This window comes from Lygodium microphyllum, chromosome 1 (assembly GCF_053477565.2).
Source record: "Lygodium microphyllum isolate KBCC chromosome 1, Lygodium_microphyllum_v1.1.10, whole genome shotgun sequence".
NCBI lineage: Eukaryota > Viridiplantae > Streptophyta > Polypodiopsida > Schizaeales > Lygodiaceae > Lygodium > Lygodium microphyllum.
The window spans coordinates 39,872,990-39,945,078 of NC_141135.1; the positions used below are offsets into that span (position 1 = coordinate 39,872,990).

General features: G+C 41.5%; 1 protein-coding gene across 1 annotated transcript; it reads left to right on the top strand.

The window, feature by feature from the left end:
- Positions 1-34,649: 34,649 nt before the first annotated feature.
- On the top strand, positions 34,650-45,316 carry LOC148041019 (dihydrolipoyl dehydrogenase, mitochondrial-like). Its single transcript, XM_087675578.1, has 3 exons — positions 34,650-34,900; positions 35,024-35,338; positions 43,696-45,316. The coding sequence occupies exons 2-3, from the start codon at positions 35,069-35,071 to the stop codon at positions 44,944-44,946; spliced, it is 1,521 nt and encodes a 506-aa protein (XP_087531704.1). The 5' UTR covers positions 34,650-34,900; positions 35,024-35,068; the 3' UTR covers positions 44,947-45,316.
- Positions 45,317-72,089: the final 26,773 nt, after the last annotated feature.

Consider the following 72,089-nt stretch of genomic DNA (forward strand, 5'->3'; position numbering starts at 1 on the left):
GGTAATCCATGCAATCTGAAAATATGCTCCATAAACCGGTTGGCCACCTGAGAAGCAGTAAACTGAATTTTTGTTGGAATAAAATGAGCTGCTTTGGTGAGTCTGTCAACCACCACATAAATACTATTCCACCCCTTCTTGGTAGTAGGTAAGCTAGTGATAAAGTCCATAGTAATATGAGTCCATTTACCCGTAGGAATAGGCAATGGCTGCAATAAACCCCCTGGCTTATGGGTGCTATCCTTATTTTGCTGACAAGGCATACACTTCATAACGAAGTCCTTGACATCTTTCCACAGTCCTTTCCAATAAAAGCTCTTGCTGATCCTGTCATAAGTCTTGAAAACTCCCAAGTGTCCAGCTAAAGGCGAAGAATGCATCTCCTCCATAATTTTTCGCTTGAAAGAAGAAGTAGAGGGAATAACAATCTTGCCCTTCCACCAAATAAGACCATTTTTAAGCTGGTAGTGCGAGTTTTCTTCCATAAGACCTTGCTGTAATTTCTGAAAGATTTGGCTGAATTCCTCATCTAAGAGATATGCCTCTTGTAGCTCTTCAATCCAATCACTATGTAATTCCGTCATGGCTGATACTTTGCAGGCCCACATACGAGAGAGAGAATCAGCCACTATGTTATCTTTGCCCCTTGTATGAGTGATGTCAAAGTCATAATTTTGTAATGTTACTACCCATCGTCGTTGCTTTGGAGTAAGATTTGACTGAGTAAGGAAATACTTGAGTACGCGATGATCACTATGTACTCTGAATCGGCTGCCATATAAGTAATGGTGCCATTTCTTGATTGCATGCAAAATAGCCAACATCTCCTGATCATAAACATTCATGGCCATCTCCTTATCAGTAAGCTTACGGCTTTCAAATGCAATTACTCCATGCTCCTGAAGCAAAACAGCCCCAATGCCACGGCCACTAGCATCACATTGTATAGTAAACTCTTTAGAGAAATCCGGGCATACAAGAATAGGAGCGGAGGTAAGTAATTCCTTTAACTGGTTGAAGCTGCTATCTGCAAGAGAATCCCAAAAGAAAGCCTCTTTCTTCAACCTGTCAGTTAAAGGGGCTGCAATTGCCGCATAATGCTTTATAAATCTCCGATAGAATGAAGATAGACCAAGAAATCCTCTAAGAGAGGTAGTAGTAGTAGGCGTTGGCCAATCTTTTATGCATTGCACCTTCTTGGGATCAGCCTGTATTCCTTTTTCACTGACTATATGTCCCAAGTATTCCACTTCAGTCTGCATGAAAGAACACTTCTTCTCCTTAGCAAAAAGCCTATGATGTCTCAACACATCAAAAACCTTCCTCATATGCAACAAATGATCCTGAAAAGTCTTGCTGTAGATCAAAATGTCGTCGAAGAACACCAAGACAAACTGAAACAGGAAAGGTTGTAAAATCTTATTCATCAGGCTTTGAAAGGTAGCTGGAGCGTTTGTAAGGCCGAATGGCATCACCAAGAAATGGTAGAGCCCACGATCAGTCCTAAAAGCAGTGTTGACCTCATCACCCTCTCTCATGCGAATCTGATGATACCCTGATCTCAAATCGATCTTCGTGAAGAATCGAGCCCCCTTAAGCTCATCAAGCAAATCATCTATCCTGGGTATAGGATACCTGTTCTTCACTGTTATCTTGTTAAGATCCCTGTAGTCAATGCACATTCTGAAAGATCCATCTTTCTTTTTGACTAACAGGACTAGGGATGCATACGGTGAAGAACTTGGTTCAATGAATCCCATTTCAAGAAGCTCTTTGATTTGCTTGGCTACTTCCTCTCGTTCACATTTTGATAGTCTGTAAGGTGGCTTATTGATCGTCTTTGAGTTGGGTTCCAAATCAATGGGGTGATCCACCACTCTCTTAGGAGGCAATGAAGTAGGTACTTCAAATAGATCTCTGTACTCCTCAAGAAGAGCTGTCAAAGCTGGATGGTTTGCTGAATTATTGGGCTGATCCTGTGTTTCTTTGTTCAAATGCAATACAAATATCTGTGAGCGCTTCTTGTACTCTTTCTTGAGTTGTTGAATGGTGATAAGCTGAAAATCAGATTTACTAGGGATCCCCTGTAAACGGATGAGCTGTCCATTGGAGAAAAACTCCATATATAACTGTGAGAAATCCATAGTAATCCTGCCTAAGGTCATCAACCAATCACAACCAAGTACAATATCTATGGGCCCCATTTCCAAAGTGATCAGGTTTACTTTGACTTCAAAATTTTCAGCCATCTGCAAAGAAACCTGTGGACAAATCTGTGTGTTGATTTCCTCTTCACCATTAGCCACTTGTACTCTAATGGGCTGCTGTAAGTCGGTGGGAACACAATTCAACTTGTACAAAATGGATTTATTGACAAAACTGTGGGTACTGCCACTATCTATCAGGATGAACACTGGCTTTCCACATATGTTTCCCTTCATACGAAGTGTATTAGGGTTCTTAGATCCCGTCCAAGCATCCATAGAGATAGAACAATTAGTGGCAGCAGGCAACTCGTTACAAAATCCACCAGGATCAAATGGGATATCACCGCCTAGATCAAAAGGAAAAGAGTCAGATGGATCATAGAAGTACTCCTGTCCATCATCATCCTCAAAATCTTCATTTTCAGCATTGATTGGGACTGCATTAACTTCATCTATGTCATTTTCAAGATCCTCAAGAACTAGCATACTCTGAATTTTTGGCTTGGCATTTTTGTATACACACTTTGAAGCATGGTCAGGAGTATACTTTTCTCCACATTTGAAGCATAAGCCTTTGTCCTTTCTTTCCTTGTAAAGATCCATGGGAATATTTCTGGAATTTGTATTGGCTGAAGTAGACTTAGGCTTATTGTCACCTTGCTTAAATTCAACCTTTGGACTGTTTGCTGTCCTGAAATTGCCTTGAAGCCTAGAAGCATTAAATGGAGGATAAGTTGGTATCCGTAAGCTCCTACTAGGCATATGATTGCTGCCATAATTGTTACCAACTTGCCCTTGCTTTAAAACAGTCCTTGGCTGTCCATAACTTGGCTGAAATGAAGACTCTTTCCTATACTTCCTTCCAAAGTGCTCTGCAAGCTCAATAGCTTTGAAAAGTGAAGTAGGATTCTGTGCCATAACATCAGCTGACAAGGATGGTTCTAAACCATACATAAACTTGTGTAACTTGGCCTCATCACTGATGTTTTCCACATACATGGTCAAGTTAAGGAATTGGTTTGTATATTCTCTTACACTTAGGCTCCTTTGTTCCAAGTTATATCATCTTCGTTCTAACTTCTCTTTTTCAAGAGGTGAAACAAAGACTTCAGCCATAAGTGCCTTGAAAGCTTCCCAATTCTCAATAAGTACATTCTCTTTCTTGATATACCTCCACCAAGTGTGAGCAAATCCTTCTAAGTGCAAGGAGGCAAAGTGTATCTTCATAACATCAGTTTTAGGAAATATATCAAAATAAGACTCCATCTTAGAGGTCCATTCCTCTAATTCTGATGGTGAAGATGACTGGCCATTGAATTTGGATAAAACAATTTTGTTCTTGAATTCTCTATCATGGAAGGGTTGCTGTCCCAAAACTGGCTGATCAGAATTTCCAAGTACAGAACCCCCAAAATGAGATTGAAATCTTCCAACAGGTGGCTGAGAATTACCTTGTAATCTTCCTGTTGGTAAAGCACCCCTAGAATGCTGAGTATGCAGTCCAAAAGCTTGAGTATTGGTGCCGTTCAAACTGCCCAAATAGTCATCATGCCTTTGTGAAGCTTCTCCCACTTCATATTGACTATTGGGTATGCCTCTTCTTCCTATGATTCCATCTCCATGACCATTTTGGTTGAATGGCTGAAGTGGAACTAAAGGATCAGTATTTGAACAGGCCTTTTCATTAGCTTCTTTTGATGCCACTTGTAATTGTAAAAGTTTAGAGATTTGTGCCATGAGTAGGTCGTTGGACATTACCAATCTATCAATGGAAGCCTTGGTCTGATCAGTAGATTGAACCATCTGATCCATTCTTGATAGCATGGCCTCATGTCGCTCTCTATGCCTTAGTTCATGGGCACACAAAGTATCATTGAGCATACTAATTTCTCCTTGTTGAGGCTCTTCAGGGTTCCCTTGAAATGTGCTTTCCATCATAGAATCCCTAATTTGCTGTGCATAGTCCTCCTGGACCTTATTTTTGCCTTTATGCCTTGCCATACTAGTGCAGTCCTGCAGTACCCCCTGTCAGTAAAACGGCTATAACTTTGGCTAAAAAACTCCGATTGCAAAAAAATTTTGTGCGAATCGAAGCTTACAATGCCCTCTTCGAGATGAGCTATAGCACGCTATAACAGGTTTAGGACAGAAAATTCTGTAACTGAATTTCAGAGTCTGAACTGTCCAGTCCTGCACCCTGTTTAGACCTGTAAGTGCCCTGTTTTGACCCTGTAATGCAAGAAAGTAACCTCCAATGGCTACCAAACCCTGCAAAGGGGTATATAGGACCTGTGGGTACCCTGTAGTACCTACACCTGTACTTCAGTATCAAAGGGTGTACCTGTATCCACCTGTAAATACCCTGTGGGTAACCTGAAAATGCCCTGTTTTACCCTGTTTTACTCCAATAGATACTTGAGTCGTTGGAAAGTCTTCAATCTTCAATTCTCCACTCGATGTACCTGTGTGAGGGATAAAACGGCAGGACAGGCTCCCTACACGGGCTCCGAATCACCGGGAGGTGGGCAAAGTTCCCCCCGGGTCGGTTGGTTGCACCCCTTCGGGATCTTCGATAGTGAGGGAGGGTCACCTCTCTTTTGTCCCACTATCTCCCCCGGCATCCACCTTTTTCCTCGGTGGGAATATCAACATGGCAGAGGCTAGTGTGCTAAGCAATCAGCATGATATGCAATTGAAAAAATAACCATTCAGCCTTTCATGAGATGCAATTGATTGAGATAAAAGAACTTGAGATGGGAGAAGGGTTTTACCTATGCAATTCAGTGACTCACTGATTGCTAGTACTTACCCTTTACAATTTTCCAATTTAGGCAAAAGAGAATCAACCAATCAATTGGATTAGAGTAAGCAAAGGAATCAATCAATGTATTCAGTCCATAGGATTCAAATGTTATGCTGAAATCTCAGATTAAGGCCATTCATTCACTGATTGAAGCTAATATGCATTAGGCAAGCATTGCATTCATGAATAGATGGATTCAAGCAAAGGTTGGCTGAGAATTTGATGAAAATGTTCAATTCTTTAATCTCTCAGTCAAATGGCTTAAGCTCAGCAATTGGATTAATGAGAGAGATTAAAAATTGAAGAGAAATACCTTGACATGGCTGAAAATAACTTGCCAAATGCTTGATAGGGCTCCCGGTTGTCCAATGTTAGCAAAATAATCCAAGAAGCTTGCTTATCTGATGGTAGAGACCAATCTTGAAGCTTCAAATGCTTGAAATTGAAGCATTGAACCCGTTTCCCCCAAATTTTTGCTCCATAGAAGCTCTTGATCTTCAATCTTAAGCCATCCCGTGCTTAATCCTTGCAATTTGTTGAAGAATCCTTGCTGAAATGATTCCACGGGCCAAAAGGATGAAGAATCTTCAAGAAATTGTAAAGAAATGGAAGCTTGGGCTGAAGCTTTCATGGCTGCCCATGGACTGTTCACCTAGGGTTCAAGTGAGCTGAGGAGTCTTCAAATATTGCTGAGAATCTCAATGTGGCTGAAGATTAATGCCTGGAATGGATGAAGAAGAGTGCCAAGGCTGAGGGGAAGCAAGCTTGGAGCAGGGCAGGGCTGGAATCAGCCCGAAAATTGCGCCGCAATTTTCGGGGCTGTTTCTGGCCTGTATGCTGCCCAATCTTGAGCAATCTTATGCTCAATCTGAAGCTCTTGAAGTCAGGGATCTATTCCAGGTAGATTTTGGTCAAGAAGATCTGAAGTGAGAGAGATATGAGTAGATCTTGGGGTTGAACCTCCATGAAACCTGCAGGAATTTCCAGGAAAGGGGAAAGAGAAACCCCTCTTTTCAAAGTAACCACAGTTTGTTCTCAAACTAAGCCCGGTTAACCATCCTTTACCCTAGTTACCTCCATTTTTGCATAAAATTTGATGACGTCCAGCCATTTAAGCCTTTACCCGCCATATCTGACCTTGGATGTCTCCAGATGTAGTCATTGCTAGCTGTAGTTGTCCTGCAGCACTCCACTAGTCACTGTCTTGTACCATTTTTGTCTGAAATTGGTTTTGAAATAGGAAAATGAGAGTGAAAATGGAAGAAAATAATGGATCAAAGACTGAAGCTCTGATACCACTTGTCAGAGAGAGAACTAGGGAGAGAAGAAGAGGAGAGAGAAAGACTGCAGAGGAGAGAGAAAGACTGCAGGAAGAGAGAGAAATAGAGTGACGAGGAGAGAGAAAGACTAGAATTGGAGAGAGAAAGACAGGAAAGATGAAGAAGCCATGGAAGCTTGGAACAAGAAGGGAGAGAAAGATTGTAATTGTATTGATATGTCAAAAAGATGTGAAAAATTACAACTTCTCTCCTTATATACCAGTGTTAATGTGACATGGCATATTATTAGTATTCTAAGTATTCCCAGCTTCTTACAAAAAGTTATTATTTCTGACCGAGATTCTAGATTCTACAATAATTTTTGGACTACTTTGTTTGCCGAATTTAAGAAAGATTGATTTTTCATCTACATTTCATCCTAAAACAAATGAAAAAACAGAAGCTACAAACAGTACAATCTTTGATCTTTTACATGCATACACAATTTCAAAACCACAAACATGGGATACACACTTGCATTTACTTCAGTTTGCTTATAATAATACTCCAAATACAACTACACGGAAAGCACCTTTTGAAATCATTTATGGACATAGATTACCTACACCTATTACTTCATTGTCAAACAAAGTTAAAGCTACTGATAATATTGCAAATATGCATGCTACTATTTTTGTTGAACTCAAAGATGTGATTGCAAAAGCCCAGATATGATTGCTAATAAGAAAATAAAAGTTATGAATTTCATAGTTGATGATTATGTTTGGTTACGCATTGAAAAGTGAAGATTACAAAGTGTTGAGAAACACCCTGTTGCCAAATTAGCTCCTAAATTTTATGAACCTTTCAAAATCATTCACAAAATTAATGACAATGCATTTAAATTAGAACTACCCCAACATTGAAAAATCCACAATACTTTTCATATCAGTTTGTTGCGACCTTTCAAAGGCTAGTTACCTATCCACCTTGTCTATGAAAATCCTCCTTTGTTAGAAAAAGAAACTAAAATCATTAAACCTGAAACTATATTAGACATTGACTATATGACCACTAGAACTGGCCATAGATATTCTAGATATTTAGTGAAATTTAAAAATCATCCTATTGAAGAGGCCCAATGGATGACCTAAGTGCTTACCCCTCAGTGCTCCACATTGAGCTAATAGCAATTGAGGACAATTGCTATCCCACACCGAGGGTATGATGCCATGAGGCATATTCCACAGTGGATTCCATGAGGTTTTGCGATGGATTCCGTAAAATTATATTTATTTTCCAGGGCTGGTACACAAGGCGGATTCCTTGTGCAAAAGGTTGACAGGGACACATGTCCTTTTCAGGTGTAACATTAATTTAATGTGCAAGTGGGTGATTCCATAGCGAGTGATTTCGCAAAATACATATTTAAATTAATGGATGTTTATGAGTTTAGAGTGCGCACTCATATTAAATCAAGGTTAGGACAAAGTTCCAACCTATTTATTTATTTTGTAGCTGAAGATTGCTATGTATTCAATTTTGTCAGTTTAATTTTATTATTTTCTAACAATTGTGAATGCTTCAGTTGATGTGTAGAGTAAGTGGCCTTGGCACTGGGAAGCACTGGGCAATAGCATGTATTCAAGTTATTTAGAAGAAATTATCATTTTTTATAGGCATGCGTCTTAGGCATGGTGCTAATATTTATTTTGGCGCCCTTATTTATTGAAGCGCTTGACATATATTTATTTTTTTATTTCCGCATGGACACACGGTTTAAATATTCATTATTGAACATTGTATTTGGGCTGTCCGACTCTTGGGCTGCCCAACTACTTTATTCTTTATTTGGAAAAAAGCAAACACAAAAGCTAAAGCATATTAATTGTAAAATTGGGTTATTTTTTAGCTTAGAGATGAATAAAATATTAAATACATGCTTTGTGGAGCACTCACATAAGGCATGGGGGGAGATTATATCCAATTGGTCTTTTTGCCTCATGTCGTGCAAGTCTATTCTCTTGAATTTTGAGCTTAAAGTAGAGTTCTTTGTTCTTGGGGACCTTTCGATGCTCGCTCCATACGCATACGATATCGGATTAGCACACCAAGCCCCAGTGTGCATAGTCGATCAAGAGGAGGAGGAAATTCCAGTACTTCCCCAGTCCTAGTTAGTTAGCCCACTTCGAGTGGAGTAATAGTTCCCATCATTCAAAACCCTTTAGCGAATCCGGTTGTCACCATGGTGCAACCCATTGCAATCCCAACACAAACACCAAACTTGCTAGCCTTAGGATTCTCTCTACCCATTTTTAATGGGTTAGCAAAAAAAGATGTGAAACTTCATATCAATGAATTCCAAAAGCTAATGTTCAACATTTTTTAATCCAAGATGAAGGACACCTGATGACGTTCTTTAATATGACTCTGAAAGGACGTGCTATAGTATGGTATCGTAGCCTACAGGTTGGAACCATAACTACGATTGATTTATTTTTTATAGCCTTCCGAAGAGATTTTGCTCTTGAAAGGGGAGGTCAGTATGGCTATGTATTCTCAATGTAACATGTCAAGAACCTCACAAGAATGTTCGAGGCTATGCCAAGAAACTAAAGGGAGTAATTCCCAAGTTACACACTTATATTCGTATTCCGATTGTTGCTCAGTTGCAATTCTTTTTGCATGGGCTAGACTTTAATATTTAGGTGCAGTTGAGTAGTGTTGCTCTAGTTGACATTGATATGACTATTACATGAGCATAGGAGGTGGAGTCACGATTATAAGCAGCCTATACCTCTAGGGAAAATTGGAATCTGAGTGTAGGTATTGAAAATGCATTGGTGTCACGTGCCTACGTAATGATTCCCTGGCAACACGTTTTAGTGGTTCATTCGAGAACTATCCTAGATGGCTTTGCCCGGCACTTGCGAGATTTCACTAGGTCTATTCTCTAGGTTTCCCAGAGTCTTATCAATGTCCAACAAGTCCTACAGACTTCTGATGTTTATTTAATTTCCTGTTACTGATAGTTTCAAGGTTGTTGAGTATTTCATAGTTGTTTTTTGTTCAACATTCTCGATATTTTAGGTTAGGTTATCTCACTGATTCATACGCGGATCAACTCATGATATTGACGCTCTCGCTAATATAATCATTAATATTAATATTACAAGTGTTTTCAGCTAGAAAATAAATTTTATTTTATTCTACTCATATTCTATGGTTTAATTGAAATGTTTTACCATTTGCCAAACTTTCAACGTTATCTAGAAAGATCAATTGTCTTTTAGCTATGTCCTAAGTATAATGCTCATTATTTTTTTGAAATTTTTATTCTAGGCAATGCAAAAATCATAAGTAAAAAAAATTTTCATATTGAGACATCGAATTATATTTCCACACATCTAATTTATGCACGTCTAGTATAAATTTTCCTATACAATTTTTCGTTGATTTAATGCATTGATTATTTCATGATATTATCTAAATTATTTTTTAAAAATTATTATACGAGTTGAAGAAGACTGTAACCACAACACTAATTCTACGAGCCCTAGATTGGACCATTACCTTCCACATGCATATCGATGCCTCAAAATTTGCTGTGGGGGCAGTGTTGTCTATTAAAAAGATGACACAAAAGAAGAAGCAGGACGAAGGCCAAAAAAAAGAGAAAGAGGATTTAGAGAGGGCAAAGAGGGAATCTCTCAAGGAGGCCGAAGATAGGGAGAAGAAGAAAAAATAGGAAGCAGATAGATTGGAAGAAGAGTCTAGGAAAATAGAGAAAGAGAGGGAGAGAAGAGTTGCTGAAGAAGAGGAGGAGCTAAGAAGGAAGGAGGAGGAAGACTTGGCCAAAGCTACACGCTGGTCAATCGAATAGTAAAACAGGGCAGATGACCTAGGGGCTATGAGCCCGCCCAGAGGGAGGGGTCCGGTTCCAACACGCACGTACTAGAAATCGTACCACTAGCCGTCATTGAGGGCAAAGGCAAGGCTCCCATCCACCCTATTCCGACCCTCCTGGTGCCTCCCATCGAAGCAACAACCCTCATCCCAAGCATCCCCACTAGCGCAGATGTCTCAAACTTCATGGCGTGGATGTAGTACTACTCATTCATGTTCATTCATGTCTCAAACTTCATGGCGTGGATGATGGCCTCCAAGCGAAGAATGTCGCGTATGGATGAAAATCCTATAACCAACAATAAAGCTTCGAGCGAAGGCATCACTTTTAATCCAATTGTGGTACCAGTCGTAAGTAATGTATTTTCAAATTGATAGATGCTTGTTTTGATTCTCGCATGAGATACATTAGGCTCCATACTATGATAGATGAGAATAGGTCATGGGAAGGGATAGGCCTCTTCTCACATATTTGAAAGATGGAATTTTCAAAATGCATGTATCAAGGGAAGTTAATTGCACTTAGTTGCGTATGGCTTATTTGTTAATAGAGCAATAAGTCAGGGGTTATGAATAGCATAATCATAAAGAGAATAACATTAAGAATTGTGCATACAAGTATTAAGAAAATTTTGCATAGAATCGCTCTTTGATCCCAAGGGGGAGAGCAAATATGCGATGAAATTATTATCACGTCTATTCTTGTATTGTTTGGAAAAAATACAATTAGTTTTGTTGGTTGATCGAATAACACCCTAAATGTTTTTATTTCAATTGATTGTTGCATTATAATTTGGATAAATATTCCAAGGCTTATGTTGATGGCATATGCATGGTAGGGGTCTATAATGACAAGTTGCCATGTGAATAAAGGAATATTTTCCTAAAAGATGATATTAGGGATGATTACCATAATTATGCTTGATTCTTAATGGGATTAATTAAGGAAGGATATTTTGCGCTGGTGGATCATCTTTAAGATTGCACCACGGATTACCCCAAGAGGGAACTGCTCGATTCACGAGCCGAAGGTCGAGTGGTGAAAAGGCCAACCACAGAAGTTGTGTCTCACTTCTAGGTCGCTTGGGGTCAGTGGAGCTTTGGACACCCCTTGTGAGTCCAGAACGGAGCTGTAGACTGTCATGAGCCCAACGTCTAGAGCATTGGAATATCCTATTCTAGATAAAGGATGGAAATTTTGGTGCCATGTGATTTGGACTAGGTATCTTTGTTGGGTAGAAGGATACATACAGTTCCTCATTTCGAATTCCACTGATGAATATAGTTGACACTACTCTTTCAGTTGGTCGTTCACCCGTAGGGATTCTCTCAAAGAGACTCATCACCTGGGTCACATAATCGCGAATGTCCTCCTTCTTCTTCTACTTGGCATTCATCAGTCGCACTTAGCAGATTGTCTGAGTATCCAAGCTCGATAAATCTCTTGATGAAGAGATTCTTGAGGCGGTTGAAGTTGGTTCGCTTTGCGGCATCTAAACTCGTATACTAAGTCCTACCCTTGTTACCTAAGTAGAGCTCGAACGCTTGAGAGTGCTGAGTCAAGTCGGTGAGGCCGTTGGCTTCGCAGACTTGCTCGAATTGGTCTACGAAATTGTATGGATCATCATGGGGCTAGTACTTGTCGAGCTACTTTGCAACGATTGAGATTTTGGACTAGCTCTTGGAGCCTTGGTTTGCTCCTAATCCTGCTAGCAATGATGTTGCTAGTGCTGCAGCACTTTGCTCTACTGTTGTGTTATCTAGCAGTCGCTTCATGAGAAGCTCACTCAACGTTAAGTCTCCTTCCAGGGCTCTCTCGTGATCAGTTCGGTTTCTATCAGTTGGTTCAGCACCTGCTGTACCTCGCACAATTCTATGCTTTGCCTTTGGCTCCTAGCCTACTGGTCTCTGTTGTACTCTACTATGCTTTGCAGTGCCTTGTGGGCTAGTTTCCTCTCCTCTTCTAAGTCTGCGATGATGGCTTCTGCTGTCCTACCGCAGTGCTCATATCGAGTATGCACATTGTAGCTACTAACTAGCTGAATCGCCTCTTGGAAGACTCCTAAGTCGAGTTCCTCGTTCGGCCTACGGTCTAGGTTTTCTTTTGCCATCATCGTGTTCTCGTGCTCCACCAAGCTATCGATCAGGTTGATTAAGTTTGTCAAATCCACCTCTTTGGCATCGCTTGCTTGGTCCTACTCCATGTGTCGATAGTCTTTCTGTCTTTGGGTCTTCCCCTATTGGTGGGTTCCTTGAGTTGTTTGTCTGAGTGAGTTCCTTGACTTATTAAATACAATCCTCATTTATCTCCTCTTAGTGTGTGTGTTCCTTCCCATGCACTTGTGCTCAATCAAGCTTTCAATTTTCCTTAAGTGTACTTCAAGTGCAAAAATTCAAGGTGAGTGTGGCAAACAATATCTAAGTGTCTTATGCACTCTCGCTTCGTTTTGGGCCTGATAGGCTTGTCGACCGTCTTGACAGGGTTTCGAGTTTTCCTACTGCATTGCCTTGCTCGTTCTTGGTCCGGTCAAGGTTTATGGCTTAGCAAGTTGTTTTGTCTCTAGAACTCTAGGTCTTGCGATAGCCTACGCAAGCTGCTAAGCGAGTGTGCCTTACGATTTTGCTATTCCTTGCACCAGAATCGAGTTCTGAGCGTCGGGAGGACTCGCGAGACAGGTTGTGCTGTTGAGCTCTAGTTGGGTTTGGTCAAATTTCTGGAAAATTTGGAAAAGTCCACACTCGGCCCAACTTGTCCGAATTGCAGGGGCCGAGTAGGTGACTCAGACGGGCCAAGGCGCACAAGCCGAGGGCCGAATGGACTACTCAGTTAGGGTGGACTCGAACGGGCCGAGGTGCTGACTCGGACGGGCCAAAAAGGTCCACTCGGAAGGGCTGAAGGAGTCTACTCGGACGGGTCAAGGGCCAGGGTCGAGGGCCGAATCAGGTTTTCCCGAGGGCCGAGTTTTGGGCAGGCCAAGGGCCAAATTGGGTCGCTCAAACAGGCCGAGGGTCGAGGGCCGAGTGAGATGGTTGGCCGAGGGCCAAGTTTGTAAGTGGGGCTGAGTGATGTCACTTGGATGGGCTGAGTAGGGTTTAGGACGGAGTCAGTCGAAAGACAAAGGGCCGACGGCCGATTCTGGGACTCAGCCCAGAAACCGGTCACTTGGACGGGTCAAGTTGCTCGCGACGAGGGGCAGCGTTGAGGCGATTTTGATCAAAGCTGATGATTTAACTAGTCATTTCATACACAACCTTCCAGATCACAACTAGGGTGCAAGGGGAAGTGATTGATATACCTGAAGCGATCGGTAGGCTCTCTGATGACAAGATTAAATTGATTCTCCATGGGCTCTCTCTCTCTCTCTCTCTCTCTCTCTCTCTCTCTCTCTCTCTCTCTCTCTCTCTCTCTCTCTCTCTCTCTTTCTCTTTCTATCTCTCTCTTTGTGCAAGGGTGAAAACGAGCTCTCCCTTGGCCTCTTGGCTCTTAAACCCCTTCCCATGTAAGGTTTGGAAACTCTCAATCACTCACTTGCCGACATTAAGCATCCCAAGCAATCTTTCTGCCATTTTTTGCATGATTTGTGCCTATTTTGCCTTGTTTTGCAGCGGTAAACCCTACCCTTTTCTTATTCGACTTCCTAATCCTAACCTATGCTAAATGCAACAAGAATCAAAAGCAAAAAACTGAAATGATTTCTCCATGTTTTCCAATCATCAAACAAACAAAATAACTCAAAATACTTACTTGCTCTGAAGATCAAAAAACCCAACTTCCTACCTGTCTCAAGCTCCGATTCAAAGATGAATCCCTTACTTCGATCCTCAATATGTGGCGCGCAAGTGCTCAAGCTTGAATCCGTTGGTCCTGGCAACAAAACCAAAATGTAGAGGGAGCTCACACTTAACTGCCAAGACCCACAGACCGCTTATTGTTTCAAGCGTTTCAAGCGAGCTCTAATGGCTATCTCTCACCTAGTCGACGGGTCGTTGATCCTACGAGTGTATTGAGCTTACCTTGATGCCGAAATGACTTGCCTCCTCTCTCACACACACCGATAGCTCCACAATCCTAAATGCTAACTCAAGCCTCCTCTATATCCAAGCTCCATCCACCATAGCCGCGCGCGCGAGAAAAGAGAAGAGAAGAAAAGAGAAGAAGAGAAGAGGAGATGGTGAAGAGCTTTACCCTCTTGATCCCTCACTCCCACACACTCACTCCCTCACACTCTCACACTCCCTCTCTCAAGAGCACACACAAGCAAGGAGAAGAGAAGAAGAAAAGAAGAAGAGAACTCTTGTTAGCCACACACCAAAAGAATAAGCTCTCATTCACTTTTTGAACTTTATATACAAAACCCTAAATTTCCATGGGCGCCCATCCCTTTTTACATGACTGGCCATTGTGGCAAGGTCCCTTTTTCTAATTCCCACTTCTTGCTTCATGGCCTCGTCTATTCTTTTACAAATGGCATAGGAGGGAGCCTAGCGCTCTTTTACAAGAGTTTTTAGAGCTTTTTGAGGCGCCTTTCATTTAAAATTGTGCTTTATGTCTCAACTTAGCTTTAGAGGCTGCTTGCATGTCTTTGCTCTTTTTCCATCTTTTTTCCACTTTTTCCTTCATTTCTCCACCATCTTTCTCCGCCATCTCGACTTGGGATTAACACGACACAAAAGAAGAAGTAGGACAAAGGCCGCAAAAAGGAGGAGGACTTAGAGAGAGAAAAAAGGGAATCACTCAAAGAGGCGGAAGAGAGGGAGAAGAAGAATAAACAGGAAGTAGAAAATTTGAAGGAAGAAGGCAAGAAAGCCAAGAAGGAGTCAAAGAAGGAGGCCGAAGAGAGGAAGAATAATGAAAAATAAGAACCAAATAAATTGGAGGAAGAATCTAGGAAAGCAGAAGAAGAGAGGGAGAGAAGGGCTGCTGGGGAAGAGGAGGAGCTGAGAAGGAAGGAGGAGGAAGACATGGCCGAAGCCACACATCGGTCTATAGAGCAACAAAGTAGGGCAGATGACCTAGGAGCTCTGAGCCCGCCCAGGGAGGAGGGGCCAGGCTCAAGCACTCAGGTGCCAGAGATCATACCGCTAGCCCTCACTGAAGGCAAGGGTAAAGCCCCCATCCATCCTATCTTGACCCTCCTAGTGCCTACCACCAAAGCAGACACCCTCACCCCAAGCATCCCCACTAATGCCGACGTCTCAAACTTTGTGGCCTGGATGCAATATTTCATCAATAAAGAATTAGCCCAAAGGAAGAACATGGAAACCACGGCCATGGGGCAAAACAGGCCGGCCACAGACACCGAATCTAGACAAGATCCAAAATGCTAGAAAGTGGAGGCCTCAACCACTCCGATCCACACGACGATGACGCCACCAGCTAACTATGAAGAATACATTACTGAATTGCTCTCTCAACTAGATAAAGATAAAGAGGAGAGGAAGATAGCTATGACCGAGTTAGCTACGGAAAAAGAATCGGTAGCTGTTTTTCAGCTTGAAAAGACCTGACAGATAGCCATGCAACAAAAGGAGATCTTTGATCTCAAACATGAGATGAAGGCTAAGGATGACAGGGAGGAAAGCTGGAGGCAGTGCTGGAAGATAAGAATCAGGAGTTGGTAAAAATGCACAGGGAGTATAAACTCTTGATCATGCAACATGAAGAGCTAACCGCAAAGACTAATCAGATCGAATGAGGCATGGAGGAGTTGGCCACCAAAGAAGAGGAAAGGAAGCAAGAAGAAGAACAACGTCACAAGGAGATGGAGACTGTGACTGAGAAGCAGGACTTAGAAAGAAAAGAGTAGGAGATAATGAGCAAAGAATTGAAAAACCAGGAGCAAAGACTCATAGCTCTGGTGCAAAGGCAGGGGGAAGGTATTGAGGAAATGAAGAAGAGAGCCGAATAATGGGCGGGACAGAATGAACAGAGGATGAAGACCTTGGCGCGTTGCCTGGCTCTCGTGGAAAAAGAAAACATCCTCGTAGAGAGCAGAGCAAAGACCGCTCAAGTAGCCTTCAACACTCAATAGAAAGCCTTCTTGAATACACTAATGGATACCACCCATTCAGAGGAAGGGAAGTCCCTCGAGGTGGCAAAGAAGAAACTAAGCATAACTCATAGGGCCCTGCAAGCAGGACCACACATGCCTAGGGCTGAGCCTTGATGATCAACGGAAGTACTTATTGATGGCCGGCCTAACCCCCCAGGAGGTCAATGCACTAGGCTTTGAAGAGAAAACACAACAAGCAAATCGATTTATTCAAAGGAAGGCTTTGAAGAGAAAACACAACAAGCAAATCGATGTTGGGGGTTAGGCTTGTTGTGCTTTGAAGAGACTTGCCACTGCACACTACAGGTGGCGAGCGCCCATCATAGTCACTTATTCTTTATTCTTTTAGTGACAGTTTGAATAAAGGAAGGCCCGGCCACACATTGTGGTTGTTGGAGTTTCCATTTGTGTCTCTTTCTCTCTTCTTGCTCTTGCTCTTTGCCATAGCTCACTTACAAGCAAGCTTCGATCCTTCTCACCTTTCAATTGGTATCAGAGCAAGGCTTCCCAACTTCTTGAGCTTGGTTTTGGCATTCTTAGCTTCCATTCAAATACCTACAGCATTGAAACTCCTTCTCAACAGCCATAGCCAACCTTCCCAAGCTCCCGTCACTCCCCGGCTTTTCAAGCACCTTCTCGACCTATTGAGGCACCCTTAGGGCATTGCTATAGAGGTATTGAAGTGTTCTTTTAGTGTTTTTCTTCAGTTCTCAAGTTGCAGTCAAATAGGCAGCCATAGCTCAAACCCTTGAAGCTTGGATCTTGCTCCCTCTTGCATTTGGGCACTTGAGGCTTGTTGTGGGCCTCCTTGGGCACCCCCCGGAGCCTCCATCCACTACCATTGAGGCCACGTGAATACACAGGAGAAGAAGACAGGATCAGCAAATTTGGGCCATTTTTTTTGTTGTTCTTGACAGCACACTATAGCAGCTCACCTACTCCTCATTGATGGCTCTGTCATGCATCTTCGGGCTTGGCAATGCACTTGGCAATGGTCTCTAACTTTGGTTGAAGCCTCCTTGATCATTGGCATCAGTTTTGGGTCTGATCTATACATTCCCAAGACTGTTTACAATAGTCCCATAGTCATGTTATGCAGAAGTAACATTGGCATCTAATGCTATGCTTGTTTGGGCACTTCTACTTAACCGATTTGATACCTATTGATGCCCGATTGTTTGGGGGATGCAAGGCACATGTTATGCCATCATTTTGGATTGATTTTCTTGCTGAAAATACTCAATTTTAAACAGTAAATCACTAATGTACCACAATGGGCTGAAGCCTATTATCTCATGTTTGGTTATGCCTATTGGGTTTGAGCTATGTCTTTGGGATATGCAATGAAGTATTGACCTTCGAGGTACGACATCGAGCTTGTCTTTGGTTCCGGAATTCTTTTGAGCTTGTATTAAGCTCCGACTTGGTCGTTCTTCACTAGTATTTAGCTTCAATTTTGGCATGCTTTGGACTGGTCTATGCCTATTGTCACTGCTTGACATTTAGGCCTCTTACATATATGCTTTGGTCAAATATGGATGCCCCTTGGTTTGCCTATGCTTGATAATTACTTGGAGCTTCATCTTCAGATATACTTGAGAATTTTGGATCTATTAGGCATTACATTTGGTTGTTTATTACATGCTCTTTATATGCTTTCAGGCTTATGCTTTACGGGTCTGAGATAGCTTGGGATTTATGCTCCAAACATAACCTACTGGGTTTTGGCATGTCTGATGCTATGTATTTGATGTATTAGAGCATTGCTTTCTCTCTTTGCATCTGACTTCACTTCCAGTGGGAGCCTCTTGGTATATTTGGATGTACACAGAGTCTTATTTACAGATGAGCTTGAGCTTGTGGAACAGCTATACGCATTTGCTCTCTTGAGAGCTTTATGTCTGCAATTTGTCTATAGTGGGATGATTTGATATGCCTATTGGGGTAGGCACCTATCTCTATCACAGGTTTGTCAGTTTTGTATGCATCTTGGATGGTTATGTCTTTAGCTTCTTGCTCTATCAGTTGTGCTTGTGCTCAATCTCTTCTCTTATCCCAAGACCCATTGCATGCATGACTTCTAGACCTATGAGATGTCTCTTGCCTAACATGTGATTGGTTTAACAATTCTTGGTACCTTCTTGCCCCTAGAAACTCACTATTGGATGTACCTTGCTACCTGGCAATTGCAGTGACATATGTATCATTTCCTGCTTCATTTTGGGACAGTTTTACATACTGTTGTCATTTATTACAGCAAGCTGAAATTTGCAAATTTTGAGCACTTCTATGAGGGCAATGCTTACTATTTGATGTTATCTTGGTCATATTTGGTGGACATGTGCTTGTCTTGGTGAAATCCACCCTTTCAGCAAGTTTTAGCAGTGGTTTTAGTGCACTTTCTGCTAATTACAGCAACTTGCAATTTTGCTTTTTTGCTTTGATTTGGGACAGTATGGCTGGTCATTTGAAAGATATTACTCTCTTCAACATTGCCAAGTTGGATGGTACCAACTATGGATATTGGAAGTCCTAAATATGGCAGGTTTTGGTGTAGAAATTGCATATTAAACCCTTGCATTTTAAGGGCATTAAACCTGAGGATATGGATGATGATGCTTGGATGGAAGTTGATGAGCTATGCAAGTCTACCATTATTTTGTCACTCTCAGAAGAGGTCCATCATAATATTGTTGAAGATGAGAATCGGAGTGCATGGGAATTATGGGAGAAGATTTAGGAGCTCTATGCGTAGCAGAGTCCTGCCTCACAGATGTATTCTGAAGCAGTTAATGGACCTTCGCATGAAGGAGGGGACCTCCCTTTCATCTCATTTTAATCAGTTTCATGCTATCATAAAGAGTCTGTTGTCACAGGGTATTAAGTTCAAAGTCAACTTACACCCGTTGTTTTTGCTTGGCACCTTGCCAAAATCATGGGATGTTTTTTGTACTACCATATGCACGAACAAGCTTGATAGGCTGAAAATCAAAGATGTTGAGAGTGCTTTATTGACTGAGGAAATCAACAGGAGAAATAATGATGCTTCCTGCTCTTCACATGCATTGACTATTAGAGGTGGCAGACATGGCAGGCATGATAATGATCATAAGGGCAGGGATTCTCAGAAGTCCAGGTCCAAGTCACATGGTCTCAATAAGTCCTGTGGGGATGAAAGTCTGATCTTACCTATCATTATTGTGGGAAAGCATGACATATTAGGCCACAGTGCCATAAAATGCACGATAATAAGTGCAAGGAAAAGGGAAAAGAAAAAGTGCAGGAAAAGTCTTCTAAGCGTAGTATTGTACGTGTAAAGTCCAATGTGAAGTTAGAGGAGGTTAATGTCATGCAAGCCACTGATGCAGATGATAATTACATACTTGCAGCTTCTTCGTGCAATGCCTTACAGGCTTCTGAGATACATTCTATGTATGCGTAGTGCTGGCTCTTGGATTCGGGTGTGACCTTTCAGAGATTGGTTTCATACATATTGTACCATGTCTGGTTCTATGCATCTTGGTGATGACAAGTCTCTTGACATTCTTGGCATTGGAGATGTTAGGCTACAGTTTCCTTCTGGCAGTTCTTTTGTTTTGCATGATGTACACCATGTACCCGCTTTGACTCGCAGCCTTATGTCAGCTGGACAGCTTGATGATGCAGGGTATTTTGTGTCTTTTGGAGACTCTGCATGGAAGATTACTCGTGGCAGGCTTGTACTTGCAAAAGGTCCCAAGTCTAGCAACCTCTATCCCTTACTTGTATCTGGAGCTACATTGGATCATGTTTTGTCAGTGGGTTCTATTCCCCATGTATCCCTTTTGTATGCTCATTTGGGGCATATGTCTCTTAAAGGAATGAAAATGCTCCATGCTTTGTAGTATCTTCCGCCTTTTGACTCTTCGCATTTTGATTCTTGTGATCATTGTTTGTATGGCAGGTAGACTGGAAATACACATAAAAAGTCTGGTAAGAAACACATGGGTGAGCCCTTAGCTCTTGTGCACTCAGATGTATGTGGACCCATGCCCTGTCAGTCACTTGGTGGGGCAAAGTACTTTGTTACTTTCATAGATGATTACTCACGTAAGGTTTGGGCTTATCCCATAAAGAGAAAATCCGATGTCTTAGACACATTTCAACGTTGGCTTGCATTGGCAAAGAACCAGTCTAGGAAAAGGCTCAAATGCCTAAGGTCAGATAATGGAGATGAGTATGTGTCACGTGCTTTTGAGCAGTTTTGTGATGAGGGGGGTATTAAGCATCAGTTGACCGCCCCTTATACCCCACCCCAGAATGGTATGGCTGAATGCATGAATAGGACCATTCAGGAAAGGGTCCATAGCATGCTTAGCTAGGCTGGCTTACCGTAGCACTTTTGGGTTGAGGCAGTTACTACTACAGTGCATCCCATTAACAGGTCGCCTAGCAGTGGTATAGACTTTCACGTTGCAGAGGAGGTATGGGTAGGCAAGCCCCCCTCTTATGTTCATTTGCGTGTCTTTGGATGTGAGGCATTCTGCCATGTGCCCAAGGACAATTGCAATAATCTAGATCCTAAAAGTGTCAAATGCATTTTCGTTGGCTATGGAGATGCAGGCGAGATGGGTTACCATCTATGGGATCCGTAGGCGCAGGAAGTGATCCGTAGTCATGATGTCATCTCTCATGAGGACAAAATACATATGCAACCTGAAAAAGTGGTTGAGGTACGCAGAATTATCTTTCAGGAGGAGCCACTTGCTCCCGTTCAGCCCGCTCCACAACCAGCTAGACAGCGTGCAGTGTCACCTAATGCTCATGGCCCAGATGTTAGACATGCTGATGTTAGATAGGATGTTGGTCAGGCAGCAAAGCTTGGGTTGAGACATTCTACTAGAGATAGATGACCTCTTGATCATTTTGCGTCCTCTATGGATTATGTACTGCTTACAAATGCAGGAGAGCCTCTTACTTATGATGAGGTTATGTGTAGGGGTGATTATCACTCTTGGGAGAGGGCTATGTAGTCTGAGATTGACTCATTGCATAAGAATAAGACTTGGGATTTGGTTTCCTTGCCTCAAGGTAAGAAGGCTTTGCCATACAAGTGGGTGTACAAGCTGAAAAGTATCCCTAGATACCCTAAGCTGACATACAAGGCTCGATTGGTTACTAAGGGTTTTAAGCAGGAGCATGGTGTTGACTTTGATGAAGTCTTTTTTCCTATGGTCAATATAACCACCCTACTCTTAGTCTTGGCCTTCGTTGCACAACTTGAACTGGACTTGTACCAAATGGATATCAAGACAACTTTTCTACATGGGGACTTGCATGATGAGATTTACATGGAGCAACCTAAGGGCTTTGCAAACCCTGGCAGGGAATGCCTAGTGTGCAAGCTAAAGAAGAGTCTATATGGCTTGAAACAGGCACCTAGGGAATGGTACCATAAGTTTGATGCATTCATGCAGTCACAGGGCTACAGCCGCAGTGTTATGGATCCGTGCTTGTACATGAAGAAGGCCCGCGACAGTTCTTTACTAATTTTGGTACTCTTTGTGGATGACTGCTTTTAGTAGGGACAGCTCATGAGGAACTAGACTATGTCTTCACTTATGCTGGAGGGGCTATCTCTTGAATGTCCAGGGTGCAGAAGTGTACGGATCTTTCCACTACAGAGGCCGAGTATATTGCAGCCACAGAGGCTTGCAAGGAGGCTATATGGTTAAGCCATTTGATTGCAGACCTTGTTATGATAGATGCTACGCCTACACTGCATTCGGATTCTATGAGTGCCATTTAGCAAGCCAAGGATCCGATCTTCCATGCGAAGATGAAACATATTGAGGTGAGGTATCACTTCATTTGCGAGGTCATTGAGGACAGGTCTGTTGACCTTATCAAGATTCTGACTGAGCAGAATCCTGCAGACTTGCTCACGAAAATCCTCACTACCAAGCACTTTGCCTTCCTCATGAGATTGATGGGCATTGGATGAGATGACATCTTTTTCCTCATCCTATTGTACATGTGTACATGTTGTACCGTCTCTTCTTTTTTCTCTCTCACTAGGGCAGATTCACCTTTAAGTGGGAGGTTGTTGGGGGTAAAGGTGCCTCCACCTAGCCACGCGTGTATTACTACACTGACAGTACCCGCCAGTGCAAACTGCAGGTGGTAGGCGCCCATCACAGTCACTTATTCTTTATTATTTTAATGACACTTTGAATAAAGGAAGGCCTGGCCACACATTGTGGTTGTTGGAGTTCCCATTTGTGTCTCTCTCTCTCTTCTTGCTCTTGCTCTCTGCCATAGCTCACTTCCAAGCAAGCTTCGATCCTTTTCACCTTTCAACTGATAGAGGGATGAAGCTGAACTCCAATTTGATATATGCAGATTCAAAGAAGAGGTGATCCCACAACCCCCCTCGCCACATTCCCAAGAGCAGCCATCAATTGACACATTTGTGGAAAGACAAGCTGCCCTCAGGGAAAGGAGAAAGAAACTGGTGGAAGAAACCAAGAAACAAATGAGAGCCAAGCCGGGTCGTGCAACCATCCATACCCCTGCCACCATGCCTAGATGACCTCTCAGCAGGTTTCCACGCTGAATTAATAGTTTGGGAGTGATAGGAAAGGGACAAAAAACCCTTCTCCTTTAGCTTCCTTCTGCCCAACAGCCTGAGGAGAGTCATGCCACTTAAAGTAGTAGAGGAAGTGATTGCAATTGGAAGCCGACTAGGCCAGCAATGGCTGGAAGAGAGAGGAAAGAATCCCACTCTTTAAGGGACCGAAGAGGCAGACTTTTAGCAGAATAAGGTCTTTGAAGTGCCACATTCTGTACAAGGCTATAACTGCCAACCCATGTGGAGGAGTCGGGTGTGCGACATTAGCATGCTCGCCTGGATAGCCTTTTGCAACACCTTACCCTACAAGAGGAACAACCCTACATTTATGGCATACCCTCGTAGGGTAGGAGTGGATTTTGACGCTACCCTCCATGGACACTATGACTTTCCCATTATCTATAATCCTAACTATGCCTCTTTTGAACAAGCTCTCACCTTCACCTTTGAAAGCCTAGATGTTTCCATGACCCGTTTCCTCGCCGACTTTTCCTCTTGCCTCGATCCAGCCTTCATAACCACTTGTAACTACCTTAGGCTTCTTAAACTCGTACTTAAGCACGAACCTACCCCACAAGAACGTGGCCTCCCACCCCTCTTTTTTTATCCTAACGCCATCGATAGCTGCACCATGATGCGCTTGATGATGAGAGCTAGCCTTCTACCTTCTTTTTGCCTAGCTCTTCTAGAATATATGAAAGATAGCCAATTCACTCGATGTAACCACCTCTTCCTCTCCACCACTTCACTCCATGTTTGCATGATTCTCAAGGGATACACGCAGAGCTAGCAGTTTTTGAGCAAATCTATCTGGCCCCCTTCTCCACCTCACTCTGACGATGAAAGTTAGAAACTGACTATCATCCTCTCTTAATTATTTTTTTAAGAGAAAAAAAAAGAAAAGAAAAGAAAAATAAAAGAAACAAATGAAGGCAAGAAAACACATCACAAAAAGAAAAAGACATGGAAAGAAAGACTCACATGAAGACACAACCAGGACCACACAGGACACGATCACTGCATCTAGGGGTCCTCAAGCTAGGCATGTCCATGGCTTCGGTTGGCCAGCTCCACTCCTAGCCCCTTTTTGACCCCCCACTTCACACTTAGGACACATCAAGGGCAGGACATACCTGGGGAGGTAACACTCGCCTATGGTTAGACCTGTCACCCTACGCTACACACACTGCACCTCCCTACCGTACGAACGGGGTCCTCAAGTGTGGGACATCATCCAGGCCTGTGGTTAGACCAAGCTCCCCGTTCCGCTAGCGCGAGCACAATGCACCACACAGTAAGATAGACACTCCGCTTAGGTAGAGCACCGCACCTTCTCCTTTTAGGTATTACAAAATGCGGCAAACCACCAACTTTGGAGGCCCCATCATCCACTTGACATTTGATTGGCTTCTCCGTCAACCATCATTGCCAAAGCTTCCAAAGCATCTGAGTCCATATGTGGCCCTACCATCATCTAACCAACAACTTGCCAACCGCTACCCTTTTCCAATAAACAACTAGAAGTGCCATGGGACTCGCACCCGTCTTGGAGGGGGATAATGTTAACCTCAATTTGAGATGGCGGAAAATTAAAAAAAAAAGTGAAAAAATGCTTGAAAAAGAGCAGAGGCGTAGAGAAGCTGAGGCAAAAAGCACAATTTTAAATTAAAGGCACCTCAAAAAACTCTTGTAAAAGAGCGCCAGGCTCCCTCCTATGCCATTTGTAAAAGAATAGATGGGTATAGGCTTAGGGCATAAAGCAAGAAGAGGGAATTAGAAAAAGGGACCTTGCCACAATGGCCGGTCATGTAAAAAGAGATGGGTGCCCATGGGATTTTAGGGCTTGTATATAAAGTTCAAAAAGTAAATGAAAGCTCATTCTTTGGTGTGTGGCTAACAAGAGTCCTCTTCTCTTCTATTCTTCTCTTCACCTTGCTTGTGTGTGTGCTCTTGAGAGAGGGAGTGTGAGAGTGTGAGGGAGTGAGTGAGTGTGTAGGAGTGAGGGATCAAGAGGGTGAAGCTCTTCACCATCTCCTCTTTTCTCTTCTCTTTTATCGCCAATTGAATGATTTGAAGACAAGCGTCTGAAGTATTACCATCGCCAATTGAGCTTGGGAGCACTTCTGAAATTTTGCGTCAAAATGACCTCTTGAGATGGGCGAATTTTGGATTTTTTGGGCTCCAACGGACTCCAATTCAAGTGCTGTCAGTTCCTATGGTTTTCTTGCATTGATGAGTATCAAATCTCAGCATATTTGACCTCTGATCTTGACTGGAAAGGACTGGCGAGGACATTTAAAATTGCTTTCGTGGTGCCAAATACGCATTATCTCTACCTTTAGGGGCTTAAAATTCACTACTTTGAGTGCATCTATGTATGCTTGAGAGTGTGGATTCTGGGCATTTGGATATTTATGCATGGTTTCAAAGAGGATTTGGTGACTTATTCAGCTTTGCACTTTTGTTCGAAATGTACAAAGAGGCTTGCTTTTGATATGTATGCTTCTTGTGGATAGTACTTGTGCGAAAACATAGCAGTTTTCTGAAAGTACATTGTATTTACGTTTGCCTAGCTTTTGTTGGTTTGAATTATCAATCCAAAAAAAAAAACATCAATTAATCAATCATGTCAGGCATTGAAGATATGCCTTTGAATGACATTGATGTAGAGGAAGAACCTCTTATGCATGATGACGAGTTGCTCTCTTCATCTAGTGATGTGCAGAATCGTCTTTCTAGTTTGGAAGGCACTATGCAAGTTTTGCTTGAACAAATGTAAAATTTAACTCGAAATGCTTTAGATAAAGGCAAGAGACCTTTAGATGAGAGTTTACATGATTCATGTATGCCTAACACACAAGTTGTACATGACTCCTCCGTAGTCGTTCTTGCATTGCTAGAAGCTATGTGGCAGCTTAAAGACCTTAAGCTGCCTAAGTTCAATGGCATGGCGGCACAAAGGACTACAAATGCAGTGGAACAACGAATTTCTAAATGGGAGAAGTGTTTTAAGTTATGCCATATTCATTAGGATGCTTTAAAGATACAACAAGCTACATATAATCTCATGGATGCTGCTCACCGTTGGTGGTGGAAAATTGAGCAGAGTAGAGCCGTCTACTTGGACTGCATTTAAGACATTGTTTTATAATAATTTTGTCCCTTCAGATGAGTGGACAAGGGCTCTAGATGCGTGGCTCTTCATAGCTCAGAAGAGCTACTCTGTCCAGGAATATGCAGACAAGTATAAAGAGATTCTGTTAAAGGTCCCTGAACATATTCCCGACTTTCTGCAAGTGCATAAATTTGTCATGGGCTTAAAAGAAACCTTAAGGCCACTTGTCAAGAAGGAGAGATGTAAAACCTTGAATGAGGCAGTGGATCTTGAATTGGTCCTTGAAGATGGGAAGGCCCAGAGATTTCCTTGGACTAAAGGTGCACGCCCTGTCTTTACTCCTGCAGTTGCATATAGTGCTCCTTGTGCGAAGGACATTAGAGAGGTGCATATGATTAAGACGGTGTCAGGTACCAAGAGGAAGGTATCTGCTATGATTGAGAGAGCCTACAATAAATCCATGCTCACTCCACAGCAAAGGGAGAAAGCAATGAGAGAAGGACTTTGTTACAGATGCCTGGGGTAGCATAAATTTAAGGCTTGCCCCAAGAAGGCAAGAGTCAGTGCTCAAATGGTGCTTAATCCAATGCAAGATGTGTATAACACAAGAGATGACCTAGATGAGTAACCTCCACATGACTCTGGTTATCATGAATGGATCCTAGCCGTTACAGTAACAAAGAAAGTACCAACTAGGCCAGATTCAATGTTATTGCGTGAGGCACAAAAGGGATACTAATTTGCTAACACTAAGCTCATTGTAATGAAAGGCATAGTGGCAAGATGCCATGTGCATATTTTATTTGATACGGGCTCTTCACATAATGTTATTAGCTCTAATCTCATCAAGAAGCTGAAGCTCAAGTCTACCCCTTCAGAATATAGTTATTCGGTAGAGCTAACTGACAGGATGGGTACAGAGACATGGGATCAGCGAGTTGTTGACCTCACTGTACAGATCCAGTCCTATGAGGACAATTTGGATTTTTAAATTACATAGCTTGCAAGATTCAACCTAGTGTTGAGCAAGTAGTGGCATGCAAAGAAGAGACCTATCATTGACTTCTCTTCTCATATTTATCAATTTGAGCACGAGGGCCAACGATTGTCGATTCACGGAGAACCAAATCTCCAAGAAGTGAAGATTCTCTCGATAACCAAGGCGCTCAAGATTGATTGTAAGTTTCTTTACTTTTGTTATATTTTAAATATTTCTAAATGTGTACTGTCAAAGGATGACATGGATAAAGATGGAAGTTCCACAAGTATCCCTTCGGCCTTATCAAGTAAAATAACAGCCACATTTTTTGATGTTTTTAAATTCGAACTACCTCTTGGTTTACCTCCTTGTAGGAATGTGGAGCATAGAATTGAGCTCGTCCCAGGAGCTAATCCAATTTCTAGACCCCCGTTCAGGATGAGTCTACAAGAGGAGAATGAAGTCCATAAGGTGGAGGATGAGTACTTAAGCAAAGGATTGATTAGACCTAGCTTTTCACCCTTTGCAGCCCCTGTTTACTTGTAAAAAAGAAAGATGGTTCTTTTCGAATGCGTGTAGACTACAGGGCTTTAAATAAAATAGCTATCAAGCATAGATATCCTATCCCTTGTATTGATGATCTCTTGGATGCTCTAGGTGGTGCTTCTATCCTTAGTAAGATTGATTTAAAACGTGGTTATCATCAGATTAGAGTAAGAGATGAAGATATTTTAAAAATTGCTTTTAGAACAAGATTTAGTTAATATGAGTATTTGATTATGCCTTTCGGTTTAACAAATGCTCCTACTACTTTTACGATGTTAATGAATGATTTACTAAGACCAAACATGGGCAAGTTCGTTGTAGAATTTATTGACTATGTGCTTGTGTATAGTAAGAGTATCCATGAACATGAGTCACATTTGGTGATAGTCTTTGAAACTTTGCAGGAAGCAAAACTCTATGCTAACCCAGACAAGGCGATTCTATGTTTAGTAGGGATAGAGTATTTAGGTCATATTGTATCTATCAATGGGATCAAGATGGACCGAAAGAAAATTGTTGTGATACTTAGCTGGCCAACACCCCAAAATGAAACATCTCTTCGTTCCTTTTGGGATTGTCAGGATTCTATAGGAGATTTATATACGCATACTCGTATATAGCTACTCCTATGACATATTTTTTGCAAGCTATGGTGCCCTATGTGTGAACATCAATGCAACAAGAAAGTTTTGAGGCTATGAAACAAGCAGTTTCTACTACCCCTATTCTCAAGATAGTTGATCCTGAGAAACCATTTGTTTTAGAAACAGATGCAAGTAGCATTGCGATAGGTGCACTCTAGCTAAGAAGGTAGGCTTGTAGCTTTTTAAAGCAAGAAGCTTTCCCCAATCCAACAGAATTGGCCAGTTCATGAACAATAGCTTTATGCTATTGTTCATTGCCTTAAAGTTTGGCGGCACTATTTATATGGTGCAGATTTTAAAGTTTATACAGATCACCATACCCTTAAGTATTTTTGTAGTCAACCAGATCTTTGAGGGCACCAAGCTTGATGGGCTGAAATGATGCAAGAATTTCATATGGAATTTCTATACAAGAAGGGTAGGGATAATGTTGTTGTTGATGCATTATCTCGTATAATGTATGAAATGAGCTTTACAATTTTAGAAAGCTCATTGCTTCAAGAAATAAAGGAAGCACAGTTAGAGGACTATTATATGGCAAAAATTTATCATGCCATAGAACAAGATTCTTTGATTAGGGATGGACCAGATACTTATGTTTCATTACCTACTGTTATTTTTGGCAAGGCAAGTCCATTTAAGAACCTTTCAATTGAGAATGGGTTTCTTAAACGAAAAGGCAAGATTTGTGTTCCTAGTGCACGGGAATTACGAAAGAAAGTTTTGTTTAATAACCATGATCTGCCTTGTGCAGGACATCCTGGTATTGATAAGACCATACAGCTTGTTAGAAGGACATTTTCGTGGCCAAAGTTGGCCAATGATGTTTGCCAATATGTCCAACAATGCCTTCAATGTCAAGTTAATAAAGCAGAAAGGGTGAAGCCACTAGGTCTGCTAATGCCATTACAAATTCTAGAATCTAATTGGAAAAGTATTTCGATGGATTTCATTGTCAGCTTACCTAGAACCCAGAGACAAAAAGACACTATCCTAGTGATAGTGGATCATTTCAGTAAAACGGCTCATTTTATAGCCACTCAGGAAAGTGTGGAAGCTCCACAAGTTGTAGATTTGTTTATTGATCATGTGTTTAGGTTGCATGGTCTACCAACGTCCATTGTGTATGATAGGGATGTCAAGTTTATTGGTCATTTTTGGTGTCATGTCTTCAGTTGTTTAAATGTGTCTTTAAACATGTCAAGTGGTGATCACCCATAAACAGATGGTCAAATAGAAAGAGTCAATCAGATACTAGAAGACATGTTGAGAGCATATGTATCTGATAAACAAACAGATTGGGATACACATTTGTCTTTGTTAGAATTTGCGTATAACAACAGACCTCATAAGGCAATAGGTTTGTCTCCTTTTGAAATAAATTATGGAATGAATCCAAGTTTTCCTAGTATAGTAAGGTCAAATGAGAAATGCCCAAGTGCAGCAGAATTTCTTATTGACATACATGCTAATATTAAAATTGCTCAAGCCAAGTTACGGCAAGCTGCTGATAGGGCTAAGCATTTTGCAGATAAGAAAAGGTCAGGTAGGATCTTTGAATTAGGAGAAAAGTTTTTTCTCCAAGTACTAGCCAAGTCATCTAGTTTATTGACTGGCAAATGTCCAAAGTTATCTCCAAGATATTGTGAACCGTGGAAAATTATTTTGAAGCTAAGTGATGTAGCTTACCAATTGGAACTTCCTCCTGGATGCCGTGTTCATCCAGTGTTTCATGTTAGCAAATTAAGAAAGTATATCTCACGTGATGATAATCTAATTGATGGTATGGTACCTTTGTAGGAACATGATTCAATTGTTGACCATGGACAAGACAAGATACTATATTAGAGAGAGAAATGGTTGCGTAATCGTACTCTCCATGAGTATCTAGTTGCCTGGAAGGGTCTACTGGTTATTACTGATGCTACATGGGAATCAAAAACTCTGATTCGATGACACTTCCCATCATTGATCATTGAGGACAATGATTTTTTTGAAAGGGGGAGAGAATGTCAGGCATAATAAGCTTCAGCTAGGCAAGTAGCCCAAGAAGGCCATTAATTAGCATGTCTCGGACAAGGGCAAGAAGTGCAATGGTCCAAAGCTCGGGGGATAACCCTCAAATTTCTTGCTAAATTGGGCAGGACTTGTCTATTTGGGAACGTCGGTCGGGTGCATTATGAAAATAGGTCCTAGAGACCCGATTAGAAGGTGGGAAGAGGGTATATTTGATTGGGAGGTAAGTAAGACATGCAAGAAATTTTCTTCTCTCTCTCACATTGAGAATGTCAAACATAACAACCTTCGGCTGGGCAAGTAGCCCAAGACGGCCATTAATTAGTGTGTCCTGTATAAGGGCAAGAAGTGCCAAGGTCAGAAGCTTGGGGGATACCCTCAAATTTCTTACTAAATTGGGTAGACTTGTCTATTTGGGAACACCAATCGAATGCACCATGAAAACACGCCCTGGAGACCCGATTAGAAGGTGGAAAGAGGGTATATTTGGTTGGGAGGTGAGTAAGACACACAAGAAATTTTATTCTCTCTCTCATAGAGTAGATATCTAGGAATTTATATTTTTTAGGGAGATCGGGAAATCCGTCCTTTTCGTAGTTGCGGCAGCTACTAGAGAGACCTACGACTTTTATTTTGTCAGCTAGAAGGATCTTTGTAACTTCCTCATAGATATATGGGTTTAGTTTAATCTTCTTGTCCTCCCTAGTGTACAGGGTTCAGTTTACACTAGCTTCACAAAATAGATAGATCTTGACAACTTTAAGATCTTCCATCCATTTTACCCTTTTCAGATTATTCTGAAGATAAGCTAGATGGCTTGCATCGATATAGCAGTATCCTCTGTTAATTACCCACCATGTTTCACGATATAGAGGCAAGGGGTTGTACAATTGATCTAATATCTGCATCATCAATTTCCTCCATGCAAGAATGAATGAATGCATAGTTGACATAAACATTACTCAGAAGATCAAGAATCGTTTCCAAGATTCGTTACTCTGCCATATTTCAAAAACATACATTAACAAAGAGAAGAAAATATGTCCTGGGCTCTATTTACAATCCAAATTTTTTTTCTCAATCTTACGTCGTATTCTATTCTAATGAGCGCTTTGATACCAATTGTGAGGTGTCTGCCAAGCTCAATCCAAGGCACACCGTTGTATAGTCTATCAGTGGTTTTTTCAAATGGCGCCATTTGGCGCTCCTTTGGGGTATCACGGGGCTTGTCACTTAGGCCCTACTGAGTCTACATCACAATGGAAGAGTTTTGGCCGAAACTACTACGATCGACCTAAATTTTCGAGTTTTAAAATCAAACGGGTCTCCTAACAGCCAGCTAGCGTCAATAATTTCGAATTCCTATTTCCTATAGGATTACTTGAACTAAAGTGGACTTGCCATTGCATTTGATTTAAAGATAATGGGAGACAAAGGGGAGTGTGGTATGTCAACCCTCCTGCCCATAAGGCAAAATCCCATTCCAGCCCCCTAAAACAATGCAAGTCGATTCTACCTAGTGACTTGTTGGTCAATTTATTGTCTTCTTATTTCTATCACCGATTTAGAAAAACTCCCAGTTAACTGGGACCACCCTACCATTGGACGGACTCATTGGAGGTCACGCCCACCCGCTTTCCTTTCATGACAATATTATCTTTAGTTTTTTAATTACCTACAACACATTTATTGAAACATATACAACCAGCTTCCTTAATTAATCCGTTAAATCACATGTTCCTTCACATAATTTATCTCACGGATACGCATATAATTCAAACAAACCTTGAAGTAAAAAATTTCATTTATTAAATTGGAAGTTTACTATAAGTTTCATCTTTTCGATCCTGTGGAAGATATAAGGAATTCCACGAGGGTATTCTGTCCACCAAGATTCCTCCCTTGTAACTAGTATCAGGGTTTCAAGATCCCATCTTGGATCATGAAGGGGCTCGTAAGATTCTAGGAGTAATGCAAAATTTACGGCCAGAGCCCCCATGGTATCCATATATACTACTACTCAAGACTATCCCTACGGATAGACCTTTTCGCTACGGAGCCGGTCTAAGCCTCTCAAAGCGATAAGCATGACCCCCTTGGAATAGGGTCTCTTTGCTAGCTTGGGGGTAGCCTAGCATGATTTCTTTTCTTTTATCTTGTTTGTCAATGCTTTTAATCAGATATCTAGATTCTAGCAAACACAACAATCCTTGCAAACATATATCAATGATGCAATGACAATTACACCATCGTGGAGCTTATAACTTTACATGGCCAAGGTAGACCTTAGCCTAAGGTAACCTTACTTTCTAACGAGGATTCTCCTCCCCATAAAGAAGTGTCGAGTACAAATCTTTCAACTTTGTTAAGCAAGACATGAATTTCCTGTTTAGGGCTAACTTACCTAACACAATCGAATTTTGGCCTTTAGTTGGTACTTAGAAAAATATTGCAACAATAACTTAACGAGATGATTTACAAGACCTTTAAATAGACTTTCACTTTTTAAGCATTAGTCAACTTTTAACCATTGTCGCATTTGATAATAAATATATTGAGTTATTTTACTAATCTCAAGTGCGCATAAAGTCCTTTACTCATTTTGTGCAATATCCTCTTGTAACTATTGCCATCATGATTCTACGAATTATAATCTCAATTAATCTAACTACAAATCATAGGTAGCAGTTAACCATTTATGCATGTATTAATACTCTCTTTAGACCAAAGCTGTCATTTCGTGTAAGTATAAATACGAAAGCTAATATTTTATACATTTAATTAATTTTTATACGAATGCTGCCCATGCAATTTAACAAGTAGTTATTGTACCATTTAATGCAAAAGCTAACATTTTATGTAAAATTTCGGCAAGAACCTTATTATTTTATGTGGCGATATAAAAATAATAGCCTAAGTTGTGAATAACCTGGTTTGGCACGAAGACATTGGGAATTTCGTGTTTGCTTGCACTCATGTTCACCATACTCGATGTTCTGTCGGTAGTGGCAACTCTGACAACCTCAAGCACTCCCATATCTTTATCAATACCCATTCTTTGATCGGTTGTGGTGGATCTCATGGTCTTCGCGCCTTGACATTGCTTTGGAGCCATCGTTCGCGAGTGGGTTCGAGAGATAGAGAATGTGGAATGAATTCAGGATGGGAGAGCGTGAGAGAAGATTGTCGAGTTGAAGACCGAGATAGGGGGAGGTTGAGTTGATTCTTGCCTCTCTAATTCTCTCTCTCGTAGCCTCTTGGGATCTTCTTCCCTCTCTCTCTCTCTCTCTCTAACTCTCAACTTCCTCTCTAGCTCCCTAATGATGACGATGATGATGAGGTGGCCGACAAATAGTCTGATTCCTTTTCTTTTCTTTTTTAAACGTTAGTTAGTTATTAGTTTTAGTTAGTAAGGTTAGTTATTAGTTATATAACTTACTAATTTACTAATTTAACTAACTTTACTAACTAACTTATTATCTTACTAACTTATTACTAACTAATTGACTTTGCTAACTTACAAACTAATTTTTAATTGTGGGAAAATACTATACCCTCTCGCTCTCTTTTCTCTCTCTTCTCTTGAATATTTTCTAACCTCTGTCTCTCATTGAAAATTTGTTACTCTCCATACGTCTCTTGAATTTTTTCTAACCTCTCTCTCTCACTTAAAATTTGTTACTCTCCTAACCTCTCTTTCACTCACTCTCTCTCTAAAGTTTTACGTTTTCATCTCTTTTTTCTCTCTCTTTTCACACCTCTCTATCGAGAATTTTCTCTTATCACCTCTCCTCTCTCTCCCCCACTCTATGTGTGTGTTTCTCACCCACCAACTTTGGCACCTCAACCATGCCACGTGGAAACCCTAGCACGTGCCGCCCTCTCGCCTTCACGTTGTAGTGCCTCCCAACTACCACCCCTAGCGCCTGCTTACTTGGATGCCTTGCCACAACGACATGGCGAGTTTGGGGAGCATGCGTGCAACCCATTGTTGCCGCCGCTACTTGCCGCTCTACTATTTCGTGCCGCTGTGTGGAGGGAGAGAGAGAGAGAGAGCTCTTGTGTGGAGCTGTAGACGCCGCCACGGTCTTCCCCTTCTTGCAGAGAGAGAGCGAGACTCGAGAAAGAGACGCCATAATGCATGACTGATTGCATACGGTATATATAGATATAGATATATATATATAGAGAGAGAGAGAGAGAGAGAGAGAGAGGGGGGGGGGGGGGGAGGTGGGAAGCCTGAGAGAGAGAGAGAGAGAGAGAGAGGGGTGGATGTGGGAAGCCTTTTAACGGTTTCTCACTATAGTGGGAAGCCTTTTAATCACTGTATGTGGCAATCGGGCTCCGAGAGATCCACTGCACTGAAAAAATTTTCCCCTCAAGAATTCCTCAAGAAAATCGTACACTGACCACACAGTGATGTCAAGTTTAGAGGTGGCCTTGAGAAATGCGAAAATAAGAGAGAGTATAGATATAGATGAACTAACTCTCCTTTAAAAAAAAAAAAAAATTGCCATATCATGAGTGGACGGACCCCGTGCTTAAAATGAGCCGCAATCGACACACTTCTCCCTCTCATTTGTTCTCGTGTGGGCTTTCATCTTCAACCTTCTCCAGAGCCTTTCCATGCATGATGCAGGCTCTGCGTTGTTAGCGTTGTCTGCGGAGTCGTCAGAGCAGCTTTGCCCCACCTGGAGAACCATGGTTGTCACAGGGTGAAGCAGACTCTCAGAAACAGGGCATTGAAGCTTCTCAGAAACAGGTTTGCCCTTACCCCGCCCCCCTTTTTTCTCGATCATTATCATTATTAGATATTAGATTATTAGAGTGTTATTGTTTGGTCTTTGTGAATCTAATTTTTCCTTTTTTTTTGCGGGACGATAAGATGGTCTTTTGTTGAGAAGAGAAGAGACCATTCTGGCGAGGAGCTATGGCGATGTCCTGTCGCTCGAAACCCTACCTGCTGTTGCAGCACGCCCTCAGGTGCCACTGCTTGTCTCCGCAGTTTGCAATCAGCGCAGTGCGTGCTTATGCTGCCTCTGCATCTGCTGAGGAGCAGGACATTGTCGTGATTGGTGGTGGACCTGGTGGCTATGTCGCTGCCATCAAAGCAGCGCAACTTGGCTTTAAGACCACCTGTGTTGAGAAGCGCGGTGCCCTCGGCGGAACTTGCCTCAATGTCGGATGCATTCCTTCCAAGGTTCGACCATAATTCCTCATTCAACCGGCAGTAATTATTCACAAATGCATTAGTTTTAAACGATCTGTACGGATTGTGGCTGTTGGTGCATTTTTCTAATTTCTGGTTAAGGAATAGGTTTCAAGACCAACATAAGTTCAGACAAATTCCTACAACATTATGAGCTTCTCCTTGCGAGGCACTGCATCCCTGGCTAGGTGCGTTTGGAGGGGGGGGGGGGGCTGCTGGCCTGGGGTGGGGTTCAGCAGCCGCCTACTCCTGACTGCACCTAGCTAGGGATGCAGTGCCTCCCTCATAGAAGCTCATGATGTTGAACACTACAGGGAAAACCATGGGAAAAGTGTTAGCAGTCACCTCCTGGATGGCAACATTATAAGTACCTGGGGATGGGCAGTTCTGGGCAGTGTGGGCAGGAACCTCAGGGCAGGTGGACATGTTTTCAGGCAGTGGGCAGTGTCAGCCCAGTTGGACCGTGGAGTTGGCCTGCTGTGTGACAGGTCCAGCACAATTTACTGGCCACCTGCTGCATTTTTTTCTCCTCCTCCTCTGCCTATTTATAGGCACCCTACTGTTGGCCACAGTTCACTCCAGTCTTGTGTGTTTGTACTTGGAGAGTCTGAGGTCTCTATTGTTTGGATACATCCATAGATTGTTATACACTTTCTGTGCTGATTGATTCTGGTTCAGCATTCATCTTCTCAGTGTTCTCCTTACATCCTTCTATCTCTTCTCTCCTTGTTCAGCTCTTCATGATCAGTCAGTGTATCTGCTTCATAGTATGGGGGAGTTTTGGAAATGTTAGAAACGGAAATGGAAAAAAATGGAGTTTCAGAGTTCCAACCAGTTTTGGGAACAGGCGGAGGAGTTTCAGATTTTAGCATCAAATTCATATGTAGGTACTTTAATATATCAATGCACATAACACCACTTACTCAAATTTTATATAAAACTTCAAGCCTTCATGTCACGTGAACTTGTCTTGTCTTGTCTCCATTTCTTATATTAAAAGAACTGCGATAAGTTGAGGGTTTCAACCTTTCATGTCACTATTTAGTAGCTAACTACAGGTTGTTGGCAAGAGTTGAAGTTAGTACTGCCTTCTTACTTATGCAAACCCTTGTGTGACTACTTTCAACCTCTCACTATAAATGGCTTTAATGAAGAGAAATAGGCATGCAAACACATGCAATAAAAGTGTTTTTTGAAGGCTGAATTGAAAGATGAGAACTAAAACACATTATGGCTAGAGTGGGTGGAGATGCATGCGAATGTAGACTTAATCTGTTGTTTATGTATGCATGAACAATTGTCAAAGCTTAAAGAAGGTTGCATTTTGAGCTGTTTAGAGGACATTTGACTTTTCATTGCCTCGATAGCAAAGATTTCTCACTATACGGTCAAAGGAAGTCCTAGTCTATACGTTTTGGAGCGAGAGTGGAGTTACCCAGCATGTACAAAGTCATTCATAGGATGCCTTTTGAGGCAGACATGGAATTTGAGGCCATCATGGATTGCAAGGTCTTTGTTCTACCAACTCTTCCCATGGATCGTAACCTTGATAAAGAGAAATAATCATTTGGTGAGTGATGATGAAGGCCATCTTGGAGTTGTATACTCTAGCAGAGCTTGTGACCGAAGCCATTGATTGGTCGATTGTCAAGCAGACTTCAACCTTTTCTCAAGCCAAGAAATCGTAGTTGGAGAGAGCCCAAGCACATTCAGACAAGTTGAATGCTCACATTCGCTTGTTCATATTGCTCTCATATACACTGTCATCGTTAGTCACATCAATCATACGATCTCATTGATTGAAGCCGCTAACTATTTGATAGTCAAGGGGACTTCAACTAATCTCCCTCTACGAGAGAGAGGGAATCTAAAAACTCATGGATCACGAACTTCGGATCATCGTATGATGAAGGATTGTTGCCAGTTGTGCCGAAGAAGGTATCTGGGGTGTTGAACTCTCAGAGATGGCCTCTCGAACTTGAGTAGTCGAGGGTAAGAAAATGTGGGACTTGTGTTGAGCAAAGGGTGGGCAAGTGTTCGTGTCTCTCAATGGAGTGGACTGTGGAGCCAAAGTAATTGAAGGTGTTGAATAGCCATTGTTGCCTAAAGGAGTGGATTGCCGACAGGACGGTAGCCAATAATAACTGCCTCCCCCTGGAGTAGAGTGTAGAACCGTGGGTTGTCGAGGTGACATTCTTGAAACCTGAAGAAAATAGAAGCAACCTCCGTAGCACAGTGGCATTCGCAAGGATGTTGTGGTGTTTGATGATCCTCCTTTTGCTCGATAGGGCTTAGTGCGCATTAACTGCGTCTTATTGCCTTGAGCATAAGAATTTGAAAGTTGGTGTTGAATAAACTCCATGGCCTAGAAGGGAGAGGTGGCATGATGAGTGCATGGGGGTAGATGCATATACTCAGACAGTGTAGGAAGCAAAGGTCCATGTTGGTAAGCATCAGTGGGAGGTCTCGTGATGCTAGAAGAGGAGCACCTAGTGGTCCGTTCATTTGCCTATGGAGAAGTCATAGCATCGGAGTGTCAATGTGTAAAAGGGAGGGTGGGAGGGGAAGGAAGAGAAGGGAATCTTTGGCTCTTGGTGATGTAGGGGAGATGAAGAGGGAAATCAATAGATGATGCTGAAGCCGAAACTTGTCTTTGCCTTCTCTGACGCAGAGGATCTTCGTGGCTCACTGAGCGCCTTTGGCTTTGATACCATATAAAAAAAAAGGCTAAGACACTAGAGAGACAATAGGGTTTGTGGGGAGAAACATAGTGCGTATGGTAAATATTGAGAGAGTAGAGAAACTCAGAAACACAAGAAGAACAAAATGATGATGCACCGGATCATGCTATGAGAAGAAAAGTTGATATAGCGAAGCCGAAGCTTAGAAGATGACTGCACCAGTGCACTGTCCTATTTGAATCATAGGTGGGAGTAGTTGTGGGGAATTTGTTAGCAGTCATGTTTGTCATGTCTTGTCATCTCCTGCCTGTGAGCCTCAGTCTGAGTCAGACGAGGACTTTAGGAGCTCTAACTTGTCTATCACTTGTTTTGACGGAGGAGGTAGCTCATTCTAGAGCACTCAGATGTGCATTTCCCGGGGCAGTTTCTGCATTCTTCAGCTTGCCTCACCTGTCGGACATTGTCCACCCTTTCCGGGATTTTTCTGGGCATTCCTGGCATTTTTACCAGCATTAAATGCTGGTCAGATCAGCATTAAATGCTGGTCGGACATATTTATGGCCTCAAATTTCAGGTCGGCCAGTTTGTGGGTTTTTTGGCTATTTATAGCCATTTCCCACTTGCCAGTCAGTTGTATTATCAACTTCCCTCCTTCTTTGGCAGGTGCACACTCCGACTCCGTCATCTTCCTCCGTCTTCGGTGCTGCCATCATCATCAGCCTGTTCTGGTGCCCTCACTGACGCTCCGGGCTGCGTGCAGGGACTGATCAGTCCATTTCAGTGTATTCAGCATTCATTTCAGTCAGTGCAGATTCTCTTCCTTATTTTCTGCTTTCTCTCTCTCTCTCTCTCCCTCCGTGTTCGTATTTCCTCTTCCGTTGCGCACTCTCACATGGTATCATCGCCAAACTGAGAGCACGGAGGTCTTCATCGACTGGAGAGACACCACACCTATCATCTATTGCTGCCCCCCTTCTCTCCAACAGCCAGGCGGCCCCTCCAGGTGGTCTGTATATTTGCGTTTGCTGCATCAGCCCCTTCCAGAGGCTGCCACATCATCAACCAGCCCTGTCTCCTTGCGTTTTCAGCTGGGCGACCTTCTCTTCAGCTAGGCGACTCCACTATAGGCTGCGTTTTGTATCCAAGGTGGTCGTATTCCCTCCTGGCGGCTCATCTCCAGCTGGCGCTTCTTTTCTTGGCTGCGTTTTGGTGCCTGGCAACTTTCCCTCCGGATTTTGTGCTCTACACAGCTGCGTTTTCACCTCCTGGTGATAGGCAACCTGATTTCCTGGAGTTTGGTGGTTCTTCTGGTGGTTGGTGACCCTTCTGGTGGTCATTCTTCGGCATCGGCACAGTTTTCTTTGGTGTTTGGTATTTTGCAGATTGGAAGATGTCTTCTCATCAGTTTACAGGCTTTGATGACTCAGATGATGAGCTTTTGTCTCGACATTCATCTGAACGGAGGCATGATTTCTATCACGAGGACCGTCGTCCGGAGTCTATTCCTCGTTCTCGTCCCCCTTCTATTCATGTATCTCGGCGATCCCCTTCCAGTGGGCCGAAGATGCAGCCTTTGGTACCCCCTGTACAGGTACCTGTACTTTCTCAGCTGCCCAAAGAGGACCGGTTGGATGGCTCCAACTTTTCTCTATGGTCCTGCAAGGTGGAATGTATCTTGGACTCCTTCGATCTTTGGGAGCTTGTTTCTGTTCCTATTCCCCGGCCTAAGGTGGATCCCGCAGATGGGACATCTATGGATCGTGCAGCCTTATGGGATAGGCTTAATTCTAGAGCCCGATCTTTCCTCTTTCTGAGTTTGCAGGATTCTGTCCTTGTTCATGTTCACAGGTTGAAGATTGCAGCGGATGTGTGGAGAAAGCTCGCGTCTCTCTATCAACAGAAGACGTTTGCCCACCGGATATCTCTTGAAAAGAAGTTGCGGATGCTCGCTATTGATGATAATCCTTCCATGAAGGACCACATCAACAGATTACAGAATATGAGGGATGAGCTTGCATCCCTCGGTCGGACGATATCTTCTGAAGACATGGCTATGATTCTTTTGACTCGGCTGCCATCGCCTCGGTTTGATGTCTTCTACACTAGCCTTCTTACATCGAGGACCCGTGAGAAGCTTCTATGGGAGGAGCTATCCCCGCTTGTCTTGGAGCATGACGAGCGACTCAGAGAGGTCAGTGCTAGTGGATCCGACTCCACTAGAGCCTTTGTTGCAGGTTCGGGGACCATGTGAGAGTGCGCAACGGAAGAGGAAATACGAACACGGAGGGAGAGAGAGAAAGCAGGGAATGAAGGAAGAAAATCTAGAGCACTCAGATGTGCATTTCTCGGGGCAGTTTCTGCATTCTTCAGCTTGCCTCACCTGCCGGACATTGTCCACCCTTTCCGGGATTTTTTTGGGCATTCCTGGCATTTTTACCAGCATTAAATGCTGGTCAGATCAGCATTAAATGCTGGTCGGACATATTTATGGCCTCAAATTTCAGGTCGGCCAGTTTGTGGGTTTTTTGGCTATTTATAGCCATTTCCCACTTGCCAGTCAGTTGTATTATCAACTTCCCTCCTTCTTTGGCAGGTGCACACTCCGACTCCGTCATCTTCCTCCGTCTTCGGTGCTGCCATCATCATCAGCCTGTTCTGGTGCCCTCACTGATGCTCCGGGCTGCGTGCAGGGACTGATCAGTCCATTTCAGTGTATTCAGCATTCATTTCAGTCAGTGCAGATTCTCTTCCTTATTTTCTGCTTTCTCTCTCTCTCTCTCCCTCCGTGTTCGTATTTCCTCTTCCGTTGCGCACTCTCACAGAATTTGCACAATGAAGGGAGTGAAATGTAGTCCTTTGAGCAGCGGGCTATTTAAGTAATCATTGGAAGGTGAAGGACAATTGTCAAGGGAGTGAATTGTAGTCCTTTGATGCCATCAGAGATGAGGAAGATGATCACTAGTTGTCAAGGGAGCGAATCGTAGTGCTCAAATACCGGGGAGATGGCCTGGGCAGCAAAATGCAGATCCTAGAGTGTGTCGGAGACTAGAGGTATCAAATGTAGGGAGAGTAGCTTAGATATTGACAGTAGTCCTTTGAGCAGTGGGCTATTGAAGTAATCATTGGAAGGTGAAGGACAACTGTTGAGGGAGTGAACCGTAGTCCTTTGATGTCATCAGAGATGAGGAAGATGGTCACTAATTGTCAAGGGAGTGAACCACAGTCTTCAAATGCCGGGGAGATAGCCTGGGCAGCAAAACGCAGATTCTAGAGTGTGTCGGAGGCGCAAGGAGAGTAGCCTAGATGTTGACACCAGATAGAATATGATGATGCAAGATATAGAGGATCTCTTAGGCCGCAGAATGCAAATACTTGGGTGACGATGAGCTGACTCCAGGGAAGAAAGGTGAAGCCTAATGATGAGGATGCTGTCGCTAGGTGGAAAATGCTGACGCCAAGTGGAGAAGTCCCAAACGACGTTTGATGGTTGCTAGGAGGTAAGGATGTTGCCAGTTGTGTAGGATTGATACAAAGATGTGGGGAAGCTCCAAAACGCAAAACTTGATGATGGAACAGGGTGCTTGAAGCAAAGAGTGAAGGTGGAGTAGATAGCCATGAACCACAAACCACAATGTCCACTGAAAGAGGTGTGAGGACAGTGGAAGGGTTGGAGAGAGAAGGGAAGAATGTTGGATGATGAAGGAAGAAGGTGAATAATGACTAAAGTGGGGTGAAGAATGAATGAAGTGATGGCCTATTTATAGGCATAAGCTGTCTAGGGTGGTGCACCATTGAGTGGGTGCCCATTGAAAAAGTGACCAAAATGTGGACACCAGCCCTTTTGGGACTGTTAGTGCGAAACCCTAAATGAAGTGTGGAAACTGGAAGAAGTGATTTCTCAACAAGGGCTCATATCATTAGACCTTAGTGACCATAGATGGAGATCTAAAATGCTAGGCACATGATGTCCTCAGAGGAAATGGCAGTGACTCTTGTCATACTTGCCCCCTTGATGTGGTGGTTTCTATTCTACTTTGATCACCTTGGGGCAGATTGAGACCCTCGAGTGGGAAGAGCTAGTTCTCATGTGTCACAACACAACAAAAATTGAACTTGTATCCTTTAATGATTTGTTAAATTTGTTTTTTTTGTAATTTAGAGATATCTAGAAATGTGCATTAGAGCTGGCCGTTGATGAATGGTCACAAAAAATGGTAGACCCACATAGTGGGCTAGAAGAAAGATAGTTCACACTTTGACCTATATGACCCGATTGGGTGCGTGTGACCTAAACTCAAGCATATTAGGGTTAAACTTGCACATAGAAAGGATTGCCTTGAAGTGTGAGCTAGATTCGCTAGAATAGAAAGCTAGAAAATCAGGAAGATGGCCACGTTGCATAAGCCAACTTGCATGGTATGCAAGCCAGATGCCTTCGTATCATAGCTCACACCTTCTGTGTTACACCATGTCATTGTTAGTAATCATGTGTGTCTTGCATATTTACTCTTGCTTGTGAGCCTCAGTATGAGTTAGATGAGGACATTAGGAGCTCTTTATGTGTTTTGATGGAGGAGGCAATTGTGTTTAGAGCATCCATTTCTTTTTCAGTCGGTTTTAGGTGTATTCACACTAGCTGATGGTGTTTTCTAGCCTTGTCATTTCTTTTTAAGTGGGGCTGGAGTGCCTGTTTACACCAATTAGAGGGCTATCAAAAATTTTTGAGCTGCCCACATTATTTTATTCATGTTTATGCAGTGAGTGAGCTTCTTGGGTACTTATAACAGTAGGCGACCAGATTTTAGGGTGTGGCTATTTATGACGCACTCCTTAGTTGGCTACACAGTATCCACACAGCTAGCACTGTCCTGAGCTTTAGTATCATAATGTTCTGTTATTTTGTTTGCTTCATTTAGATGCCTTACATTGTGGTCTTCTGCCTTCAAAGAGTGGTAACATTGGCTTAGGGGCAATAAGAAGATAGCCTGGTCGAGTGATATTGCGAAGTAAGGGAGCTATTGTAGAGCACTGAATTCCCAACATCACAAAGTGACTCTGCAACTAAGAAAGTAGTTTGTATTGTTCTAGAGCAAGTAGTTTTTGGCATATGAAATGAGGCATGTGCGCAGCAGGTTATAACATTTTGCCTTCAAAAAGTGGTAATAATTGGATTGCCCTACTTACATTTTTAAATCTTTTTTACTGTACGAGAGCAACAGTTGCATTCAATCACAACTTAACTAGCTATCTAAAAATATCTAAGAGAGAAATAGAGGCAATAGATGTGGACAGACCGATAGGGCTGGAATGGAATATTTCCATTCCAGACGCAGTTGCCTTAGGTTGTCTGCACCCTAGAGTTTAAACTGGTTTCACTGGCTTCTTATCCTAATAAATGTCTATGGCAACAACATAAACTTCTCTAATGATAGCAAAATTCTGCTGAACTTGATGCAGAGTTGCTAGCCCCTAGGTTAGCATCTATCGCCTAAAATCTCATCTTATGAATGGAGCTGTCATCTCTCTTTCTGGAAGAACTGTTTTCAACATGTTAGATGAGGGAACCTGGTGGTCAATAAATAATTAGTTGAATCAAGTCAATCGTACATTTCTCAAAAGGATTGTAAATTTTTATGTTCTTATATATTTTTAAGATGGGTTCTGCAGGCACTTCTGCATTCATCACATATGTTTTATGAAGCCAAACATGCCTTCGCAAACCATGGAGTAAGAGTTGGAAGTGTTGATATTGACATTCCGGCCATGATGGTACAGAAGGATAAGGCTGTTACAGGGCTGACAAAGGGAATTGAGGGTCTGTTCAAGAAGAATAAGGTCTCTTATGTCAAGGGTGCAGGGAAAATTGCTGCTCCTGGTGAGGTTTCAGTTGACCTTTTGGAAGGGGGTTCACAGACACTGAAGGCTAAAAATATCATTATTGCTACTGGCTCAGAGGTGAAGTCTCTACCTGGCATCTCTATTGATGAGAAAAAGATCGTCTCTTCTACTGGAGCCCTCTGCCTCCCGGAGGTCCCCAAGAAATTGGTAGTCATAGGAGCAGGGTACATTGGGTTAGAGATGGGCTCTGTATGGGGAAGGCTAGGTTCAGAGGTTACTGTTGTGGAATTCGCCGACACCATTGTTCCATCTCTAGATGCAGAGATCCGAAGTGCTTTTCAGAGGACTCTTGAGAAACAGAAGATGAAGTTTAAGCTGAAGACAAAAGTGGTAAATGTGGATGCTTCTGGTTCAGGTGTGAAGATGGTACTTGAGCCTGCTTCGGGTGGAGAGCAGAGCACTTTGGAAGCAGATGTTGTACTTGTTGCTGCGGGAAGGGTCCCATACACAAAGGGCCTTGGCCTGGAAGAGGTTGGTGTCAAAGTAGATAAATTTGGCAGATTAGAGGTTGACAAACACTTCCAGACGAGTGTCCCTGGAATATATGGTATAGGGGATGTTATCCCTGGTCCCATGCTTGCACACAAGGCAGAAGAAGACGGTATTGCTTGTGTGGAGCTTTTAGCTGGGAAAGCTGGACATGTCAACTATGACACAGTTCCAGGTGTGGTTTATACTCACCCTGAAGTTGCTTCTGTTGGGAAAACAGAAGAACAAGTGAAAGCATCAGGAGCTAAGTACATGGTTGGAAAATTCCCCTTCATGGCAAACAGTAGAGCCAGGACCATTGATGATGCTGAAGGTCTAGTGAAGATCATTGCTGAAAAAGAGACTGATAAAGTGCTTGGTGTGCATATAATGGGGCCCAATGCTGGTGAATTAATCCATGAGGCTGTTTTGGCATTGGAATATGGAGCTTCCAGCGAGGATATTGCTAGGACATGCCACGGTCATCCTACCCTCAGTGAAGCAGTAAAGGAAGCAGCTTTGGCAACTTTCTCCAAAGCCATTCACTTCTAGAGGTTCTTTCTTCAAGCCTGAAGCATTAAAACATGGTTAATTTTTTGGATGAAGAAAAAGAAAAAGGAAAATCCAACTCTTGAATAAAAGCTTTTGCATAACAGCCCAATGGTTCAAAGAGGCTTATTTGAAATCTGTCCTTGTAGCTATGAGCTCTCTTTTTCTCTCTCTGTACATGTGCTTTGTATTGATATCTTCAGACCCGCAACTTGTTTGTATAACAATACTGGTGTTGACCACTGAGTATTTGCACGCACTTCATATGTCTTTAGACTTGCAACTTGTTCATATAACAACACTGGTGTCAACCTCTTGAGTATGACTACTTTGAGTAGTGCTTCAATACAAATAATATTGGTACATAATGAAAGTGAAGGTCTCAATTACAAATAATTGTGCAAAGATCAATTGAAGTTTTGCATAGTTGGTTTTGTAGGCTTGGTGGTTGCTCTTCTATTTCTCATAAAGAAGAAGATACTTGGTCTTTGCTATTACTAATTAGAGGAACAACTTATTCTCAATTTGAAGGACCTAGTCTCTCTAAGTAACTGCAGGAGCTTCTTGATCGATGTTAACTTCTTTCTATTGTTAATTAGAAGAGAAAATTATTCTCTCAACTTGAAGGACCTAACCTCTCTGAGAAATTGTGGAAGCTTCTTGATCGACGTTAACTTCTAGGTTATTTCCAAGACCATTAATGTTCAAGAAAATTTGCAAGAACCTTCCAAATGCTACACCATGATGCAAAAGGAGATTTCTTTCTTCAAAGAATGAAGGGGCCCTTATGTTGTGTACGGCTCATAGTCAAGGAATGTGGTCCAAAACAAGATACATGTAATGGTGGTAACATGTACTTTTGAGGTGGATCCTCTACATGGGATTATCATGGTCAAATGGGTAAAACTTATAGAGATTGTTATCTACATATGGACATCACACATATACATATAGAGATTGTTATCTACATATATGATTAGAGGATGGGAGACATCACACATGTAAGGGAGTGTTTTTTTTTCGAACATGCTTTTTTGCATGGACTAGAGGGAGGATTTTTGGGCACATCAAGGAGGGGTTATATGGAATGATCATGCTTTAATAGCTCATCTCAAAGAGGACTGTCTCCTTTGACTTGAGACAAAAACCTCATCAATCAAAGTTTCCTACAAAGAGTTATGCCCCTTTTACTAATAGCAGGTCTTATGGACTACATCTAGATGGCTGGCTAGAAAGGCGAAAGCAAGGTCCAAGAGGAACTACAGAGGGAGATTAGAGACTTCTGGACTTCCATGAATGAGGACCCAAGCTTGACACAGGATTATCATGTTGACATACAGGAGGAAATGCCTAAAATGGACACGTACACCCTCCTCAATCACACCCTTTGTCAGCATGAGCTTCGTCATATGGAACGACATAATGACATGGTTGACAACCACCGCCAAATGATGTCCAAGTTTAATGAAGCGATCGAGCACATGGCTCTCTCAAACTCGAAGACTCAATAGACCTTGGAGCAACTCACTACCCTTGTCGCTCAATTAGCAACTGCTTCATCCCAAGAGAAGGCCAATGACTCTAGGCATGAGTCTGCATGTCCTCCACATTAGGAATCGTTGCATGGTCCACGGGGTATACTTGGTGCTAAGGGAATCTCTCCTTCCACCTACGAGATTGGTGAACCCTCTCATGCGCATGATGAGCCCCTGTTGAATTCCCCTGTCCACCATGTAGCCAACATCCATTTGAGGCCTTCTTCCACCCTTGGTCGAATTTTCCCCGCTCTCCCTAGGAGCCCCCATGCATCCATATAAATCAACCCCATCAAGGACAATATGGTACAAATGGCCAGTCTGGGAATCATGGAGAGCATGGTTATAATGGACAACATGGGTTTAATGCACCCCATGGGATGTATGGACAGCAAGGGCTTTATGGGCAGCATGGCCCAAATGAATTGCGTGACAAGATCATCCTCACAAAGTACAATGGGCAATCCCCCTCACCATCTAACTTAGAGGAATGGACGTCCAAGTTGGAATCCTACTTCAATATCTTCCCTCACACAGATGATCAAAAAATCCTTTTTGCTTCTCTCAACTTGGAAGGATTTGCCCATGCATGGTGGCGCTATATTAATCGAGAGAATCAACAGTTCATTGACTAGGAAGATTTTAAAATGCATATGGTCTAAGTTTTTGTGTCTCCTGTGGAAAAAGAGCGGTTGGCAAGACAATGGTACACTCTTGACCAATGTAACCTCACTGTACGTGAATACACAAATCAATTCATGAACTTGACCATGTATGTGGAGAGCATTAGCGATGATGCTAAATTGAAAAAGTATATCTATGGGTTGGAATTGAGCCTATCGGTAGATGTCATGGCCCAAAAACCTAGCACATTGTTTGATGCAATTGAAATAGCTGAGAGATATGCAAGAAAAAAGTACCGTAAGAATGAACATTTTCAGGAAGGTGTTGGACAACCCCGCATCTTCACGATCAACCCCATACGGAGGTGGTTTTCAAGGCACTTCTATGCTCAATAACAACCCCAAAGTACCCACTTACCCCGCCTTCCATGCTGAAAGAAAAATGGGCACTTTTGGGACAGCATTGGGCTCTAATGCTAAGAATAAGTATGCTAAAAATAAACAATCCACTACATCATCTTCCCATGGATCTAATAGCCAATGGTTCATTTTCCCAGATGTTGTGAAGGAACGAAAGGAAAAGGGCCTATGCTTTAAGTGTGGAGATAAGTACACTGCGGATCATGCTTCCAAATGCCTATACAAGATAGCCAATGTCAAAGTTCATAGCATGTATGTCATGGAAGATTGGCACAATGAGGAGGATGACCTGCCCATTGACCAGGCCGAGCCTACAAATGATGTTGATCATGAGCAGTTCTATGATCCAGAGGATGGGTTTCCCTTCGACCCAGGTGGTGATCCATCACTAATACTTGATTTGACATCCCATCCACCTACCACTTCCCTTTGCTTGATCTCTTTGGATACTTGGATGGGTTTCTGAAGCCCGAACACCCCCTTTGCATTCAAGGCAGTATCAATGGAAAGCATGTCTTTATCCTTGTGGATAGTGGTAGCACTCACAGTTTTGTCAATAAATTATCCATTGATCAGTTGAAATGCACCCCTATGGCACTACACATCCCTTGAAGGTCCAAGTAGCAAATGGAGAATAAGAAATCAGCACATATATATGTTTTGAAGTTCCCTTATGCTTGGTTGAAAATTATGTGGCGCTGGTTGATCTGATTGCCCTAGATATGGGACCCATGGATATTGTCTTGGGCTGTGATTGGCTGAAACAATTGGGGGAAATTGCTATGGACTTCTCTTAGCTCTACATGGAGTTTATAATGTATGGACAACCTATCCACCTAGAGGGAATGCAAGATCATGTTGATTTTCAGCTCATCACAGCAAAGCAACTCAAAAGGTAGTTTAAGAAATGCTCACAAATCTTTGTCTTGCAATTGAATAAGGACAACCCCGATCAGCCATTTGCAGTATCTAATGATTTAGCCTTGTAGTCCTTACTTGAGGAATACAATGATCTATTTCAGATGCCTACAGCCCTCCCTTCTAAGAGACAAGTGGACCACACACTTGACTTAGAGACCCGTTCCAAGCCAGTATATAAGCCCCCTTACAGACTCTCCAAGTGTGAGAGTGAAGAGGTTGCAAAGCAAGTCAAGGAGTTATTAGAGATGGGTTTCATTGAACCGAGTCCTTTTCCCTATGCATCTCTTGTCTTGTTAGTCAAGAAGAAAGATGGCTCCTTTCGCATGTGCATTGACTACAGAGACTTGAACAAAATCACAATGAAGAACCTCTACCCTATCCCACGGATTGACGACTTGCTGGATGAGTTGAAAGGGGTATGCTTTTTCACTAAGATTGACTTGTGCTCTAGCTACCATTAGATTCGTATAAGGGAGGGAGATGATATCAAAACGGCCTTTAGGATTGATCGTGGACTTCATCATTTTCTAGTGATGCCTTTTGGGTTGACTAATGTTCTTGCCACATTTCAAAGCCTCATGAACAAAGTCCTATAACCCTTTCTGTTCGAATTTGTGCTCGTTTTCTTTGATGACATCCTCATTTATAGCAAGTCGTCCAAGGAGCACTTGACACATGTCAGAAGGGTGTTTGACATATTGAGAGAGCATCGACTCTTTGCTAAGGAGAGCAAATGCACCTTCATGTAGACATCTGTGGAGTACTTGGGACACATTGTGAGCAAAAATGGCATATAGGCTGACCCGAAGAAGGTGCAATGTGTTAGAGAGTGGCCCACTCCTTCCACTACCACTTTCTTGCGTGGCTTCCTTGGTCTCTCTTCATTTTATAGACACTTCATTAAGCACTATGCCACCATTGTAGCACCTTTGGCTGATCGCTTAAAAAATGAGTCATTCTTTTGGGATGCCACTACAGATCATAGCTTCAAACAATTAAAGGACGCACTCACTTCAGCCCCCATCCTTGTTTTCCCTGACTTCTCTAAGCTGTTTACCATTTATTCTGATGCCAATGGCTGGGGTATTGCTGCAATCTTGTTGCAAGAGTATGGTGTGATTGCATTTGAGAGCTGCAAACTTGATGAGAAGGAGATGCAAATGAATGTGTATGACCAAGAGATGTTGGCCATCCTCCATGCCATCAAGAAATGGCACCACTATTTGTATGGTAGCTGCTTCCAGGTGAAAAGCAACCACCGAGTCCTTTAGTACTTCTCGACTCAGTCCACTTTGACTCCTAAGCAAGGGCGATGGGTGGCAATCTTACAAAACTACGACTTTGACATTTTGCAGACTCGAGGCAAGGATAATATTGTGGCTGATTCGCTTTCTCGAATGTGGGCATGCAGAGTATCCTCTATCTCTGAATTGCACGGTGATTGGGTTTAAGAGCTTCAAGAGGCTTACTTGTTGGATGATTACTTGAGCCACATATTTCAAAAATTATAGCATGGGGTCATGGCTGAAAACTCCCAATATCAGCTCAAGCATGGCCTTATTTGGTTCCATGGCAAGATTTTCATCCCCCACACCTCCCCCTTTACGCAGAAGATCATGGAAGAGATGCATTCTTGCCCCACTGCTGGTCACTTGGGTATTTTCAAAAGATATGACAAGATTGCCAAGAGTTTTCATTGGAAAGGCTTATGGAGGGATGCCAAGGACTTTGTGACCAAATGTGTTTCATGCCAATAAAACAAGGACAGTACACTCAGGCCCACTGGCCTCTTGCAGCCTCTCCCTATCCCTGAAGGGAAATGGACTCACATCACAATGGACTTTATCACTGGCCTTTCCGCGACCACGAAAGAGTGGAATAGTATCTATGTGGTAGTTGATTGCCTCATCAAAGCTGGCCACTTTATCTCCACTAAGACCCAATACATTGCCTCTCAGGTGGCCACTCAGTTTATGGAAAATGTCTTCAAGTTGCATGGCTTGCCACAAGTCATAGTACATGATGAGGATGCAAAGTTTATGAGAAACTTCTGGCAGACATTTTTCACCTCCATGGGGACCAAGCTTGCTCCATCCACTGCATACCTCTGATGGCCAAACTGAAAGAGTGAACAAATGGCTTGAGACATATTTGAGGCACTTTTGCCATGATGTATAACACAATTGGGATACGTGGCTCCACTTGACTGAGTTTGCATATAATAACTCCAAGCACTCTAGCATTGGAGTTTTCCCTTTTGAGGCCTTATATGGATATAAGGTTCCCCTCCCCATTGTCTTATTTAATGATAAGATCAATCCTCAAATTCAGGTTGAGTTGGATCGCATGCAAGCTTTACTTTAGCAATGTAAAATGAATCTTCAAAAGGCCCAAACACACATGAAAATCTATGCTAATGAGAAACAAAGTCATTTGGAATTTCAAGAAGGGGAATTGGTCCTTTTGAAAGTGCCTAGGTCCCGCTACTTGACTCTCAAAAAGGGCACCAACAACAAGCTGGCCCATCACTTCTATGGCCCATACCGGATCCTGAAGCAAGTTGGTGACTTGGCCTACTGCTTAGAACTCCCCTACCACCAAGATCCACAATGTGTTTCATGTTAGCCAGCTAAAACCCTTTGTAGGCTCCTCAGTGGACTATGTGGAAGAACTTCCCCCCATAGATGAAGAAGGCGTCACTCAGTATATCCTTGAAGCAATCATTGGGCAGTGAGATAAGCACTTACGATCACAATCCATTAAGGAATACCTCATCAAATGGCAAGGCCTATCCATAGAAGAAGCCTCTTGGCACTCAGCAACCATTGTTAATGAATTCCCCTACCTCCATGAGGCCCAACGATTGGAAGACTAGCTGGTCATGCCCCAATGGACCACCCTCTGCATGTGGATTGCACACTGTTTTTAGAATAGTTTTTTTACTTATTCAAATCTCAGGTATGTGCATCTCACATACACTAAAAGTACTCATTATAAGCTCCATTTCCATATGTGGTACACCCTATTTGGAGCATCCTATCAAAAGTTATGACCTGTTTACTTCAATAGGTCGGGTCATGGGGACAACATGCTGTCCCTAGTCTCTACCCGCCCAACTTTCATTGTCAAAGGGCTCAGAGTAGTACTCTGCAACCTCCCTTAGCCCACCCATCACTCCTCTCTACTTCTCCTTTTTTTCTCAGGGCAAAAACCTTCAAGGTGGGGATGGATTGTAACAAGCAGGATACACACAAACCTGGGTTTAGACACCCAGTCACATTGACTAGGATATATAAGGTGTAAGAGCCTCAGATTAGGGCAACCAGCTATTATCAAGATCATACTCTTCACCTTCATCTCCTGCTTCCATGGCTTCCTCCTTCCTTCTCTCCTCTTTTCTCTCTTTCTCTCTCCTCTTTTTAGTCTTCTTCCTTCTTCTTCTTGCTCTCTTTCTCTCTCTTTAACTCTTCTATCTCGTCTCAGCTTCTTTCATTATGATATTGTTGAGTGCATTGATTTCTCCATGAACTTGAGGCTCTTCAAGGCCCTCTTGAGGTATATTATCCAACATGAAATCTCTAATTTACTATGCATACTCATCATGGGTTTTATTCTTGCCTTTATGCCCTGCCATAGTAGTACAGTCTCACAATACCCCTTGTCAAAAAAGTGGCTATGAATTAAGCTAGGAAACTTCGATTTCCAAAAATTTTGATTCAAATATAAGCCAATGATGCCCTCTTTTAAGATGAGCTATAGCATGTCATAACAAGTTTAGGATAGAAAATTTTGCAATTCAAATCTTTGAGTTTGAACTATCCAGGCCGTTCAACATGTAAATATCCTATTTCCACCTGTAAGGGTAAAATGGTGATTCCAAATGGCTACCAAATCCTGTAAGAGGCTAAAATAGGACATGTGGATACCTTGTAGTACCTGCACTTGTACTTCAGTAATGAAGTTAGTACTTGTAAGGACCTGTAAATACCCTGTAGTGCCCTGTAAAGTCTCTATTTTACCCTTTTTGCTCCTGAAGGTACTTGAGTCTTTGAAGGCACTGTAATCTTCAATTCTCCACTTGTTGTACCTATGTGAGGGATAAAATGGTAGAACAACTTCCCTACATGGGCTCTAAATTACCAGGAGGTGGGCAAAGTTCCCCCCTGGGTGGTCGGTTGGTTGCAACCCTTTGGGATCTTCAATAGTGAGGGAGGGTCACCTCTCTTTTGTCCCACTATCTCCCTCGACATCCACCTTTTTCCTTGGTGGGAATATCGATATGGCAGTAGCATACTACTCTAATCAATCATCATGAGATGCATTTTTGAAATATCCATTCAGCCCTTTTCATGAAATGCAATAGGGCGAAAATTTTGAAAAATTGGATGGGAAGAGGGTCTTACCAATGCAATTCAGTGACTCACTGATTTCTAGTACTTACCCTTTACAATATTTCAATCTTGGGTAAAGGAATTCATCCAATCAAGTTAAGGTTATGCATCAAAACTTTGTAAATGATATCCATGATGGAACAATATTGAAATAAATGCTGAGATTTAATGGAATAGGCTTTCTGATTAATAGAAAGAGTACTAATCTCTGATCTATCGATCAATTCAGAGAATCAATTGACCAATAATCTCTCATCAACAAGTGGAAATAGCTAAAGCAAGTGGATTATTGAGAGATTTCAGAGATTAAGTGAAATACCTTGATTAATCTTGAAGAAGATGTTTAATATCAACTCCAATCCAAATAATAGAAAAGTCCTCCATAATCCACCATGAATCCATCATAAAGCTTGAAAGATCCATGAGATTAGCCCATATAAGCTCCGATATGATCAAATCCGTGAAGAATCAGTAATGCGGGCTTGCTTGAACACTTGAATGTCGAAGATTCAAGTCTCTTGAAGAAAAGCCCCAAAATAGACATTCAATATGAGCTTCAAGATCCACAATAGGCTAAAATCATTGCAATGTCTTTAATCTTGGAGTTCATTTAGCTTCAAAATGATGGTAGAGAAGCCTTGGAGGTTGGGAAGGCCCAAAGATTGAAGAAATTTAAGCTTCCAAGTCTGTGTCTATGGCTGCCCTGTTGTGTTTTAGGGTTTTCAGCAAAGGGAATGAAAACCAGGGCGCTCAAATCTTACTAAAACTTGTTGAAGATATTTTCCATTGAGTGTGCCAAGAATGTTTAGTCAATCCAGAAGAGATTTGTAGCAGAAGTGAAAAAAATAAGTAGGAAAATCAATGCATTTTTCAGTGCAAATTTGGGACTGCAACCTGGTCCATTCTCTGCATCAACTGCCTCACATTGGTACTCTATCTGATGTGCAGGAGATGAAGAATCTTTACCCCATGGTTTGGTTGAAAGAAATTGTCACTGAAGAGAAAACTTGAAGAATTTCTTGGCAGCCACTGTTGAAGCTTCAACCAAAATCTTGGAAGAGAGAGAAAGAGAAGATCCACTTGAAAAGTAACCACAGTTTATTTTCCTTCTAAGCCTGGTTAATTCCCATTTGACCAAGTTACCTCAAAATTACATGAAAATTTGATTGATGACTTGCTATTTTAGCCTTCCACCACCATATCTGTCATTGAAGATCTCTAGATATAGTCTCCATCTAATTGTAGATGTCCTGTAAACCTTTACTAGTCACTATCTGTGTTAAGTACATGTAGTACTTGTCTGAATTTGGTTTTTATGGAGAAAAATTGAATTGAAATAGAGAAAAAAATGGATCAAAGACCAATACTCTGATACCACTTGTCAAGAAGTGAACTAGAGAGAGAATGAGGAGAGAAGTGCGAAAGTGAGAAAAAGAGAATGATGAGGAGAGAGAAATACTAGAATAGGAGAGAGAAAGATAAAAAAGAGAAAGAAGCCATTGAAGTCGAGAGCAAGGTAATGAAGAGAAGGATAATAATGCATTAATGTATCAAAAGATGAGAAAAATTACATGTCCTCTCCTTTTATACCTATGTCAGTGTGACATGGCATCACTATTATTTATATACTAAATCCTTATTCTTCCTAGCTTCTTACAGCTTTGGGCAATGTTCTTGATCTACTACTATCGTGGGCAATGTGGATATAGTTATTGATTTAAAAAGATAGCTGTGTTGAGGACTAAAAATTGGATCCATCATATTCATTCAATAATGATTGTAGGAAGAAAAAGGGGCATGCATTCTAAGTCACGAAGTGAAAAGTGGATTTTATGGCGATTTAAAGAAACTAGGTCATGTTTAATGGGGGTGTGGCTGGTCAACGTGAGAATCAAGGAGACCATTTATGGGGTATTTTTCCAAGACAACATCAATTAGGATATTTGGTTACAGTCTTGGCTCCTCTGGTTTGGGAGTAGGATACTTTTTGGTCCTCGTCTTATGCTTTGGCAACAAATCAAACAAATATAAAGTCCATATTGGCTATAAGAGAAGTATTTTTGCATTACAAAAAGGAAAGATCCTTGAGGAGGAAGAGAATGTGAAAGCTCTTAAAAGAGCTACCTTTGTACTTTTTAATCTTAAAAAAATACTATAAATTCTTAGGTTTCATTGTCATCTTTAGTATGTATTCTTTGAAGTTATAAAAAAAAACCACTTGAGCTTAAAATTTTTTTGTACATGCTTGATAGTAAGATTTTTCTATGCTTTGGTCACCATAAGTTGCTAGGGGCCTTGCTCTTTTACAAAGTAAGAACCATGAATATGAAGTATATGCTGTAATGCAAGAGAGTGGCAAACATTTTACACCATTGAAAAATGTATTAAAGAAAAATGTATTAAAGAAAAATTAGATTAAATATTCTCTACCTTACCAATAGATAAAAAATGATGTATTTTTATTCCCATGTCTTCTTTATTGCTCGAACAAGATTTGTAATTGAACATTTGAAGTCTTCTAGATATGTATATGTTATCTTTTGTTGCTTGAGGAGCTTTAGAAAGACATTAAGGTGTCTCCAAATCTCTATCCTTAGAAGTGCAAGTCATGGTGTGTTTGCAATATTTGTTGGGATCTCACACAGCTCTCTCATACTCCCAAGTAATGCTAACATGTTTGCTTGTATGGTTTCCTAAAAAGCGTCTAGCTTTTGAGCCTCCCATAGAGACATTGGCCCCAAGACATCTCTTGTTTTCCCTAAAAGTGTTGGATCTTTTCTCAAATGAACTTGATCATCCTATTTTTAAGAGTAATATCTCATATTTGTCAATACACGCATTTGATAAAGACAATGGCTTAATCGAGTATAAATAGTCGAGATGCAACCTAAGAAGTTTGCCAATTATTCTAATATCTATATGCAATGTACAAATATGAAAATTTCTAAGAGGAATTGAAAGAATGGGATCCCATATGTCTTCTATGTTTTCAAATGTACTAAAATCTATAGAGTCTCTAGTTATTAGGGCTCTTCTTTGCTAGGTGTAAAATGCTCCAATCTTTAGACCCAATACTTTTCATGCAATAAACACAAGGATATTTTGCATTTGTCCCATTGCATATTTCAAGTATACATTTGATAGTTTTTAAGTTGGCTCTCATATGCCCTTTCATGTTAAAATTACCAACCCCATCAAAACCACCAATATTTCTCATTTTCTTTGAAATTTAATAATGTTTAGAATACCTGTATGAGTGAAAAACCATTTCAATGTTTGATGATTATTAATTGTTATACTTGAGCCACACGAACCCACCACATCTCCATCTTGAACTAGAACTTATACACATGTGCTTGACCTTCACCATTGTTGTAGTAGTCTAATACCTTGTTCATGATATAAATGCTGACTCTTTCATGATATTTTGTCCTTTTTGAATTTGTGCTTCATCCAACTTCAAGGCAAACTTTAAAATACAATGACATTCTTCTATCGTGAGTTTATACATGTGGACCATTATAATTTACACTTTTCTTAGATCAATCCATACATTATTAAACACATCATATTCAAAAATAGATATTATTTTCTTCTTTTCTTATGGCATAGACCCTTCAATATGAATGTACTCCCCAAAAATATGTAGAATCTTATGATTCATAGTAGTTCTTGCAATCAAACTTGCAAGGGCCCCAGGCAATCCAAATGCACTTAATCTATTACATTTAAGGTTTTTGAACCATAATCTAGAGATAGCATGATAATCTTTTTGGCTAATATCCACAGTATCACATGTCTCTATAATTTCATTTAGTTTTACGCTGCCTTTTAAGTCCTTTACTCTAATTCTTTGCGAGTTAGGCCTTTCAAATCTACATTTTTAGGTGACTTAAGAGTCCTCAAAATATCTTTCTTATTTATAGTTTCCTTTAAAAGATTGATTCTTTTCTCACTTTCTCGAATATTTTAATGCCTAATATGTTAGAGACATATTTCTTTGCAAGGTTTAGTTTCTTTTTCTTTACTCTCTCACATAAGTTGATTATATTTTTTAATGGTCTCTTTCTCTCTCTGAATCTTATTGGAGTTTCCTTCAAGCATGTTAGCTTGTCTTGTAATGACTTATTAGTATTTTTCAAAATATCAATCTTATTTGTTAGCTCAAAAATACTTGTGCAATTAAAAATACTTTTTTCATTATGCGCATTTGAGCCATGTATGTGTAAGATGCAGAGCATAACCTTGCATGATAGCCAAGCATCTCGTCATAACCTTCTCCAATGGATGCTATGTAGTCACGATTTGGAAAAAGGAGAAGGTTTACATGTAGAAGGGTCCTTGATATAAATATTTCTATCCATCCACAAATGTATGTGTTTCTTTTCTTGTATTCACAATATGTTAGTCTCTATTTCATCTATCAATACTTGATAATGTCTTCTTCTCTTAAATGTATAAATCAGATCTAGTTGAATGGTAAGTTTGTACTTGCATGTACTTGCACACCTGTGTTACTTGAAGAGGTATCGCTAAAAATTTTAGCAAATCAACCACAAATGAATTTCATAGTGATAGAAAGTAAGCGCAAAGAAGAGAATGGTGTGTGAAAAGAAGACATTGGAGCAAACAAACACGATTTTGGTGCAAATATCTCAAAAATACAGAATCTCTCAAGTTCCAATATTAAAACGATTGAAAATGTGACCTTGACATAAATTAAAAGATGAGGACAATTAATGGCTGATCCCTTGAGTGAACCAAATATTCTCTCATTAATCACATTTGAGCAACCAAATTTGGCGGTTGCATTCTTCCAAAATCTCAACTAATTTGTAACTTTATCATTTTCTTACAAGTGTCTTTTTTGAAGCATTTTGGCCCTACTGCGTGTACCCAAAGGGGGACTAGCCACCCGTTAGCCCAAAAGAGACTATCCACCATTACCAACTTTAGAGCATGTAAACATCAAGATGAATGGATTAATATCTATATAAAATAGACACATGCATGCAATATGTTTGTTTCTTTTTCTTGTTCTTAGCTTTTGAGTTACACCTCAATCAAAAGAGAATATTAACACATGGGTAAACACTATTATATAAGTGATTAACTTTAGTATTCACTTTTGGATATTATAAATGACTTATTCATGCATATAAATCATGAAAGTTTCAATTCAGACTAAATATATATTGAGAAACATCATAAATAACTTATAATTCACACATATAATTAAAAAAAACTTCAACTTGGACTACGTGTATTGATTCTACAAAAACACAATAAGGTTGAAATATTTTCCTTTCTTTAATGTTGTTATGAGTTATGTACCCATGTGTTATAATATCTGATAGGGTGATTGAGTGGAGCAAACTCTTTTGCAAATGATGTGGAGAGGGTTTTCAATGCACTTTTTTCTATTTCTAGAATGCATGGATATGAAAGGAAATAAATGGCCATGGGAGCATTTGAGAAGCATCCACTATCATGGGTTAAAGAAACCTTCAAGGACGTATAGGTCTAGAATCAAGTGCTTCCTTTCTTGGACATGGCATGAACAAAGGTATGATTTTATCTACACTATCAAGTGCAACTAACATGCAAAGAGAAAAAAATGTAGGAAGTGCCAATGATAACACTAGATAATGTAAGAAGGCCATGTTAGCCACATCTATGTTCTTGAATGTTGCACAATTCACATAATCACAAACACAAAGCATACTAGAGATGTGGTTGAGAAGCTATCTCATGCTTCATCCTTGTGAGTTTAAGGGATTTTTGGATGCATCTGGGCTTCAAATTCTCACAAACATATTGTTGCCTGTGGGCTATCTTCTAGCGTGGTTTCTTCATCAAACTTTGAATGTGACCTATAACACACAAAAAATATATGGGTTGTGATATCAATGTTGCATAAAAAGGTGTTGAGAGAAGAGTGTGTTAAGCTACAAACCACATGGGTTCAAGGAAAGAAACAAGATATGAGATAGAATCAAGAGTACCAAAATAAACCTCTAAATTACTTGGTAGCATCGATGACTTGTAATGCTATCATTATCCTTGAATGGTGGAGCGTGGAAAAGACGTGTGCAAGCATTAGAGTTTGTTATTTTCTATTGAAAGACAATATGAATCTACTTTATTATCTAAAAATCTATATTTTTCATTAAAAAAATTCAATGATGCTAAAGGCTAATGTAAGGGTCAACAAATGGAGTTTCTAAAGGCACTTGACTCATAGCCTGTGATCATCCTTCATATGATTCTCCATAGCTTCCATTGCTTTGGTCGCTCCGACTTTGTACCACACATAAGACTATAATTGAATCTAATGTTGTATTTGTTGATGTTATAATTGTTGTTGTTGCTCTGATGCTGTTGTTGTATGCACATATTGAAACCTTGTAACCTTTGTTTTACGTCGTCACAAGCATCTCCCAATCTTGCAGCTCCTATAGATCTTGAAGGCACTACTGAATCTCCCATCTTGAAGTGGCTTTTCACATCGTGTTCACCAAATGTTGAGGGGTGTATGTGTCAAGCCAGAAATCATAGGGATCTAAGAAAAGAAACAAGACAAGAGATAGAATCAAGAGTACAAAGAACATGTAAATTACGCGGTAAGTCACTTTGTATGCTGCAAATACACTCTTGGATTACATACATACTATTCTTGAGAAACAATGTCCCTTTGATAACCCAAACATCTACCAATAGTAGACAAGTAGAAGCCTTAAGCAAGAAAGCTTGTATTAAAGCCTTCAGATCAACATTCTTGTTCTAAACTTAGTGCAGCTTTTTTTTACTCTTTCTTGTTTACTCAGAATATGGTCATTCGGGTACTCAAATTGATTGGATTAGCATTGGTTTACAAGTCTACGGGGACAAAAATATCAAAATCGTCTTAGAATAGTAAAAAAGGCCACTTTTTGTAGAACACTATGTTTTTTTTTGTATTTTTAGGCTTGGACGTCCTATAGCACTCAAAATAACTCCTTACATATGTTTTTATCAATCCAAAATTGTCATTAAGTTAATATAACTTAATAATTAAGACATACTATTTCTATGGACCAATTCTAAACTTTGAAAAACTTGAAAGGTGAGAAGGATCGAAGCTTGCTTGGAAGAGCTATCGCGAGAGAGCAAGAGTAAGAAAGAGAGAGAGACCAAATGAGAACTCCAAGAGTCACAATGTGTTATCGGGCCATCCTTTATTTAAACTGTCACTGAAAGAATAAAGAATAAAGTGACGGTGACGGGCGCTCACCACCTGCAGTGTGCATGGCGGGTACTGTTAGTGTAGTAATACACGGGTGGCTAGGTAGAGGTACCTTTACCCCCAACAACCTCCCACTTAAAGGAAAATCTGCCCCACTGAGGAGTGAAAAGAAAAAGAAAAGATAGTACAATGTACACATGTACAATAGGATGAGGAAAAACGTCATCTCATCCAATGCCTATCAATCTCCGAAGGAAGGCACAACGCTTAGTAGTGAGGATTTTCGTGAGCAGATCTGCAGGATTTTCGTCAGTGGAGATATTGACAAGGTCAACAGATTTGTTCTCTACGACCCCACGTATGAAGTGATACCTCACCTTGATGTATTTCATCTTCGCATGGAAGACCGGATTCTTGGCTAGTTGAATAGCACTCATAGAATCCGAATGCATTGTAGGTATAGAATCAATCCCAAGGTCATGAACCAAACAACCCAACCATATGGTCTCCTTGCAAGCCTGAGAGGTAGAGAGCGCTGTACACTTTTGAACCTTGGACATCCAAGAGACAGCATCTTCAGCATAGGTGAATACATAGCGGGAAGTGGACTTTCTACTATCTGCATGCCCTACATAATCGGAGTCTGTATAGCCCACAAATCCTGTAGCTTGCTACCATAGCAAATATGCATATTTGCTGTACCCTTGAGGTATCTCATGATACCCTTCATGGCATCCCAATATTTCTTGCCAGGTGTAGCCATATAGCATGCCACAACACCAACTGCAAAGGAAATATCTGGACGAGTGGCTATCATGGCATACATCAAACTGCCCATGACTAATGCATAAGGAATCTTGTCTATCTTGACCCTCTGTTCATCTATATGTGGGTAATCGGCCTGTGAGACCTTCACATAAGAAGGTAATGGACAGCCAATAGGCTTCACATTCGGCATGCGAAAACACTCAAAGACATTATGAATGTACTCTCTCTGTGAGAGGTAGAGTAGTCCTTGATACCTATCGTGCTTAATGCGCATACCAAGAATGTGAGAGGCCTGTTCCAAATCCTTCATCTCAAAGCTCTTTTTCACCCGAGATTTAAGAGCATCTAGCTCATCACGAGCTTTCCCTGCTATCAACATATCATCCATATAAAGTACCAAAATAAGAAATGAGCCATCATGGGCTTTCTTTATGTAAAGATACGGATCCATAGCACTTCTGCTGTAGCCCTATGACTGCATTAATGCCTTATGATACCACTCCCTAGGTGCATGCTTTAAAGACTTTTCTTCAACTTGTACACTAGGTGCTCCCTACCAGGTTCTGCAAAGCCCTTAGGCTGCTCCATGTATATCTCATCATGCAAATCCCCATGCAAGAATACAGTCTTGACATCCATCTGATACATGTCTAAGTCAAGCTGCATGACTAAGGCCAAAACCAAGTGTAGGGTGGTCATTTTGACCATAAGAGAAAAGACTTCATTAAAGTCAACTCCATGCTCTTGTTTAACACCCTTAGCCACAAGTCTTGCCTTATAAGCCAACTTGGGGTTTCCAAGGGTTCTTTTCAGCTTGTACATCCATTTGCATGACAAAGCCTTCTTGCCCCAAGGCAATGCAACCAAATCCCAAGTCATATTCTTATGCAAGGAGTCCATCTCAAACTACATAGCTCTCTCCCAGGAGTGACTTCTCTAACTCCTACACATAGCCTCATCATAGGTGAGGGGCTCTCCTGCATTTGTAACCAAGACATAAATCATCAAGGTCTCAAATCAATCAGGTGGACACCTAGCTCTAGTAGACCATCTCACTGCAGGCTTTGCTGCATGTCTCACATCCTATCCAACACCTTGGCCATGTGTACCAACTGCTGCTCTAGGCTGTCCAATAGGTTGTGCAGGAGCATGTGGCTCCTCCCGGAATATAACCTTGTGTATCTCTACCACCTTTATAGGCTACCTATGTATCTTGTGTTCATGGAAGACTACATCATGGCTGCGGATGACTTTCTGCGCCTGCACATCCTAGAGGCAGTAACCCATCTTTCCTACATCTCTATAGCAAAGGAAAATGCATTTGACACTCTTAGGATCCAACTTAGTCCACTTTTCCTTGGGCACATGGCGCAACGCCTCACATCCAAAGACACATAGATCCGAATGAGACGGAGGTTTCCCAATCAATACCTCCTCTGCAACTTGGAAATCAAAACCACTGGAAGGTGATGTATTGATGACATGCACAACTGTATTGATTGCCTCAACCCAAAAGATCTGTGGTAGGCATGCATGGCTAAGCATACTACATACACAATCCTAGATGGTTCTATTCATCTGCTCAGTCAAACCATTCTGGGGTGGGATATAGGGGGTAGTTAACTGATGCTTAATACCCCTCTCGTCACATGGCTGCTCAAAGGCACGTGACACATATTCTCCTCCATTGTCAGTCCTAAGGCATTTCAACCTATGCCCAGTCTATTTCTTAACCAATGTAAGCCATCTTTGAAACACAACCAATACATTTGACTTAAGCTTAATGGGGTAAGCCCATACTTTATGCCAAAAATCGTCAATGAACATCACAAAACACTTTGCACCACCCATAGATTGACAAGGCATGGGCCCACAGACATCCGAATGTACCGATGCTAGGGGCTCACTCATGCATGTCCTACCAGACTTCTTATGCGTATTCCTAGTGTGTCAGCCATAAAGACAATGCTCACATGAATCAAAACATGGATAGTCAAGGGGCAGTAAGTATTGCATATCAAAAAGCCTTTTCCTTCCCTTTAAGGACATATGGCCCAAACGGGCATGCCAAAGAGATGCATGTGGAATGGAACTGACTGACAAAACATGGTCAACAGAGGACCCATCAACTACAAGAGGATAGAGGCTGCTAGCCTTGGCACCTCTAGCAAGCACAAGTTTGCTATGTGTGATCTTCCAAGCAGAATCCCCAAATGAAACATGAAACCAGTATCATCAAGCTGCTCTCCTGTAGATATAAGATTGCATGTAAGTGTAGGTATATGAAGTGCATCTTGTAACAGAAAAGTACTACTAGTAGAGAATTGCAGCCGTACATCCCCAATGCCAACAATAGCAAGTGACCTGTCATTACCCAAGTGAACTGAACCAGAGACAATGTGGTAGAAATGGAACCACTCTTGGCAGAGTGTAATATGAAATGAAGCATCATAATCCAAAAACTAGCATTGCGCATACATAGACAAACCATAGGTATACTTTCCCATATGTATAGACACCAACTGTGCATAATCGGGCATCAAATGACTATGTAGCATGAGCATAAAATGTAATGACAGAGGGTTGTCCTATTTTGGGCTACCTGTGGACTCTATAAAATAGTAAATGATTGAGAAAATTCAGCCCCAAAAGCATATCGCATCATAGGCATACATTCCCCTAGCATGCGGGGCGCATTTGGAACCAACCGGGCAACCAATGTCGATGCCAAAGTGGTCCAGACATAAAATGCTAATGTAGCACAATTGTGGACTGCATGTAAACTATGTATAACAGTCCCAAACCTAAAGTAAATCACATCAATACTCAATGCCAAGTGATGGGATCTAAAATGGGCCAGCACTCGCTATGGCACTAGCCGGACCTCATGCACACAACAGACAATCCCACTACACGGCCTCGCAGGCCAGGGGCATCTAAGAGTCACTCTACACTAAATGATAATGTCGATTCTATGTTTGTATTAGATCATAGTTCAATGTTTACCATCCCTTCACTTCAGAGGGAGATCCCATCACATATAGGTATAATACATCGTAGCACAAACATAGAGAAGTACTTCTCAGCTAACTATCGTGGCTCCACTACGACTCTCCTACACCTCGGGGATTGGCCTCAAGATGCATCACTCCAACATAAAGTACACACGATACAAGCTCTACTATTTCATTTTGAACATATTCCAGGAGATACCATGTGTCCTTACCAAATAATTCCCAAAACAATTGACTAGCTTATAGATTAGGTTGTCTCACACACTCAAGCATAGGTCATCATAATGGAAAACATGTGGTATGCATCTAGTTCTTCATATTCTGATACCATGGTTGACATGCACATGAAAAAGTGGATGATCTTAATGTGCTCAAATATAATTTTCAATCAGACACGTGTAGTGCATAGCCAGGCTTTCCAATGCTCATTCACTAACTCGTTGTAGCGATGTAAGGATAGCATTGAGACAACGCTCATGCTACTATCCTCTTAATTAAAATACACCAAACCCTATATCATGCTATGAATCAACAAAATCAACAATAATTAGCACTCAAATCACATCATTCAAACACCCCACCCCCTACGTTTAGGTATTGCTTCTGTTACATAGGTGTAGGGATTCATTTTGTCATGTTTTGATGTATAAAAAGCGATAAAACCACGAAGTTTGACAAAAAGATAGGGCAACTTGAGGCTAAACCTCATGCTCCACCACTACCATACATTCACAATTACTCATTATATTTTTTCTTGTTTTTGTGAAGTATATATATATTTTTTTCTTATTTTATACATTTATTTATCAATAATCACTATTATTTTTTTGATTTTTCTTATATCAATAACTTTAACATATTGAAATTTAATTTAATTTTTCATTTTTTCCCATAAGAACACATTTCATCCACCCAAAACGATAGAACCATCATTTTACCCTTAAAAACAACATTTCGAGTTTGCGAGATTTAAATAGCGTATGTAAATCATTATGAAATCAAATTTTTCTAATATACCACAATTAAACATAATGCAATCATCACTCAAACCAATTTTCATCGCATAAGAACATCATTTCCATCATAAAATGTCAAAAAAGCTTCATTTCCTTCATACAAAATAGTCATACCGTGTTTTTGTGAAACCCGAGAAGCATTAAATGACTACATGACTAGCAAACGGATCCTCCATTGCTCTCAATTCCATGCTGCACATCAATCTTCAATATCTTCATTAATCTCCATCATCGTTTTCTTCAATCTTCTTCTCGATTCCTCCTTCAAGATAGTGCGCATGAACAACCTATAGAGGGGAGAGAGAGGAAGGAGAGACAAAGACTAGATTTGGTTCTTCTCACCCAGGCAGCTATTGCTTGCGTGAGAGACGGTGATGGAGAGCCTAGGAAAGATGTAGATCAGGGTTGCCACCATCAAAAGGGGAGGTTGTTCTTCAACCACCATAGCCCCCCTCTCCCTCAATATCACGTCGTGTACAGGAGAGTGCCGTTTTTTTCTTCACGCGGCTGTTGAAAATGCCCCCTTCCCCCTGCTCTACAAAATCGATTTTGGGGGGTCACCCCCTTTCACTTCTCCTTTTGGGCCCCTTCTCACCAAGTTTGGACATTTGCCCGCCGACGGTCTTTGGCCGTCCGGCATCCAATTCACATTCCGAAAAATCCTGCACGCCCACGAAGTCCTCCACTACATGGCATCTCCTAGGATCCAATTTGACAGCTTGAGAAATTATGAAAATTTCCCAACCGTCACTCGGTGGGTCTTTAAAGCACTTTTGGAGCTCGTCAGCTGCTTGTTGCTTAAAATCGTACTAATTGCAGTTGCTGCCTTTGACGAAGTCTATTTTTTTCTTGAAATTCAGATTTTTTGGCTATTTTTAAGCACTTCTCAGAGTCAAAAATGAGCTCTCACTGGTGATCACAACATAGGGCAACTTGGCCAGTTGAATCCCACGAACAGATTTGCACATAAACACAACCACAAAGAGCATCAAGCTGATATAGAAAATATTCAACAAAATACATCACAACTCTCACCCTATCCCTTGTCAAAACCAAGGCATGAAATCCACAAGGAGTAGGCCTAGCATAATATGACAGAAAAGCCTAAAGCTAATCACTGACCAATTGCTCCAATACGGCCAAGCTAAAAATAACTATCAAAGAGGTCGTCCTAAGTGGTGGTCTTTGAACTACCTATCCAACGGAGGACAACTCAACTAGAGGCTCCTACTAGGCGAGGACTCTTATAGCCTGATCAAGAAATATTTTAGCACATTTTCCTTTTAGCCTCTGATTTTCCATACTCGGGTGTGTAAAAAGGAGGGAGTTGAGCATAGTGATCCAAGGAGAATAGGACATTGGCCTCAGGTCCTGTCTCGGCACCCAAGAACCTACCAAGCCCTCGCAAGGCGACACTTAATCCTTTTCTAACACTCACTTTTATTTTTGCTCCAATCTTCGTTTAGTTTCTTTGCGTTTCAGCTAGATGCCACCCCCAAGAAGACAAGGCGTTGGCCTCGGGTCATTGCTTATCCGCAAAAACATACCAGGACTTCGCAAGGCAATGAACAACTGCTCAAGGATTTTGCTTTCTTTCTTTGGCTATTTTTATAGGGGTTAGAACCCCTTTTTACACACCTCTGTATATGTATTGGGAGCTAGATTCAGAACTTGTTTGGTTCTTAATATTTAAGTGCAGGCTTCTCTAACTATCTCACAACTAACAAAAACTCTTAGGACAACCGCCTAGTAGGTCAGCAGAACATGATCAATCAAACTCCCATCTAAAACATGCCTTTCAATGCCTGACAATGCCTTTTTAGGAGGTACTGAGTACTCAAACCTCCCATAGACATAACCAACCTAGACCGGGGACTTCATGCCTTGATTGCAGGTTCCTAACAACCAAAAGAAAGTAATCCTTAAATACATATATATCATTAATTTCTTAAGGGAAAAGACTCGAGAAGGGAACGAAACCACTTGGAATGGCCACAAGAAGCTCCTCTGCAGCAAAGGCTCCCTCCAGTGACTTTGTCATTCTGTATGATGCAATCACTAAACAAAAAACCATTAAACGTACATGCACCAAACAGACATAGGGCTCTCTGGGCCTAAAGAAATAGCACATTGTACGGCAAACTAACTGGCCCTCTTGGCCTAAAGAAATCAATCATAACACTATAAAACTGACTAGCCCTCTTAGCCTAATAAAATCAAACATAAATAAGCTCTCACCAAGTCTTGGGATCAATTGCCAAGCATAAACCAAGTGTATAGTGCTCAAATGAGGCTTCTAATGACTGGAATGAGCTAGAGGAGATTAAACAACTGATCACGTGCTGTGAATGCACTTGGAAAAATAGCACAAATCTGCATGGGGTTACTGCTCACGTTTTTGTGCTGGTCAGAGTAGTAGGAAGCTCAAGTGGGTACCAAAGAAGGCACACAACAAGCCTAAGGTGCCCTAGTAAAGCCTATGTCAAGATATGGAGCACTGGAGCTTCAATGGTGCTGCCCCCTTTCTCTTCTCAGACATGTAGACCTGTAACCAACACGAAACCTTGAAGCAAATGAATGAATACCTTTGTTGGAATGCCCTGAGGGTGCCCAAAAAGGGGTTGGGTAGGTGCTCAGGAAGCGGGGGAGTGATGGGAGCTGGAGAGAGTCGGCTATGGCTATCGGGAAGGAGACCCAATGAATGTAGATAATCAATAGGAAGCTGAAGGAGTCACGAACCAAGTCAGAATACTCGAGTAACCATGCTCTGATATCAGTTGAAAGGTGAGAAGGATCAAAGCTTGCTTGGAAGAGCTATGGCGGGAAAGCAAGAGCAAGAAAGAGAGAGAGACCAAATGGGAACTCCAACAACCACAATTTGTGACTAGACCTTCCTTTATTCAAACTGTCACACTGAAAGAATAAAGAATCAACTAATGGTGATGGGCACCTACCACCTGTAGTGTGCAGTGGCAGGTACTATCAGTTTAGTAATACATGGGCGGCTAGGCGGAGGCACCTTTACCCCCAACAAAACTTATTCACATCCTAAGTATCCCATAAGCATATATATGAAAAATTTATATAGATGCATTTTTCTTAGTTTTCCTTTATCAAACGTGTAACCACATGATAATGGTAGAGGTGCCCCACATAAATTATTTGCTCAAGGGGGCTGTGCTTACGTGAAAATACTTCTTATTTCTTCATCATTACAAGAAAAATTCTTACCCTATAAGCCTTTTGTGGTAAGGTGAAAAAAAAGATAAACAAGATTTAACCACCAACTAACTAGCCAAATGATTTAACAATTGTTAACTAAGTGAGCCTCATTAGAAGTGGAGGAAATGACATGCATGAGCTCCTTGGTCAATCACACACAAGTGCACTGATTGGACAATTTATGGATTTTATCCATGATAGCATGAGGCACATTGTATCTCATAAATAATCCATCATAGTCTTCGATAAGTTGGATTGCCTCAATGAAGTTAATGTGCATATAAAGTTGCAATTCTTTATTTCACATTATGATTCCATGATTAATTTTCTCCTTTGGATGGTCACATGATTGCTCTTGCTATGCTTGTGAACATCAAAGAGTTTATAAATGCATGCTCTTAAGGCATAGATTAGAAGCTTAAAACTTGTAGAATAAGTCCTCTTGGTAAAATGAAGTGCCTCTATTATCTCATCCTAATGGTATGTACAAGCTACAATTATTATTTATATATACTACATTCAAATTTTAGGATTCTTATCAAGCTTTTCGTTGTTGGGACAGATATTCATGGGTTCAATTCCAAAGCTCATCATGATTTTAGGCAATGTGAATGATAATATATGTATACTTTTATAATTGTCAAGATGTATATTCAATTTCAAAGTTCACTATGATTTTTGGTAATGCAAATGAATGATATCTATGAACTAATGCTTGACACTTCTTTGATAGTCATCTCTCAACTTTGAAGCAATCTTAATTAACACTGTCAAAAGAAGTTAAAATTAGCAAGTACCTCATGTGGCTTAAATACACCAGTAGAGGTGTAGGCCACTAGTTTTCACCATGAGAGAATCAATGTTGTTAACAAAATGATCCACAATTGGTTGAGCTCTTCTACTATTTGATGGACATTCTTTGAAGGAATTCACACACTCTCTTCTACCATAGAACATCAATGGTTCATTTGTTGAGGATCACTATGGCCCACAACTCAGCACCTTCTTTGACACACTCAACTGTGCTTGAATGCAGGCTAAATGAACAAGAAAGGACTCCAGTGCTAAGGGTTCTACACAGGCTAAAGTACAGAAGGTAGATGGAGAAGTGGATATTGAAACCCATCTGATATCAACAAGTGAAGGATAAGCTCCCAGACATATGGTCTATAGTGCATGCCTTTGCCTTTGACATGCACAATGTGAGTGAGGCAGAAAGTAGTCTATTCTTTATTCTTCGAGATGAGTGCATAAGGTGGAAATGGAACTCCCAATGGGGTCATTGTCTCAAAGCTATTATAATTTCACTGCGTTGTTGGTTTGTATCTCTACTTTATGGGTAGAGAGTTCCATGAAAGGAGGAATTCCAATGGTTATGCACATCACTTATTAAGCTCATTGCAATTTGGTGTACTACCATTTTTTCGGCAAGGGATTCTACTAGGTACCGGTCAACTCTCAAGCTGAGAGAGATTGGATCCTATCATGTTGAGTTGGATTTAGAGGCAATCTGGTCCATACCCTTCCTTGGTAGGCTACTTTCTTTGTAGAGGATGTGCTTCTATCAAAGTGCCCTCTTTGGACCACCTTTCCTAATCTGCATATTGTATTCGAAGTTGACGTGCGAGCCCTTGCATCGGCATTGGAAAACGTCCTCTATGTGCCTCCCCTGCCCTCGGATCCCAAGGGTGAGAGAAGAGCATGTATGCTATGGGACAAAACGATGGTGCCCCTAGTAGCCTTGGAGATACAATACAAATGTGGTCTTATCCTCTTTTGTGAAGTTAAGTTTTTGAGTTTCCCTAATGTTTGCTATGTGTGCAAACAATTAATGCACTTTGCCCATGCATGCCCCCCCCCCCCCCCCAAGGAGAATGCCCTTGCTACAAACATGGTACAACAAGCTGAGAAGGGCTTCATAGAAAAGTGAGCAAGAGAGAAACCCACTTAGCTTAATGTGGCCTCTATTTTGAAGAACATTGTAGGAGTTTCTAGCAAGGAAGAAAGGTCCAAAGAGGCTTTGGGCAACAATAACAAGACGCTATCAACAATTGACACTAATAAACCTAGAGGGACAAAAGAAGATAACAAAAGATCTCGCAAAGAGAACCTTCAGGAGTTGATCAAAGTGGAGAAAACTAAGCTTTGAAAGGTGAGAAGGATCGAAGCTTGCTTGGAAGTGAGCTATGGCGGAGAGCAAGAGCAAGAAGAGAGAGAGAGAGACACAAATGGGAACTCTAACCGCATCGGAATGTGTGATCGGTCCTTCCTTTATTCAAACTGTCACTAAAAGAATAAAGAATAAAGTGATGGTGACGAGCGCCCGCCACCTGTAGTGTACAGTGGCAGGTACTGTTAGTGTAGTAATACACGAGCGGCTAGACAGAGGTGCCTTTACCCCCAACAACCTCCCACTTAAAGGAAAATCTGCCCCAGAGAGGAGTGAAAAGAAAAAGAAAAGACAGTACAATGTACACATGTACAACAGGATGAGGAAAAATGTCATCTCATTTAACACCCATCAATCTCCTGAGGAAGGCAAAGCGCTCAGTAGTGAGGCTTTTCGTGAGCAGATTTGCAGGATTTTCGTCAGTGGGGATCTTGACAAGGTCAATAGACTTGTCCTCCACGACCCCACGTATACCTCATCTTAATGTGTTTCGTCTTCGCATGAAAGACCGGATTCTTGGCTAGCTGAATAGCACTCATAGAATCCAAATGCAGCGTAGATATAGTATATATCCCAAGGTCATGAACCAAATGGCCTAAACATATGGCCTCCTTGCAAGCCTTAGTGGCCGTGATGGCCTCAGTGGTAGAGAGATCCGTACACTTTTGAACCTTGGACATCCAAGAAACATCACCTCTAGCATAGGTAAAGACATAGCCGGAAGTGAACTTCCTATTATCTGCATGTCCTGCATAATCGGAGTCTGTGTATCCCACAACTCGTGTATCCTGGCTACCATAGAAAATACACATATCTGTCGTGCCCTTCAAGTATCTCACTATACCCTTTACGACATCCCAATGTTTTTTTCCAGGTGTAGCCATATAGCGTGCCACAACACCAACTGTAAAGGCAATATCTGGACGAGTGGCTATCATGGCATACATCAAATTGCCCATGACTGATGCATAAGCGATCTTGGCCATCTTGGCCCTTGGCTCATCATTCTGCAAACAATCGGCCTATAAAACCTTCACATAAGAAGGTAATGGACAGCCTATTAGGCTTTACGTCGTGCATGCGAAAACACTCAAGGACTTTATGAATGCACTTCCTTTGTGAGAGGTAGAGTAGTCCCTAATGCCTGTCATGCTTAATGCGCATACTAAGAATGTGAGAGGCTTGTCCCAAATCCTTCATCTCAAAGCTCTTCTTCAGATGAGATTTAAGAGCATCTAGCTCATCATGAGCTTTCCTTGCTATCAGCATATCATCCACATAAAGTATCAAAATAAGCAAGGAGGTATCACGGGCTTTCTTCGTGTAAAGACATGGATCCATAGCACTCATGCTATAGCCCTGTGATTGCATAAAGGCATCAAACTTATGATACCCTCCCTAGGTGCCTTCTTCAAGCCATAAAGAATTTTCTTCAACTTGCACACTAGGTGCTCCCTCCCAAGTTCGACAAAGCCCTTAGGCTGCTCCATGTATATCTCATCATGCAAATCCCTATGCAAGAATGCAGTGTTGACATCCATCTGATACATGTCCAAGTCAAGCTGCACGATTAAGGCCAAAACCAAGTGTAGGGTGGTCATCTTGACCATAGGAGAAAAGACTTCATCAAAGTCAGCTCCATGCTCCTGTTTAAAACCCTTGGCAACAAGTCTTTCATTATAAGCCGGCTTGGGGTTTCCAGGGGTACTTTTCAACTTGTATACCCATTTTCATGGCAAAGCCTTCTTGCCCTGAGGCAATGTAACCAAATCCCAAGTCATATTCTTATGCAAGGAGTCTATCTGAGACTACATAACCCTCTCCCAGGAGTGATTGTCACC

Excerpts from the sequence above, each read along its gene's own strand:
- LOC148041019 (XM_087675578.1), top strand. The coding sequence starts at position 35,069 with ATGGCGATGTCCTGTCGCTCGAAACCCTACCTGCTGTTGCAGCACGCC. Across the intron at positions 35,339-43,695 it reads TCGGATGCATTCCTTCCAAG|GCACTTCTGCATTCATCACA; the intron begins GTTCGACCATAA and ends TGGGTTCTGCAG.